The following is a 67949-nucleotide window of genomic DNA, read 5'->3' as shown; positions in this document are numbered from 1 at the left end:
GGGATTGGGAGGGGATTGGGAGGGACTGAGGGGAACTGGGAGGGACTGGGAGGGGATTGGGAGGGGATTGGGAGGGGATTGGGAGGGACTGAGGGGAACTGGGAGGGACTGGGAGGGGATTGGGAGGGACTGGGGAGACTGGGAGGGGACTGGGAAGGACTGGGATGGGACTGGGAGGGACTGGGATGGACTGGGGAGGGATTGAGAGGGACTGGGATGGACTGGGATGGACTGGGGGGGATTGAGAGGGACTGGGAGGGACTGGGGGAGACTGGGGGGAACTGAGAGAGTCTTGGGGCGGGGAGGGACTGGGAGGGATTGGAGGGGACTGGGAGGGTCTGGGAAGGACTGAGTGGAACTGGGAAGGACTGAGGGGAACTGGGGGGCACTGGGGGAAAACAGAGGGGGCTGATCCGGGGGTCCCTATGGGATCTGTGGGTCAGGGTCTCACCGGGGGGTCTCTGTGGGATCTGTGGGTCGGGGTCTCTGTGGGTCGGGGTCTCTGTGGGTCGGGGTCTCTGTGGGTCGGGGTCTCTGTGGGTCGGGGTCTCACCGGGGTCTCTCTCTGGGTCAGGACGTTCAGCAGCGGCTCCGGGCCGAGCTCTGCGGGCTCTGTGGGATTTGTGGGTCAGGGTCTCTGTGGGATTTGTGGGTGGGGGTCTCTGTGGGATTTGTGGGTCGGGGTCTCACGGGGGTCTCTCTCTCTCTCTCTCTCTCTGGCTCAGGACGCTCAGCAGCGGCTCCGGGCCGAGCTCTGCGGGCTCTGTGAGATTTGTGGGTGGGGGTCTCTGTGAGTTGGGGTCTCTGTGGGATCTGTGGGTCGGGGTCTCTGTGGGGCAGGGTTAATGTGAGTTGGGGTCTCACGGGGGTCTCTCTCTCTCTCTCTCTCTGGCTCAGGACGCGCAGCAGCGGCTCCGGGCCGAGCTCCTCGGGCTCCGCCGCAGCTCCCGGAGGCTCCAGCGGGGCCGGGAGGAGCCCAAGGAGCGGCCGGGCCGGGTCCCGGGGCTGCTGCGACCCCCCGAGAGCCCCCCGGGGGACCCCTGAGACCCCCTTGGGACCCCCTGAGACCCCCGAGACCCCCTGGGGGACCCCTGAGACCCCCGAGACCCCCTGAGCGCTGTGGGGACCCCGCAGGACTCGGGGACCCCCCCCGTGTGTCCCCCACTAACTGTGAAACTGAAGCTGTGACACCCCCCCGATGTCCCCTCCCCCCCCCCCCGTGTGACACTGGAACCCCCCCGATGTGACAATGTGACGTCAGAACCCCTCACGTGACACTGGAACCCCCCCCCCGATGTGACAATGTGACACTGGACCCCCCCCAATGTCCCCTCCCCCCCCTCAGGTGACACTGGACCCCCCGACCCCTCCCCAGCAATAAAAATTCTTCGGCCTCGGCAGCTCCGCCTGTGATTGGGGTCCCTCCCAGTACATCCCAGTACACACCAGTCCATCCCAGTCCATCCCAGTACATCCCAGTGTCCCTCCCAGCGCTCGCCAGTACACACCAGTCCATCCCAGTGTCCCTCCCAGCGCTCCCCAGTACACACCAGTACATCCCAGTGTCCCTCCCAGCGCTCCCCAGTACACACCAGTACATCCCAGTGTCCCTCCCAGTGCTCCCCAGTACACACCAGTCCATCCCAGTGTCCCTCCCAGTGCTCCCCAGTACACACCAGTACATCCCAGTGTCCCTCCCAGTGCTCCCCAGTACACACCAGTACATCCCAGTCCATCCCAGCATCCCTCCCAGCGCTCCCCAGTACACACCAGTACATCCCAGTACACACCAGTACATCCCAGTCCATCCCAGTGTCCCTCCCAGCGCTCCCCAGTACACACCAGTACATCCCAGTGTCCCTCCCAGCGCTCCCCAGTACATACCAGTACATCCCAGTCCATCGCAGTGTCCCTCCCAGTGCTCCCCAGTACACACCAGTACACCCCAGTGTCCCTTCCAGTGTTCTTCAGTCCGTCCCAGTCCATCCCAGTCTGTCCCAGTACGTCCCAGTCCATCCCAGTCCATCCCAGTCCATCGCAGTGTCCCTCCCAGTGCTCCCCAGTCCATCCCAGTCCATCCCAGTGTCCCTCCCAGCGCTCCCCAGTACACACCAGTACATCCCAGTGTCCCCATTCAAAGCCGCAGCGTCTTCCCGGTCATTCCCAGTTGATTCTGGGGCTCCCCAGTCCCTCCCAGTGCCTCCCAGTCTCTCCCAGTCCATTCCCAGTTTAAAGACGTTTATAAAAATCGCGGTGCCAAAGCTGCCCCAAATATCTGCGGGTCCCTCAAACGCCTCCAACCCCATCCCAACCCCATCCCCGCCCCATTCCCGGAGTTCCCATTCCCATTCCCGCCCCATTCCCGCTGTTCCCATCCCCGTTTCCATCCCCATTTTCGCCCCATTCCCGGTTTTTCCATCCCAATCCCCTCCCCATTTCCGTCCCCATTTCCGTCCCCATTCCTGCCCCATTCTCACCCCATCCCAACCCCATTCCCTCCGCCTTTCCATCCCCCTCCTCTACCCTGTTCCCGCCCCATTCCCGGTGTCCCCTGCCCAATTCCCGGTGTTCCCAGACCCTTTCCCGCCCCATTTCCGTCCTCCTTCTCTGCCCCATCCCATCCCCATCCTAGCCCCATTCTTTACTCCATTCCCGCCCCGTTTCCATCCGCATTCCATCCCCCTTCCCTGCCCCATTCCCGATGTCCCCTGCTCCATTCCCGGTGTTCCCATCCCCATTCCCTGCCCCATCCCCATTCCCACCCCATTCCCGGAGTTCCCATTCCCATCCCATCCCATCCCCATTTCCATCCCCCTTCGCTGCCCCATTCCCCATTTTCTCTGTTCCATTCCCGTCCCATTCCCACTGTTCCCATTCCCATCCCCTCCCCATTTCCATCCCCCTTCCCGCCCCATTTCCATCCCCATTCCCCGCCCCATTCCCGATGCCCCTGCCCCATTCCCAGCCCCATTCCCGATGTCCCTGCCCCATTCCCGCCCCATTCCCCCCACCCCACCCCTGTAACGACACCAGAACGGGATTTTCCCCCAGCGGAGACCCCAAATTCGGATCCCCCCGCCCCTAACCCGGGCAGGGCCGTTCCTGGTGGCCCCTCCCCACAGGTCACTCCCTCGGGGGGTGGCGCGGGTGACACCGGGGTGGCCGCGGGGACACTCGGGGGACACCCGGGGGACACTCGGGGGACACTCGGGGGACACTCGGGGCCATGGCGGGGCTGAAAACGGCGAGCGGGGAGGAGATCGATGGGTCCTTCGAGCTGCGGGTGGAGGTGGAGGAGGGCCGGGAATTGGGGCTGGGGGATGCGGGGCAGGGTCGGGGGGATTTGGGTCTGGGGGATGCCGGGCAGGGACAGCCCCGGCTCCTCACGCTCTGCGTCACCGGGGAGCTGCGAGTCGGGGACCTCGTGCGGCGGATCCAGGAGAGCTTGGGTGAGTGACCCTGGCCGGAGAGAGTGACCCATGGGACTGACCCCTGGCCCGAGGGAGGGACTGAGCCCTGAACTAACCCCTGGAACTGACCCAGGGCAGGAGGGAGGGACTGAGACCTGGACTGGCCCCTGGGACTGACCCACAGCACTGACCCAGAGCCGGAGAGAGGGACTGAGACCTGGGACTGACCCCTGAACTGACCCCTGGACTGACCCCTGAGCTGACCCTGGCCGGAGAGAGGGACTGAGACCTGGACTGAGCCATGAACTGAGCTCTGAACTGACCCACGGAACTGACCCCTGGCCAGAGGGAGGGACTGAGCCATGGGACTGACCCATGGCTGGAAGGACTGACCCATAGCTCTGACCCTGGCCGGAGAGAGGGACTGACCCCTGAACTGACCCCTGAACTGACCCCTGGAACTGACCCCTGGTCGGAGAGAGGGACTGAGACCTGGACTGAGCCCTGAACTGACCCAGGGCAGGAGGGAGGGACTGAGTCATGAACTGACCCCTGGACTGGCCCAGGGCACTGACCCAGGGTCGGAGGGAGGGGCTGAGCCCGGGACTGACCCCTGAACTGACCCCTGGACTGACCCACGGAACTGACCCCTGTCCGGAGAGAGGGACTGAGCCATGGACTGACCCCTGAGCTGACCCCTGAACTGACCCATAGCACTGACCCATAACTCTGACCCTGGCCGGAGAGAGGGACTGAGCCATGGACTGACCCAAGGGTGTGACCTACAGAACTGACCCATAGCCCTGACCCCTGGAACTGACCCCTGGCCGGAGGGAGGGACTGAACCCGGGACTGACCCCTGGGACTGACCCTTAGCTCTGACCCTGGCCAAAGAGAGGGACTGACTCGCGGAACTGACCCTGTCCGGAGAGAGGGACTGAGCCATGGACTGACCCCTGAGCTGACTCCTGAACTGACCCATAGCACTGACCCATAACTCTGACCCTGGCCGGACGGAGGGACTGAGCCCTGAACTGACCCCTGGACTGAGCCCTGAATTGACCCCTGGGACTGACCCACGGCACTGACCCCTGGGACTGACCCCTGGCTCTGACCCACGGCGGGAGGGAGGGACTGACCCATGGCCGGAGGGACTGACCCATAGCTCTGGGGGATCAGAGGAGTTTGGAGGGGTTTTAATCGGGTTTATTTGGGTTCGGGGGGGCTTTAATGGGTTTTTGGGGGGTCTGGAGGTGCTGAATTGGGGTTGGGGGTCTCGTGGGGGGGGGGGTTCAGGGTCACAGGGGTCACCCCGCCCCCCCCAAACCCCACCCGGGGGGTTCAGGGGGGGAGGGGGGGGCACTCTGAGCTATTTATAGATCGCGGGTCCCTTATCAGCCCGGCCAGGGGGAGCTGGGGGGAGGGGCGGGAAGTGGGGGGGGACCCGGGACCCCCTGATAAGAGCTGCCCCTCCCCCACCCCCTGGAGCTGGGGGATATTTCCACCCCAAAACCTCCCCAAAATCTCCCCCCATCAGCGCTGGGTGACACCGCGGGGGGCGGGAAGGGGGGACAATTGTCCCGATGGTCATGGATGGTCACTTGACCCCCCCAGACCCAACTGCAGATCCCCCCCGGACCCCATTAACCCCTTCCGCCCCCCCAGTCCACCCCCTGAAGCCCCCAGACCCCATTAACCCCCTGAAGCCCCCCTAGGCCCCACTACAGACCCCCCCAGACCCCCCCAGACCCCCCCAGACCCCATTAACGCCCCCCTAGACCCCATTAAACCCCCCAGCCTCCCTTTCAGCCCCTCCAGACCCCACTACAGACCCCCCCAGACCCCATTAACCCCCCCGACCCCCTCAGACCCCACTACTGACCCCCCCGAACCCCCCCAGACCCCATTAACGCCCCCCAGACCCCATTAAACCCTCCCAAACCCCCCTGAAGCGCCCCCAGATCCCATTACAGACCCCCCCAGCCCCCATTAACCCCCCCGACCCCACTACAGACCCTCCCAGACCCCATTAAAACCCCCCTGAAGCCCCCCCCCAGACCCCCCTACAGACCCCCCCAGACCCCATTAACGCCCCCAGACCCCATTTACCACCCCCCAACTGCCCCCAGCTCCCCCTGAAGCTCCCTCAGACCCCATTAAACCCCCCCAGCCCCCCCTGAATTCCCCCCAGACCCCACTACAGACCCCCTCAGACCCTATTAACCTCCCAGCTCCCCATGAAGCCCCCCCAAACCCCCCTGAAGCCCCCTCAGCCCCCCCTGAAGCCCCCCCAGACCCCTCTACAGACCCCCCCAGATCCCATTAACCCCCCCAGACCCCCCTACATACCCCATTAACGCCCCCCAAACCCCACCAACCCCCCAACCAGACCCCATTAACCCCCCTGAAGCCCCCCCAGACCCCACTACAGGCCCTCCCAGACCCCATTAACCCCCCCGAAGCCTCCCCAGACCCCATTTATCACCCCCCAAACCCCCCCAGCTCCCCCTGGAGCCCCCCCAGACCCCAGTACAGACCCCCCCAGACCCCATTAACCCCTCCAGACCCCATTTACCATCCCTGAAGCCCCCCCAGACCCCATTAACACCCCCAGACCCGACTAAAGACCCCCCCAGACCCCACCAAACCTCCCCCAGAGCCCCCCCAGCTCCCCCTGAAGCCCCCCTAGATTCCCCCCAACCCCCTTGAAGCCTCCTCTGAAGCCCCCCCAGACCCCATTAAAAGCCCTGAAGCCCCCCCTGAACCCCCCCAGCCCCCATTAACCCCTCCCTGAACCCCCCCTGACGCCCCCAGACCCCCCCCAACCCCCATTAACCCCCCCCGACGCCCCCTCCCCAGGCCAGCCCCGGGACTGCTCCGACCACGCTCTCTGGTGGGAGCAGCGGCGGCTCTGGCTGCAGAGCCCCTCCCCCACCCTGGACTCGCTGGGGGTCGGGGGGGGGTCCCGGCTCCTCTTCACCCCCCGGCACCGCCCCCTGCGCCTGCGCCTCCCCCACGGGGGGGTCCTGAGGCTGCGCCTCGACTTCGCCGGGACCCCCGGGAGGGCGACGGCGGCGGCGTGCAGGGTGATGGGTGGGTCTGGGGGCTTCTGGGGGGCTGCTGGGTGGGTCTGGGGGCTTCTGGGGGTCTGGGGGTGTCATTGGGGGGTGTCTGGGGGCTGCTGGGGGATATTGGGGAGGGGTCTGGGGGTGTCTTTTGGGTCTGGGGGCTGCTGGGTGGGTCTGGGGGATATTGGGGAGGGTCTAGGGGGGGTCTGGGGGATATTGGGGAGGGGTCTGGGGGGTTCTGCGGGCTGCTGGGTGGGTCTGGGGGCTTCTGGGAGCATCATTTGGGTTTTGAGGATATTGGGGAGGGGTCTGGGGGCTGCTGGCTGGGTCTGGGGGTGTCATTGGGGTTTGGGGATATTGGGGAGGGGTCTGGGGGCTTCTGGAGGGTCTGGGGGCATCTGACTGGGTCTGGGGGAGTCATTGGGGGGGGTCTGGGGGATATTGGGGAGGGGTCTGAGGGCTGCTGAGTGGGGTCTGGGGGCATCACCGGGGCTGATTTGGGTCTGGGGTCTGATTTTGGTTTGGGTTGATTTGGGTCTGGGGTCTCTGAGCTGATTTTGGTCTGGGGCTGATTTGGGTCTGGGGTCTCTGCAGGGATCCCCCACCCCGAGGAGCTCTCGCTGCTGTGGCCGGAGCGGGGGGAGGGGCGGGGGGGGGGGCCCAAGAGAGCCCCTCCCCCACCCGACCTGGACCTGACTCACCTGAGGCTCCGGACAGGTGAGGGGGGAGGGGCAGAGTGAGGGGGGGAGGGGCAGGGTGGGGGATGGGGAGGGGTCTCTGCACCCCCCATGCCCCTCCCCCACCCCCCCGTGTCTCCCCTCCCCCCCCAGGGGACGCCCCTCCCCCCGCACTGCCCCCGGAGCTGCTCCGGCCCCTCTGGAGCCCCAAAGCCGAGACCCCCCCGGGACCCCCCCGGAGCCCCCCCGGGACCCCCCTGGAGCGACGGGCGGGGCTGCACGCGCGGTGAGGGGGAGGGGCGGCGGGGGGAGGGTTTTGGGTGGGGTTTGGGTGTGGTTTGGGTGTGGTCAGGGCGTGGTTCAGGGCTTGGGTGTGGTTTTGGGTTTGGGTGTGGTTCAGGTGTGGTTTGGGTGTGGTCAGGACGTGGTTCCGGGGTTCAGGTGGGGTTTGGGGTTTGGGTGTGGTCAGGGCGTGGTTGATTGGTTGGGTGGGGTTTGGGTGTGGTCCTGGTGGGTGGGGTTTGGGTGTGGTTTGGGGCGTGGCTCAGGGGTTCGGGTGTGGTTTGGGTGTGGTCAGGGTGGGGTTCGGGTGTAGTTTGGGTGTGGTTCAGGGGTTTGGGTGTGGTTTTCGGTTTGGGTGTGGTTCAGGTGGGGTTTGGGCGTGGTTTGGGTGTGGTTTGTGGTTTGGGTGTGGTCCTGGTGGGCGGGGCTTGGTGGGGTGGGGTTTGGGTGTGGTTCAGGTGTGGTTTGGGTGTGGTCAGGGCGTGGTTTGGGTGTTGGGTGGGATCTGGGTGGGGTTTGGGCGTGGTTTGGGTGTGGTCCTGGTGGGCGGGGCTTGAGTGACGTTTGGGTGTGGTCAGGGCGTGGTTCGTGGTTTGGGTGTGGTTTGGGTGTGGTCCTGGTGGGCGGGGCTTGGGTGGGGTTTGGGATTTGGGTGTGGTTTGGGGTTCAGGTGTGCTCAAGGTGTGATCAGGGTGGGGGTTTGTGTTCAGGTGTGGTTCGGGTGTGGTTCAGATGTGTTTGGGACTTAGGTGAGCTCAGGATGGGATTTGGGGGTTTAGGTGAGGTTCAGGTGAGCCCAGGTGGGTTTGGGTGGGATTTGGGGTTCAGGTGAGCCCAGGTGAGCTCAGGTGAGCTCTGGCCCCGCCCCAGCTGGCTGGACGTGGGGCAGTCGCTGCTGGAGCTGGGCAGGGTTTGGGGTTCAGGTGCATTTGGGGTTCAGGTGAGCACAGGATGGGATTTGGGGGTTCAGGTGAGCCCAGGTGAGCCCAGGTGAGCTCAGGGTGTGGCTCAGGTGAGCTCTGGCCCCGCCCCAGCTGGCTGGACGTGGGGCAGTCGCTACTGGCTCAAGGTGTGACCGAGGACCAGGAGCTGCTGCTGCGCTTCAAATACCCCTGGGCCAGGGACGAGGAGCCACAGGTACCCAAAAATTACACAGGTACCCCAAAATTACACACAGGTACCCAAAAATTACACACAGGTACCCAAAAATTACACACAGGTACCCCAAAAATCACCTCACGTACCCCAATTATCCCCAGCTACAGTAATTTCACAACTATAAGGCGCACCCTTTTGACTAATATTTTTCCCTAACCCGGAGGCGCGCCTTGTAGTCCGGTGCGCCTTATCTGATGGACAAAGTTGTGAAATTTGCCGAAACAGAAGTGTGAGCTGCAATGGGGAGGCGGGAGCGGGCGGCCATGGCTGGCAGGAGCCACACGGGGAGGGAGGGAGGGAGTGCCAGGCCCCTGTCACGGTCCACACAACCTGAGCGGGGTTGTGATGGTTGGTTTGACCGCGGGGTGCAAAAAGCACAACAGCAAGAGACCGAGGTTTTGTTCAGCAACAAGCAGCAAAGCAATTTATTGAGGATCAACAATTCAGTTTTGGGGTAATGGTGAGGAGGAGAGAGATAAAAAGATGATGAAGTAGGGAGAGAGAGAGAGACTGAGAGAGACAGAGAGAGAGGGACAGAGACAGAGAGACAGAGAGAGAGAGAGAGAAAGAGAGGACAGCAATAGCTGCCAACAGCTGGGACGTCCTCGGATCATCCGGCGATGTCTTCCATCCGTGAGGAGCAAGAAGTCTCAAAAGTCTCTTCTGAGAGTGATAATTTTATAGTCCATTTCAAGACGAGGGGCCAAAAGGTGGGGAGATTTATGGACTATTGTGTTCAGAGGACCATGGCTTCAAGAATCAGGTGCAGAAAGTACGGCTGTTCTGCCCCGTACCTGCCTGAGTCCATTGTACCGTGACAGCACAGCACACACCCGACACAGTCCCTTGGCAAGCACCCACCTTGGCCAGAGCAGAACTCCCGTCCAAAGTGAGAGGTGGGGTCCAGGGGTCTCAAGGGTCTCGGGGTCTGAGTCTCTGATGATGATTGTGAGGCAGATCAGGCGATCTTTGGAACGACTCTTACAGCCCCGCGCACGGGGCGGGCGCCTGGGGCTGCGTTTAAAGGCTGCACCGATCTTTGAAAAACGTTTGCAAGTTGAGCACGCGCCAGTAAACCCCGCGATCGCGGGATTCCGTTACTAATTTGTTACTAATTTGTTACTAATCCATTACTTCATTGTTAATTCGTTACTAATTTGTTACTAATTTGTTACTAATTCATTACTTCGTTGTTAATTCGTCACTAATTCGTCACTAATTCGTTACTAATTCGTTACTTCGTTGTTAATTTATTACTAATTCGTCACTAATTCGTTACTAATTCGTTACTTCGTTGTTAATTTATTACTAATTCGTCACTAATTCATTACTAATTCGTTACTTCATTGTTAATTCGTTACTAATTTGTTACAAATTTGTTACTAATTCGTTACTTCATTGTTAATTCGTTACTAATTTGTTACTAATTCGTTACTAACCCGTTACCTCATTGTTAATTCGTTACTAATTTGTTACTAATTTGTTACTAATTCGTTACTTCATTGATAATTCGTTACTAATTTGTTACTAATTTGTTACTAATTCGATAGTTCGTTGTTAATTCGTTACTAATTTGTTACAAATTTGTTACTAATTCGTTACTTCATTGTTAATTCGTTACTAATTTGTTACTAATTTGTTACTAATTCATTACTTCGTTGTTAATTCGTCACTAATTCGTCACTAATTCGTTACTAATTCGTTACTTCGTTGTTAATTTATTACTAATTCGTCACTAATTCGTTACTAATTCGTTACTTCGTTGTTAATTTATTACTAATTCGTCACTAATTCGTTACTAATTCGTTACTTCATTGTTAATTCGTTACTAATTTGTTACAAATTTGTTACTAATTCGTTACTTCATTGTTAATTCGTTACTAATTTGTTACCAATTCGTTACTAACCCGTTACCTCATTGTTAATTCGTTACTAATTTGTTACTAATTTGTTACTAATTCGTTACTTCATTGATAATTCGTTACTAATTTGTTACTAATTTGTTACTAATTCGATAGTTCGTTGTTAATTCGTTACTAATTTGTTACAAATTTGTTACTAATTCGTTACTTCATTGTTAATTCGTTACTAATTTGTTACTAATTTGTTACTAATTCGTTACTTCATTGTTAATTCGTTACTAATTTGTTACAAATTTGTTACTAATTCGTTACTTCATTGTTAATTTGTTACTAATTTGTTACTAATTTGTTACTAATGCATTACTTCGTTGTTAATTCATCACTAATTCGTCACTAATTCGTTACTAATTCGTTACTTCGTTGTTAATTTATTGCTAATTCATCACTAATTCGTTACTAATTCGTTACTTCGTTGTTAATTTATTACTAATTCGTCACTAATTCGTTACTAATTCGTTACTTCATTGTTAATTCGTTACTAATTCGTTACTAATTTGTCACTAATTCGTTACTTCATTGTTAATTCGTTACTAATTCATTACTAATTTGTTACTAATTTGTTACTTCATTGTGCGCGGATCCTCATTGCAAAAAAAAAAAGCGCGCCTTATAGTCCGGTGCGCCTTATGGTGGTGAAATTACTGCACAGCCCCTGGGCCAGGGGGGAGGAGCCACAGGTACCCAAAATATCCCCACAGGTACCCCAAAATCACACAGGTACCCCTAAAACAGGTGGGTTTTGGGGTCCCCCAGGTGGATTTTGGGGGTGTCTGTTTGGGGTGGTTTTTTTGGGGGTGTCAGGGTTAGATTTTTGGGTACCCCGGTGTATTTTGGGGGTTTCAGGGTTGATTTTTGGGGTCCCCAGGGTCTGTACCTGGCCCTACTCCAGCAGGACGCGCTCAGGGCTGTCCTGGGTTGGTTTTTGGGGTGTCTGGGTGTATTTTTGGGGTACCCCGGTGTATTTTGGGGTGTCAGGGTTGGTTTTTTGGGTACCCCGGTGTATTTTGGGGGTTTCAGGGTTGATTTTTGGGGTTCCCAGGGGCTGTATCTGGCCCTGCTCCAGCAGGACGCTCTCAGAGCTGTTCTGGGCTGGTTTTTGGGGTGTCAGGGTTGGATTTTTGGGTCCCTCAGGTGGATTTTGGGGTGTCAGGATTGTGTTTTTGGGTTCCCCAGGTGTATTTTGGGGTTTCAGGGTTGATTTTTGGGGTTCCCCAGGGTCTGTACCTGCCCCTGCTCCAGCAGGACGCTCTCAGGTCTGTTCTGGGGTGGATTTTTGGGGTCCCTCGTGGATTTTGGGGTGTCAGGGTTGGTTTTTTGGGTCCCCCAGGTGGATTTTGGGGTGTCAGGGTTGTGTTTTTGGGGTTCCCAGGTTCTGCACCTGGCCCTGCTGCAGCAGGACGCTCTCAGGGCTGTGCTGGGTGGATTTTGGGGTGTCAGGGTTGGTTTTTGGGTGTCTGGGTGTATTTTTGGAGGTGTCAGGGTTGGTTTTTTGGGTACCCCAAGTATATTTTGGGGTGTCAGGGTTGTATTTTTGAGGGTCCCCAGGGTCTGTACCTGACCCTGCTCCAGCAGGACGCTCTCAGGGTTTCCTGGGTTGGATTTTGGGGGTTTGGGGTGGTTTTTTGGGGGTGTCTGGGTGGATTTTGGGGTTTCAGGGTTGATTTTTGGGGTTCCCCAGGGGCTGTACCTGGCCCTGCTGCAGCAGGACGCTCTCAGGTCTGTTCTGGGGTGGATTTTTGGGGTCCCTCGTGGATTTTGGGGTGTCAGGGTTGGTTTTTTGGGTCCCTCAGGTGGATTTTGGGGTGTCAGGGTTGTGTTTTTGGGGTTCTTCAGGGTCTGCACCTGGCCCTGCTCCAGCAGGACGCTCTCAGGTCTGTCCTGGGTTGGTTTTTGGGGTGTCTGGGTGTATTTTTGGGGTACCCCGGTGTATTTTGGGGTTTCAGGGTTGATTTTTGGGGTTCCCAGGGTCTGTACCTGGCCCTGCTCCAGCAGGACGCTCTCAGGGCTGTCCTGGGCTGGTTTTTGGGGTGTCCTGGGTTGGATTTTTGAGGTACCCCGGTGTATTTTTGGGGTGTCTGTTTGGAGTGATTTTTTTGGGGGTGTCAGGGTTGGTTTTTTGGGTCCCCCAGGTGGATTTTGGGGTACCCAGGTGTGTTTTTGGGGTCCCCAGGGTCTGTACCTGGCCCTGCTCCAGCAGGACACGCTCAGGGCTGTCCTGGGTGGATTTTGGGGTGTCAGGGTTGGTTTTTGGGTGTCTGGGTGTATTTTTGGAGGTGTCAGGGTTGGTTTTTTGGGTACCCCAGGTATATTTTGGGGTGTCAGGGTTGTATTTTTGAGGGTCCCCAGGGTCTGTACCTGACCCTGCTCCAGCAGGACGCTCTTAGGGCTGTCCTGGGCTGGATTTTGGGGGTGTCTGGGTGCATTTTTGGGGTGACCTAGGTGTATTTTGGGGTGTCAGGGTTGGTTTTTTGGGTCCCTCAGGTGGATTTTGGGGTGTCAGGGTTGTATTTTTGGGGTTCCCAGGGTCTGTACCTGGCTCTGCTGCAGCAGGACGCTCTCAGGGCTGGTTTTGGGGTGTCAGGGCTGTGTTTTTGAGGTACCCCGATGTATTTTTGGGGTGTCTGTTTGGGGTGGTTTTTTTGGGGGTGTCAGGGTTGGTTTTTTGGGTCCCCCAGGTGGATTTTGGGGTTTTAGGGTTAATTTTTGGGGTCCCCAGGGTCTGCACCTGGCCCTGCTGCAGCAGGACGCTCTCAGGTCTGTCCTGGGTGGATTTTGGGGTGTCAGGGTTGGTTTTTGTGTGTCTGGGTGTATTTTGGGGTGTCAGGGTTGGATTTTTGGGGTTCCTCAGATGGATTTTTGGGGTTCCCAGGGTCTGTACCTGGCCCTGCTCCAGCAGGACGCTCTCAGGTCTGTCCTGGCCGAGGAGCTCGAGGTCACCGAGGATCAGGGGCTGCTCCTGGCGGTGCTGCAGGTACCGGGGAGGGACCCCCAAAAATGGGGATACCCCAAAAATGGGACACCCCAAAAATTGGGCTCCCCAAAAATGGGGCACCCCAAAAATGGGGCACCCCAAAAATTGGGCTCCCCAAAAATGGGGACACCACAAAAATGGGGATACTCCAAAATTGGGACACCCCAAAAATGGGGGCACCTAAACTGGGGACACCCCAAATCCCCCTGTACCCCAAAATTGGGGCTCCCCAAAACCTCAAAATCTGACCCAGGGCCCCTGGGAGCTTCCTCAGATCCTCCTGTATCCCAAAATTCCCCTGGGACCCCTCCCCAAACCCCCCTGGGACCCCCCAAACTCCCCTGGGACCCCCCAAACCCCCCTGACCCCCCCACCCCCCCCAGTTCCAGATCGAGGGGTCCGAGTGGGGGGATGGGGGCGACCCCCAGGACCCCCCTGAGCCCCCGGACCTGGACACGGCCCTGGAGAGACTGGAAATGAGTCTGGGGGGAGGGACCCCCGCGGCAGAGGTGAGACTGGGAGGGACTGGGATGGAATTGGGAGGGAACTGGGAGGGACTGGGAGGGACTGGGAGGGACTGGGACGGGATTGAGAGGGACTGGGAGGCACTGGGAGGGAACTGGGAGGGGACTGGGAGGGACTGGGAGGGACTGGGAGGGACTGGGGGGATGTTTGGGGGACACTGGGATGGACGGCACTGGGAGGGACTGGGGGTAACTGGGAGCCTCTTCTTGCCATACTGGGAGCACTGGGGGGGGTTACTGGGACTCACTGGGATCCGGGGGGGGGGTCCCCAGGAGGAGCTCGGAGCCCCCCCTGAGTTGGATGAGGAGCTGGAGCTTCACAGGTACCCCCAAAAACTCCCCAAAATCCCCCCTAAATCCCACCCCAGACCCCAAATCACCCCCAAATCTCCCCAAACCTCCAAAAATCCCCCCAAATTCCACCCCAACCTCCCCCAAATCCCTCCAAATTCCCCAAAATCCTCCCAAATCCCCCCCAAATCCCACCCAAAATCCCCCCAAAATCCACCCCAACCCCCAGACCCCAAATTCCCCCCAAATCCCACCAAACCCCCTCAAAATCCCCCCCAGACCCCAAAATCCGCCCAAATCCCACCCAAAAATCCCCCCAAATTCCACACCAGACCCCAAATTCCCCCCAAATCCTCCCCAAAATCCCCCCAAACTCCCCCCAAACCTTCAAAATCCCCACAAATCCCCACAAAATCCCCCCAAGACCCCCAAAATTCCACCAAACCCCCCTCAAAATCCCCCAAATCCCACCCAAAATCCCCCCAAATTCCACCCAAAATCCCCCAGACCCCAAATTCCACCCCAGACCCCAAATTTGGGGTCACCCCCCCTTTGTGGATTTTGGGGTCCCCTCTGACCCCTCCCCCCCATTTTTGCCCCCTCCCAGCCCCTCCCCGTGTGGATTTTGGGGTCTCCCTTCAACCCCAGACCCCAAATTTGGGGTCACTCCCCCGTGGGGGTTTAGGGGTCCCCCCTGACCCCTCCCCCCCGTTTTTGGGGTCCCCCCCAGCCCCTCCCCGTGGCCGTTCCGGGGGTCTCGCCCCAGCCGGGCTCTGCTCTCGGGGTCGTCGCTCTCGCTCTGGACCCCCCCGGGCTCGGGGAGCCCCCGACGGCTGAACCTGAGCGGTGAGAGCCCAAAAAACCCCCCGGGACCCCTCCCCAAAATATCCTGGGACACCAAAAACCCCCCGGGACCCCCCCCAAAATATCCTGGGACACCAAAAACCCCCCGGGACCCCCAAAATCACCCAGGACCCCCCCTCAAAATCATCCTGGGACCCCCAAAAAAACCCTGAGAGCCCAAAAAATCCCCCGGGACCCCCCCCCAAAAATATCCTGGGACACCAAAAACCCCCCGGGACCCCCCTCAAAATATCCTGGGACACCAAAAACCCCCCGGGACCCCCCCCCAAAATATCCTGGGACACCAAAAACCCCCCGGGACACCCAAAATCACCCAGGACCCCCCCCCAAAATATCCTGGGACACTCAAATCATCCTGGGATCCCCCCCCAAAAAACCCTGAGACACCAAAACCTGCCGGGACCCCCCCCCAAAATCACCCTGAGACCCCCAAAAATCATCCTGGGGTCCTCAAATCATCCTGAGACATCCCCAAAATCATCCTGGGACCCCCAAAATCATTCTGGGACCCCCAGAAAAACCCTGAGATCTTCAAGATCATCCTGGGACCCCCCCCAAAATCACACTGGGACCCCCCAAATCATCCTGGGACCCCCCCCCAAAATAATTCTGGGACCCCCAAAATCACTCTGGGACCCCCAAAACCCCCCGGGACCCCCCCCCCAAATCACCCTGGGACCCCCAAAATCATTCTGGGACCCCCTAAAAAAACCCCTGGGACCCCAAAAACCCCCTGGGACCCCTCCCAAAATATCCTGGGACCCCCAAAATCACCCTGGGACCCCCTAAAAAAACCCCTGGGACCCCAAAATCACCCTGAGACACCCAAAAATCATCCTGGGACCCCCCCAAATCATCCTGGAATCCCCCTCAAAATAATTCTGGGACCCCAAAATCACCCTGGGACCCCCAAAACCCCCCGGGACTCCCCAAAATCATCCTGGGACCCCCCCCAAAATAATTCTGGGACCCCAAAATCACCCTGGGACCCCCCCAGAAAAACCCCTGGGACCCCCAGAAAAACCCTGAGACCCCAGAAACCCCCCAGGACCCCCCCCAAAAACACCCTGGGACCCCCCAAATCTTTCTGGGACCCCAAAATCCCCCGAGATCCTCCCAAAACCACCCTGGGACCCCCAAAAAACCCCCAAGACCCCCCTAAAAAACCCAGGGACCCCTCCCCAAAAACCCCTGCGACCCCCCCCCCCTCCAAAACACCCTGGGACCCCAAAAACCTCCGTGGACCCCCCCAAAACCCCCCCAGGACCCCCAAATTCCCCCCAAATCCCCTCCTAGGACCCCTCCAAGACCCCCCAGGACCCCCTAAGACCCCCCCGACCTCCCCAAATCCCCCCCAGGCTCGGAGGTGACCCCTGAGCTGGATTTGGGGGCGCAGAAATTCGGGATCAAGATCCGGGTGCCGACCCCGGGGGGGGCCAGCGAGACCCTGCTGCGGTGCCGAGATGTGGGTGGGGGTCCCGGGGGTCTGGGGGGGGGTTTGGGGGGTCCTGGGGGAGGTTTGGGGGGTCCTGGGGAGTTTTGGGGGTCCTGGGGAGATTTGAGGGGTCCTGGGGGAAGTTTTGGGGGTCCAGGGGGGGTCTGGGGGAGATTTGGGGGGAAAAACTGGGGGGTCCTGGGGGGCTTTGGGGGGTCCTGGGGGGGATTTGAGGGGGTCTGGGGGGTCCTGGGGGAATTCTGGGGGGTCCTGGGGGAGGTTCGGGGGGTCCTGAGGGGTGTTTGGGGTTTCAGAATTTGGGGAGGGGTCCTGGGAGATTTTTCCTGTTGAAATTTTGGAGCTCCTGGGCGTTTTTTGGGGGGATTTTTGGGATTTCAGAATTTGAGGAGAGGGTCTCAGGGGGTGTTTGGGGGGGTGTTTGGGGTTTCAGAATTTGAGGAGGGGGATTTTGTGGTTTCCGAATTTGGGGAGGGGTCCCGGGGGGATTTCTGGGTTTAAGAATTTGAGGAGAGGGTCCGGGGGGTGTTTGGGGTTTCAGAATTTGGGATTTCAGAATTTGGGGAGGGGTCGCAGGGGATTTTTGGGGTTTCAGAATTTGGGCCGGGGTCCTGGAGGGTTTTTGGGGTTTCAGAATTTGGGGAGGGGTCCTGGGGGAGTTTCCTGTTGAAATTTTGGAGTTCCTGGGGGTTTTTTTGGGGGGATTTTTGGGGTTTCAGAATTTGAGGAGAGGGTCCCGGGGCTGTTTGGGATTTCAGAATTTGGGGAGGGGTCCTGGGGGGTTTTGGAGTTTCAGAATTTGGGGAGGGGTCCTGGGGGAGTTTCCTGTTCAAATTTTGGGGTTCCTGCGGGGTTTTTGGGGTTTCAGAATTTGTGGCGGGGGTCCTGGAGGGTTTTTGGGGTTTCAGAATTTGGGGAGGGGTCCCGGGGGGTTTTTCCTGTTGAAATTCTGGGGTTCCTGGAGGGGTTTTGGGGGGAATTTTGGGGTTTCAGAATTTGAGGAGGGGTCCCAGGGGGTTTTTACTTTGGAAATTTTGGGGTTCCTGTGGAGGTTTTTGGGATTTCAGAATTTGAGGAGAGGGTCTCGGGGGTTGTTCGGGGTTGCAGAATTTGGGGAGGGGTCCCGGGGGGTTTTCCTGTTGAAATTTTGGAGTTCCTGGGGGGTGTTTGGGGGGATTTTTGGGATTTCAGAACTTGGGGAGGGATCCCGGGGTGTTTGGGATTTCACAATTTGGGGAGGGGTCCTGGGGGGGTTTATTGTTTAAATTCTGGGGGTCCTGGGGAGGTTTTTGGGATTTCAGAATTTGGGGAGGGGTCCTGGGGGGGTTTCCTGTTGAAATTTTGGAGTTCCTGGGGAGGTTTTTGGGGGATTTTTGGGATTTCAGAATTTGAGGAGAGGGTCCCGGGGGTTTTTGGGGTTTCAGAATTTGGGATTTCAGAATTTGGGGAGGGGTCGCAGGGGATTTTTGGGGTTTCAGAATTTGGGGAGGGGGTCCTGGGGGGGTTTTACTGTGGAAACTTCGGGATTCCTGGGGGGTTTTTGGGGGGATTTTTGGGGTTGTAGAATTTGGGGCGGGGGTCCCGGGGGATTTTTGGGGTTTCACAATTTGGGGCGGGGGTCCCGGGGGCTGTTTTGGGGTCTCACCGCCCCCTCCCCCCCCCAGCCCCCCCAGTTCTCCCGCTGGCTCTGCCTTTGCCACGCGGCCGCCATGGGGGGAGGGGGCTGCGGCCGCCCCTCCCCCCCCGCGCTCCGGGCTCAGATCCGGGGGGTCCTGGAGGTTCTGGGGGGGAAACCCCCCGGGACCCCCCCCGGGACCCCCCCCGGGACCCCCCCCGGGACCCCCGCCCGGCCCCCCCCGGACCCCCGGCGGTTGCTGCCGCCCCGGCTGCAGGGGAGGCTGGGGGGGAAACAGGTACGGACCCCCCCAGAGACCCCTCCTCAAATTTAACCCCCCTGAAATCCCCTGAGACCCCCCCGGGGACCCCTCCTCAAATTAAACACCCTGAGACCCCTCCTCAAATTAACACCACAAAGACCCTTCCTCAAATTAAACACCACAGAGACCCCTCCTCAAATTAACACTACTGAGATCTCTCCTCAAATTAACACCACAGAGACCCCTCCTCAAATTAAACGCCCTGAGACTCCCCTGAGATCCCCCCTGAGACCCCTCCTCAAATTAAACACTCTGAGATCGCTCCTCAAATTAACACCACAGAGACCCCCCCTCAAATTAAACACCCTGAGACCCCTCCTCCAATTAAACACCCTGAGACCTCTCCTCAAATTAACACCAGAGACCCCTCCTCAAATTAACACTTCTGAGATCCCTCCTCGAATTTAAACCCTGCGAGACCCCTCCTCAAATTAACACTTCTGAGACCCCTCTTCAAATTAACATCCCCGAGACCCCTCCTCAAATTTAACCCCCCTGAAATCCCCTGAGACTCCCCCCAGGACCCCTCCTCAAATTACACACCCTGAGACTCCTCCTCAAATTAAATACACTGAGACCCCTCCTCAAATTAAACACCGCAGAGACCCCCCATCAAATTAACACCACTGAGACCCCCCCTCAAATTAAACACCCTGAGACTCCCCTGAGATCCCCCCTGAGACCCCTCCTCAAATTAAACACTCTGAGATCTCTCCTCAAATTAGCACCACTGAGACCCCCCCTCAAATTAAATACCCTGGGACCCGCCCTCAAATTAAACACCAGAGACCCCTCCTCAAATTAACACTACTGAGACCCCCTCGTCAAATTAACACTACTGAGACCTCCCCTCAAATTAACACGAGACCCCCTCAAATTACACACCCTGAGACCCCTCCTCAAATTAACACCACAGCGACCCCTCCTCAAATTAACACCACTGAGACCCCTCCTCGAATTTAAACCCCGTGAGACCCCCCCAAGACCCCTCCTCACATTTTAACCCCCTCCAGTTCCCCCCCACATTTCCCTGTCCCCTCCCAGTTCCCCCAGTTCCCCCAGCGCCCCCTCCCAGTTCCCCCAGTTCACCCAGTTGCCCCTCCCAGTTCCCCCAGTTCACCCAGTTGCCCCTCCCAGTTCCCCCAGTTCCCCCTCCCAGTGCTCCCAGTTCCCTCAGTTCCCCCTCCCAGTGCTCCCAGTTCACCCAGTTCCCCCTCCCAGTTCCCCCAGTGCCCCCTCCCAGTGCTCCCAGTTCACCCAGTGCCCCCTCCCAGTTCCCCCAGTTCACCCAGTTGCCCCTCCCAGTTCCCCCAGTTCCCCCTCCCAGTGCTCCCAGTTCCCTCAGTTCCCCCTCCCAGTGCTCCCAGTTCACCCAGTTCCCCCTCCCAGTTCCCCCAGTGCCCCCTCCCAGTGCTCCCAGTTCCCCCAGTGCCCCCTCCCAGTTCCCCCAGTTCACCCAGTGCCCCCTCCCAGTTCCCCCAGCGCCTCCTGCGGGTTTTGCTCCGGGAGGGGCCCCTGAGCCCCCCCCAGGCCCGGCTGCGATTCCTGCGGGTCTGGAGAGCCCTGCCCGGGGCCGGCACTGGGACCTTCCTGGTCAGGTACTGGGAGCACTGGGAGCACTGGGAGGGACTGGGAGGGACTGGGAGGGACTGGGGGACACTGGGAGGGACTGGGAGGGGCACTGGGAGGGACTGGGAGGGAGGTCCCAGGTGTATTTCGGGGTGTCTCAGTTCCATTTTTGGGATCTCCCAGTCACATTTTGGGGTGTCCCAGTTACATTTTGGGATCTCCCAGGTGTATTTTGGGATCTCAGGTATTTTTGGGGTGTCTCAGGTGTATTTTTGGGGTGTCTCAGGTGTGTTTTGGGATCTCAGGTGTATTTTTGGGGTGTCTCAGGTGTATTTTTGGGGGGGTCTCTCAGGTTTCGGGGCTCCCCCCGCTCCGAGGTTCTCGCCCTGGGCCCCTCGCAGCTCCTCAGGATCGACCTCGGCTCCGGCGCCGTCACCCGGAGCTGGGACTACGGAGAGCTGCGGCAGTGGGACGTGAACTGGGACAGCCAGGAGGTCACTGGGAGCACTGGGAACAGGCTGGGGGGGAACTGGGAATGAACTGGGACAGCCAGGAGGTCACTGGGAGCACTGGGAGCACTGGGAATGGGCTGGGGGGGAACTGGGAACGGGCTGGGAGCACTGGGAATGGACTGGGAATGGGCTGGGGGGGAACTGGGACAGCCAGGAGGTCACTGGGAGCACTGGGAGCACTGGGAATGGGCTGGGAACGGACTGGGAACGGGCTGGGGGGGAACTGGGAGCATTGGGAATGGACTGGGAATGAACTGGGACAGCCAGGAGGTCACTGGGAGCACTGGGAATGGGCTGGGGGGGAACTGGGAACGGGCTGGGAGCACTGGGAATGGACTGGGAATGGGCTGGGGGGGAACTGGGACAGCCAGGAGGTCACTGGGAGCACTGGGAGCACTGGGAACGGGCTGGGGGGGAACTGGGAACACTGGGAATGGGCTGGGGGGGAACTGGGAACACTGGGAATGGGCTGGGAATGCACTGGGGGGGAACTGGGAATGAACTGGGACAGCCAGGAGGTCACTGGGAGCACTGGGAGCACTGGGAATGGACTGGGAACGGACTGGAGGGGAACTGGGAGCACTGGGAGCACTGGGAATGGGCTGGGAATGGACTGGGGGGAACTGGGAGAGCCAGCTGGTCACTGGGAGCACTGGGAACGGGCTGGGAACAGGCTGGGGGGGAACTGGGAGCACTGGGAATGGACTGGGGGGGAACTGGGAACACTGGGAATGGGCTGGGAATGCACTGGGGGGGAACTGGGAATGAACTGGGACAGCCAGGAGGTCACTGGGAGCACTGGGAGCACTGGGAATGGACTGGGAACGGACTGGAGGGGAACTGGGAGCACTGGGAATGGGCTGGGAATGGACTGGGGGGAACTGGGAGAGCCAGCTGGTCACTGGGAGCACTGGGAACGGGCTGGGAACAGGCTGGGGGGGAACTGGGAACACTGGGAATGGGCTGGGGGGGAACTGGGAACACTGGGAATGGGCTGGGAATGCACTGGGGGGGAACTGGGACAGCCAGGAGGTCACTGGGAGCACTGGGAATGGGCTGGGAACGGACTGGGAACGGGCTGGGAGCACTGGGGATGAACTGGGACAGCCAGCAGGTCACTGGGAGCACTGGGAATGGACTGGGGGTGAACTGGGAGCACTGGGAATGGACTGGGAACAGGCTGCGGGGGAACTGGGACAGCCAGGAGGTCACTGGGAGCACTGGGAGCACTGGGAATGGGCTGGGAATGGGCTGGGGGGGAACTGGGAACGGGCTGGGAGCACTGGGAATGGACTGGGAATGGACTGGGACAGCCTGCAGGTCACTGGGAGCAACTGGGAGCACTGGGAATGGGCTGGGAATGGGCTGGGGGGGAACTGGGACAGCCAGGAGGTCACTGGGAGCACTGGGAATGGGCTGGGGGAGCACTGGGAACACTGGGAGCACCCAGGAAGCCCCGCAGTGATTTTGGGGAGGGGTCTCACAGTGATCTGGGGAGGGGTCTCTCCCCACACTGATTTGAGGAGGGGTCTCACAGTGATGTGGGGAGGGGTCTCACATTAATTTGAGGAGGGGTCTCACACTGATTTGAGGAGGGGTCTCTCCCCACACTAATTTGAGGAGGGGTCTCTCCCCTCACTAATTTGAGGAGGGGTCTCTCCCCCCACTGATTTGAGGAGGGGTCTCTCCCCACACTAATTTGGGGAGGGGTCTCTCCCCTCACTAATTTGAGGAGGGGTCTCACCGTGATGTGAGGAGGGCTCTCACACTAATTTGAGGAGGGGTCTCACAGTGATTTGAGGAGGGGTCTCTCCCCACACTAATTTGAGGAGGGGTCTCACAGTGATTTGGGGAGGGGTCTCACAGTGATGTGAGGAGGGCTCTCACACTGATTAGGGGAGGGGTCTGACACTAATTTGAGGGGGGTCTCACCCCGCACTAATTTGAGGAGGGGTCCCCCCCAGGTGCGGCTGTGGCTGGGCGGTGACGTCACTCTGGGGCTCCGCGTCCTCTCCGCCCCCCCCCGGCTCCTGCACCAGTTCCTGGGGGGACGCCTGGCCCTGGGGGGGCCCCCCCGCGACCCCCAGGAGCTGCAGCGGCTCATGGAGGGGGGGTACGACCCCCAGTGAGCCCTGAGACCCCCCTGAGACCCCCATTGACCTCTGACCCCCCCGAGACCCCCAGTGAGCCCTGAGACCCCCCCTGAGACCCCCATTGACCTCTGACCCTCATTAACCACCTGAGCCCCCCCCTTGAGCCCACTTTTGACCTCTGACCCCCCTTTTGGAGCCCCCCCATGGACCTCTGACCCCCCCTTTGACCCCCAAGACCCCCCCATTGAACCCTGAGCCCCCCGTGAGCCCCCCTTTGACCTCTGACCCCCCTTTATCCCCTGAGCCCCCCACTGTCACCTGAGCCCCCCCCCTTTGACCCCTGACCCGCCTTTTAGAGCCCCCCCACGGACCCCTGAACCCCCCCATGACCTCTGACCCCCCCACTGTCCCGTGAGCCCCCTTTTGACCTCTGACCCCCCTTTGACCCCCAAGACCCCCCCCATTGAACCCTGAGCCCCCCCCCGAGCCCCTCACTGACCCCTGAGCCCCCCCATGAGCCCCCCATTGACCTCTGACCCCTCCTTTAGAGCCCCCCTTGACCCCTGACCCCCTTTATCCCCTGAGCCCCCCCTGTCACCTGAGCCCCCCCCCCGAGCCCCCCATTGTCACCTAAGGCCACCCCTGAGCCCCCCACTGTCACCTGAGCCCCCCTTTTGTAACCCCCCCTTTGACCTCTGACCCCTCTTTGTCCCCTGAGCCCCACCCTTGTTACCTAAGCACCCCCTCCATGAGCCCCCCTATGACCTCTGACCCCCCTTTATGTCCTGAGCCCCCCCTGAGACCCCCACTGTCACCTGAGCCCCCCCTCCATGAGCCCCCCATTGACCCCCAAGTCCCCCCCACTGACCCCTGACCCCCCCTTGACCCCTGACCCCCCGTTTATCCCCTGAACCCCCCCCTTTGGAGTCCCCATTGTCACCTGAGCCCCCTCCCGAGCCCCCCCTTGTCACTTAAGGCCCCCCCTGAGCCCCCCACTGTCACCTGAGCCCCCCATCCATGAGCCCCCCTATGACCCCTGACCCCCCTTTATCCCCTGAGCCCCCCCTGTCACCTGAAGCCCCCCCCCGAGCCCCCCCTTGTCACCTAAGGCCCCCCCTGAGCCCCCCACTGTCACCTGAGCCCCCCCCTTTGACCCCTGACCCCCCTTTTAGAGCCCCCCCATGGACCCCTGAACCCGCCCCATGACCTCTGACCCCCCCACTGTCACCTGAGTCCCACCCCGTGAGCCCCCCTTTGACCTCTGACCCCCCTTTGACCCCCAAGACCCCCCCCATTGAACCCTGAGACCCCCCCTGAGCCCCTCACTGACCCCTGAGCCCCCCATTGACCTCTGACCCCTCCTTTAGAGCCCCTCTTGACCCCTGACCCCCTTTATCCCCTGAGCCCCCCCTGTCACCTGAGCCCCCCCCCGAGCCCCCCCTTGTCACTTAAGGCCACCCCTGAGCCCCCCACTGTCACCTGAGCCCCCCTTTGTAACCCCCCCTTTGACCTCTGACCCCTCTTTGTCCCCTGAGCCCCAACCTTGTCACCTAAGCACCCCCTCCATGAGCCCCCCTATGACCTCTGACCCCCCTTTATGCCCTGAGCCCCCCCAATGTCACCTGAGCCCCCCCCATGAGCCCCCCCTGACCCCCAAGTCCCCCCCTTGACCCCTGACCCCTCCTTGACCCCTGACCCCCTTTTGGAGCCGCCCCATTGGTCCCTGAACCCCCCCTTGACCCCAGCCCCCCCCCCCTTTGACCCCTGACCCCCCTTTTGGAGCCCCCCCAGTGTCACCCCCTCCCCACTTAAAGCTCAACACGCTCGTGGTGCCAAATTCACACGGGAAGGGTTTGGAGTCCCCAAAATCTTTGTGGGAGGGGGTTGGACCCCCCAAATCTTTAAAGGAAGGGGCTCAGAGCCCCCCAATATTTGTGGGAAGGGGCTCAGACCCCTCCAAATCCTTGTGGGAGGGGCTTGGAGACCCCAAATCTTTATGGGAAGGGGCTCAGGCCCCCCCAAATCTTTGAGGGAGGGGCTTGGAGACCCCAACTCTTTATGGGAGGGGGCTCAGACCCCCCCAAATTCTTACAGGAAGAGTTGAGAGTCCCGAAAAATCTTTGTGGGAGGGGTCTGGAGTCCCCAAATCTTTGTGGGAAGGGGCTCAGACCCCCAAATCTTTGTGGGAGGGGTTTGGACCCCCCAAATCTTTAAGGGAAGGGGCTCAGAGCCCCCCAGTATTTGTGGGAAGGGGCTCAGCATCCCCCAAATTCTTGTGGGAGGGGCTTGGAGACCCCAAATCTTTGTGGGAAGGGGCTCAGACCCCCCCAAATTCTTACAGGAAGAGTTGAGAGTCCCGAAAAATCTTTGTGGGAGGGGTTTGGACCCCCAAAATCTTTATGGTAAGGGGCTCAGAGCCCCCCAAATCTTTAAGGGAGGGGCTTGGAGACCCCAACTCTTTATGGGAGGGGGCTCAGACCCCCCCCAAATCCTTGTGGGAAATAGCTCAGACCCCCCAAATTCTTACAGGAAGAGTTCAGAGTCCCCAAAAATCTTTGTGGGAGGGGTTTGGAGATCCCAAATCTTTATGGGAAGGGGCTCAGACCCCCCCAATATTTGTGGGAAGGGGCTCAGACCCCCCCAAATCTTTAAAGGGAGGGGCTCAGACCCCCAAATCTTTGTGGGAGGGGCTTGGATGCCCCAAATATTTGTGGGAGGGGGCTCAGACCCCCCAAATTCTTTGTGGGAGGGGCTCAGCCCCCCCCCCCAGTCCCACACCCGGGGGTCCCACCCCCATTTTGGGGACCCCCCTGTCCCCCCCCCCCCCATTTTGGGGACCCCCCCCAAGCCCCCAGGCCGGGGTCACTGCTCCGCTCTTTATTGGGGGTGGCAGCGCCCCAGAACCAACAGAATTTTCTTTTTTTTTTTCATTTTTTTTTCCTTTTTTTGTTTTTGGGGGGGGTGTGTGGGGGAGGGGCAGCGCCCCCCAGCCCCCCCCTGCAGGGTGGGGGGGTCCCCGGGGGGGTCCGGGGGGGTCACCGGATGGCGATGAGCCCCACGTCCATCAGCTTCTGGATCTTCTGCGCGATCAGCGGGTTCTTCAGGTGCCTGGGGGGACAGGGGACAGCTGGGGACACCTGGGGACAGCTGGGGACAGCCTGGAGACAGCTGGGGACAGCCTGGAGACACCTGGGGACAGCCTGGGGACAGCCTGGGGACACTTGGGGGACATGAGGGGACAGCTGGGGACATGAGGGGACAGCCTGGGGACAGCCTGGGGACACCTGGGGGACATGAGGGGACAGCTGGGGACATCTGGGGACACCTTGGGAACAGCTAGGGACACGTGGGGACAGCCTGGGGGACATGAGGGGACAGCTGGGGACAGCCTGGGGACACCCCAGCATAGCCTGGGGACACGAGGGGACAGCTGGGGACACCTCAGGGACATGAGGGGACAGTTGGGGACACCCTGGGGACACGGGGGGATATGAGGGGACAGCTGGGGACACCTTGGGGACAGCCTAGGGACATGAGAGGACACCTGGGGACACCCTGAGGACACCTTGGGGACACAGGGGTACACCTCAGGGACATGAGAGGACACCCCAGCACGGCCTGGGGACACCTTGGGGACATGGGGGGGACACCTTGGGGACATCCTGGGGGTTTCCGGGTGACCTCTGGGGACACTTAGGGACACCCTGGGGATCTCTGTGACCTCTGGGGACACCTTGGGGGGACACTGTGGGTTTCTGGGTGACCCCTGGGGACACTTTAGGGACACTCTGAGTGACCCCTGAGCCCCCCCAGCCAGACACCACCACCTCAGGGACACCGGGGACACCTCCCCCACCCTCGGTGCCACCCCTCAGCACCTTGGTGACACCCTGGGGACACTTGGGGACACCCTGGGGACACTCTGAGTGACTCCTTCCCCCTTCCCTGATCCCCCCCAGCCGGACACCACCACCCTGCCCCCACTTTGGCCACCTCAGGGACCCTCCCCCACCCTCAGTGCCATCCCCCAGCACCCTGGGGACACCTTGGGGACACTTCAGGGACAGATGGGGACATCTCTGACACCTCAGGGACACTCTGAGGACACTTCAGGGATACTTGGGGACAGCCCAGCATGGCCTGGGGACACCTTGTGGACATCCTGAGAATCTCTGTGACGCTTGGGGACACCCTGGGGGTTCTGGGTGATCTCTGGGGACACCTTGGGGACACTGTGGGGGTTTCTGGGTGACCCCTGGGGACACCTTGGGGACACTTAGGGATACCCTGGGGATCTCTGTGACCCCTGGGGACACTTAGGGACACTCTAAGTGACCCCTGAGCCCCCCCAGCTGGACACCACCACCCTGCCCCCACTTTGGCCACCTCAGGGACACCTCCCCCACCCTCGGTGCCACCCCCCAGCACCCTGGTGACACCTTGGGGACACTTCAGGGACAGCTGGGGACATCTCTGACACCTCAGGGACACTCTGAGGACACTTCAGGGATACTTGGGGACACCCCAGCACGGCCTGGGGACACCCTGGGGACACCCTGAGAATCTCTGTGACCTCTGGGGACACTTTGGGGATCTCTGTGACCTCTGGGGACACCTTGGGGACACTCAGGGATACCCTGGGGATCTCTGTGACCCCTGGGGACACTCTGGGGACACCTTGGGGACACTTAGGGACACCCTGGGGATCTCTGTGACCCCTGGGGACACTTAGGGACACTCTGAGTGACCCCTGAGCCCCCCCAGCCGGACATCACCACCCTGCCCTCCCTTTGGCCACCTCAGGGACACCTCCCCCACCCTCAGTGCCACCCCCCAGCACCTTGGTGACACCCTGGGGACACTTGGGGACACCCTGAGTGACCCCTGCCCCCTCCCCTGAGCCCCCCCAGCCAGACACCACCACCTCAGGGACACCGGGGACACCTCCCCCACCCTCAGTGCCACCCCCCAGCACCCTGGGGACACTTGGGGACACCCTGGGGACACCCTGGGGACACTTGGGGACACTGACTCGCTCAGGGCCTGCGGGTCCTTCTGCATCTGCTCGAGGATGAGGCGCATGGCCGGGTCCCCCATGATCTGCTGCACCTCGGGGTCGGCCAGGGCGCGGCGCCGCAGCTCCTCGGGGGGCTCCGAGCGGTGCTGCTGCCCCCGCAGGCAGCGCCTCTGACCCTCTGCTGCCTCCTGGGGACATTGAGGGGACAACAGGGGACATCAGGAGTGTCACACAGTGTCACAGGGGTCATGGGGACACAGGGGACATTAGAGTCATGGGGGTGTCACAGCTCCTCGGGGGGCTCCGAGCGGTGCTGCTGCCCCCTCAGGCAGCGCCTCTGCCCCTCTGCTGCCTCCTGGGGACATCGAGGGGACAACAGGGGACATCAGGGTGACACAGGGGACATCAGGGACATGGGGCAGTCACAGGGACACAGTGACATGGGGGTGTCACAGGGCCATGGGGGTGTCACAGCTCTTCGGGGGGCTCCGAGCGGTGCTGCTGCCCCCTCAGGCAGCGCCTCTGACCCTCTGCTGCCTCCTGGGGACATGGGGACAACAGGGGACATCAGGGTGACACAGGGGACATCAGGGACATGGGGGTGTCACAGGGGTTTGGGGACATGGGGGTGTCAGAGCTCCTCGGGGGGGCTCCGAGCGGTGCTGCTGCCTCCTCAGGCAGCGCCTCTGACCCTCTGCTGCCTCCTGGGGACATCAGGGGACACCAGGAGTGTCACAGAGTGTCACAGGGGTCATGGGGACATCAGAGACATGGGGGTGTCACAGCTCCTTGGGGGACTCGGAGCCTCTGCTCCTCTGCTGCCTCCTGGGGACATGAGGACACAGAGGTGTCACAGGGGTTTGGGGACATGGGGGTGTCACAGGGGTCACAGGGGACATGGGAGGGTCACAGGGACATGAGGACACAGGGGTGTCACAGGGGTCATGGAGAAATGGGGGTGTCACAGGGGTCAGGGGGTGTCACAGGGGTCACAGGAGGGTCACAGGGGTGTCACAGGGGGGTTCAAAAGGGTCCCAAGGGGGCACAGAGGAGCCAAAGGGATTGGGGGGGGTCAGGGGGGTCCCCAGGGGGTCCTGGGGGTGTCTGAGGGGTCCCAGGGGTGTCAGAGGGTCCCAAGGGGGTCCTAGGGGTGTCAGAGGGTCCCAGGGGTGTCACAGGAGTGTCACAGGGGTGTCCCAGGGGGTCCTGGTCTCACCTTGCAGGAGGGGTCGAGCTCCAGGGCGCGCTGATAAACCTCCATGGCCTTGGTGTAATCGCGCATGGCCTCGAGCGCGGCTGCCTTCCGCGTGTAACCCTTGACTGGGGACAGCGGGGACAGGGGGGGACAGCAGGGACAGGAGGGGACATGGGAGGGACAGCAGGGACAGGGGGGACATGGGAGGGACAGCAGGGACAGGAGGGGACAGCAAGGACATGGGGGGGACATCAGGGGGACAGCAGGTGAACAGCAGGGACAGAGGGGACATGGGGGGACAGCAGGGACATGATGGGGACATGATGGGGACATGATGGGGACATGATGGGGACATGATGGGGACATGATGGGGACATGGGGGGACAGCAGAGACAGGAGGGGACAGCAGGGGGACAGCAGGGACAGAGGGGACATGGGGGACAGGGGGACAGGAGGGGACACATGGGAATGTGAGGACAGGGATGGGGGGACACAGGGACAGAAGGGGGACGGGGACAGGAGGGGACACAGGGACAGGAGGAAAGACATGAGGACAGGAGGGGACACAGGGACAGGTGGAGAGACACAGGGACAGGAGGAGGGACACAGGGACAGTGGGGGACAGGAAAGGACACAGGGACAGGAGGAAAGACATGGGGACAGAGGAACAGGGACACAGGTTTAGGGGGATGGACAGGTGAGGGGACAGGTGAGGGGACACAGGGACAGGAGGGGACACAAGGACAAGAGAGGACAGGAGGAGACACAAGGACAGGAGGGGGCAGGAGGGGACAAGAAGAGGGAGGCACACACAGGTACAGGCACACAAGGAGGGGGGTGAGGATGGTGAGGGCACAGCAGAGGAAGGGCAGGGCCTGTCCCCTGATGTCCCCTGATGTCCCCTCCTGTCCCCTGATGTCCCCTGCTGTCCCCACTCACTGAAGGTCGGCTCCAGCCGGATGCACTCCTCACAGTCCTGGGGACAAACGGGGGGGTCAGGAGTGGCCCAGGAGCCCCAAAATCAGCTCCCCATGTCCCTCTGTCCCCAAAATCAGCCCCCCAGGACTCTCAAACCTGCCCCCAAATTGGTACCCACCTCTCAAACCAGCCCCCAGGACCTCAAATCCAGCCCCAAACCCCCCAAATCAACCCTCAGGACCCTCTAACACCCCTCAAACCACCCTAGAATCCTCCAAACCAGTCCCAAACCCCTTAAACCAACCCCCAGGACCCTCTTAAACCCCTTAAAACCACCCCAAAACCCCCAAACCCAGCCCCAAAACCCCCAAACCAACCCCCAGGACCCTCTCACACCCCCCAAAACCAGCCCCAAACCCCCCTAAACCAACTCTCAAGACCCTCTCAAACCCCTCAAACCTACCCAGGACTCCCAAACCCAGCCCCAACCCCCCATAATCAACCATCAGGACCCTCTAACACCCTCCAAACCACTCCAGGCACCCCAAACCCAGCCCCAAACCCCCCAAACCAACCTCCAGGACCCTCTAACACTCCCCCAAATCACTCCAGGACCCCCAAACCCAGTCCCCAAGACCCTCTTAAACCCCCCAAACCTACCCAGCACTCTCAAACCCAGTCCCAAACCCCCATAATCAACCATCAGGACCCTCTAACACCCTCCAAACCACTCCAGGCACCCCAAAACCAGCCCCAAACCCTCCAAACCAACCCTCAGGACTCTCTCACACCCCTCAAACCACCCCAGGCCCCCCAAAACCAGCCCCAAACCCCCCAAAACAATCTACAGGACCCTCTAACACTCTCCTAAATCACTCCAGGACTCCCAAACCCAGCCCCCAGGACCCTCTTAAACCCCCCAAACCTACCCAGGACTCCCAAACCCAGCCCCAAACCCCCATAATCAACCCTCAGGATCCTCTAAAACCCCCCCAAATCACCCCAGGCACCCCAAAATCAGCCCCCAGCCCCTCAAAACAACCCTGAGAACCCTCTTAAACCCCTCAAAACCACCCCAAAACCCCCAAACCCTGTCCCAAACCCAGTCCCAAATCCCCCAAACCCAACCCTCAGGACCCTCTAACACCCTTCAAACCACCCCAGGCACCCCAAACCCAGCCCCAAACTCCCCTAAAACAACTCTCAGGACCCTCTCAAATCCCTCAAACCACCCTAGAATCCTCTAAACCAGCCCCAAACCCCCAAACCAACCCTGAGAACCCTCTTAAACCCCTCAAAACCACCCCAAAACCCCCAAACCCAGCCCCAAAACCCCCAAACCAACCCCCAGGACCCTCTCACACCCTCCAGACCACCCCAGGCCCCCCTAAACCAACTCTCAAGACCCTCTCAAACCCCTCAAACCTACCCAGGACTCTCAAACCCAGTCCCAAACCCCTCAAACCAACCCTCAGAACCCTCTCACAGCCCTCAGACCCCCCCAGAACCTCCAAACCCAGTCCCAAACCCCCATAATCAACCATCAGGACCCTCTAACACCCTCCAAATCACCCCAGGACCCCCAAACCCAGTCCCCAGGACCCTCTTAAATCCCCCAAACCTACCCAGGACTCCCAAAACCAGCCCCAAACCCCCATAATCAACTCTCAGGACCCTCTCACACCTCCCAAACCACCCCAGGCCCCCCAAAATCAGTCCCCAGCCCTTCAAACCAACCCTCAGGACCCTCTAACACCCCTCAAATCACCCCAGGCACCCCAAAACCAGCCCCAAACCCCCCTAAACCAACTCTCAAGACCCTCTCAAACCCCTCAAACCTACCCAGCACTCTCAAAACCAGCCCCAAACCCCCGTAATCAACTCTCAGGACCCTCTTAAACCCCTCAAAACCACCCCAAAACCCCCAAACCCTGTCCCAAACCCAGTCCCAAACCCCCCAAACCAACCCCTAGGACCCTCTCACACCCCTCAAACCACCCCAGGCCCCTCAAAACCACCCCAAAACCCCCAAACCCAGCCCCAAAACCCCCAAACCAACCCCCAGGACCCTCTCACACCCTCCAGACCACCCCAGGCCCCCCTAAACCAACTCTCAAGACCCTCTCAAACCCCTCAAACCTACCCAGGACTCTCAAACCCAGTCCCAAACCCCTCAAACCAACCCTCAGAACCCTCTCACAGCCCTCAGACCCCCCCAGAACCTCCAAACCCAGTCCCAAACCCCCATAATCAACCATCAGGACCCTCTAACACCCTCCAAATCACCCCAGGACCCCCAAACCCAGTCCCCAGGACCCTCTTAAATCCCCCAAACCTACCCAGGACTCCCAAAACCAGCCCCAAACCCCCATAATCAACTCTCAGGACCCTCTCACACCTCCCAAACCACCCCAGGCCCCCCAAAATCAGTCCCCAGCCCTTCAAACCAACCCTCAGGACCCTCTAACACCCCTCAAATCACCCCAGGCACCCCAAAACCAGCCCCAAACCCCCCTAAACCAACTCTCAAGACCCTCTCAAACCCCTCAAACCTACCCAGCACTCTCAAAACCAGCCCCAAACCCCCGTAATCAACTCTCAGGACCCTCTTAAACCCCTCAAAACCACCCCAAAACCCCCAAACCCTGTCCCAAACCCAGTCCCAAACCCCCCAAACCAACCCCTAGGACCCTCTCACACCCCTCAAACCACCCCAGGCCCCCCAAAACCAGCCCCAAACCCCCCAAACCAATACCCAGGACCCTCTAACACTCCCCCAAACCACTCCAGGACTCCCAAACCCAGCCCCAAACCCCCATAATCAACCATCAGGATCCTCTAAAACCCCCCCAAATCACCCAGGCACCCCAAAATCAGCCCCCAGCCCCTCAAAACAACCCTGAGAACCCTCTTAAACCCCTCAAAACCACCCCAAAACCCCCAAACCCTGTCCCGAACCCAGTCCCAAATCCCCCAAACCCAACCCTCAGGACCCTCTAACACCCTTCAAACCACCCCAGGCACCCCAAACCCAGCCCCAAACTCCCCTAAAACAACTCTCAGGACCCTCTCAAACCCCTCAAACCTACCCAGCACTCTCAAAACCAGCCCCAAACCCCCGTAATCAACTCTCAGGACCCTCTTAAACCCCTCAGACCCCCCAGAACCCCCAAACCCAGCCCCAAACCACCCAAACCAACCCTCAGGACCCTCTAACATCCCTCAAACCATCCTAGAATCCTCCAAACCAGTCCCAAACCAACCCTCAGGACCCTCTCAAACCCCTCAGACCCCCCCAGAACCTCCAAACCCAGTCCCAAACCCCCATAATCAACCCCCAGGACCCTCTAACACCCTCCAAACCACTCCAGGCACCCCAAAACCAGCCCCAAACCCTCCAAACCAACCCTCAGGACTCTCTCACACCCCTCAAATCACTCCAGGCACCCCAAAACCAGCCCCAAACCCCCCAAACCAATCTCCAGGACCCTCTAACACTCTCCTAAATCACTCCAGGATCCCCAAACCCAGCCCCCAGGACCCTCTTAAATCCCCCAAACCTACCCAGGACTCCCAAAACCAGCCCCAAACCCCCCTAAAACAACTCTCAGGACCCTCTCACACCTCCCAAACCACCCCAGGCCCCCCAAAATCAGTCCCCAGCCCTTCAAACCAACCCTCAGGACCCTCTAACACCCCTCAGACCCCCCAAACCCAGCCCCAAACCACCCAAACCAACCCCCAGGACCCCCTCAAACCACCCTAGAATGCTCCAAACCAGCCCCAAACCCCCATAATCAACTCTCAGGACCCTCTTAAACCCCTCAAAACCACCCCAAAACCCTCAAAACCCAGCCCCAAAATCCCCCAAACCAGCCCCCAGGACCCTCTCACACCCCCCAGCCCCCCCCAAACCCACTCCCCAGCCCTCCAACCCAGCCCCCAGGACCCTTTTACACCCCCCATCCCCCCCAATCCCTGCCCAGACCTTGAGGGCCAGGGGGAACTCGAGCAGTTTGGTGTAGCAGGCGGCGCGGTTGCTGTAGAGCCGCGCCTCGTGCGGGTTGCGCCGGATGGCCTCGCTGTAATGCTTCATGGCCTGGGGGTAATCCCCTGAAAGCAGAGCCCTCCTCACCCTCAGGGGGGTGCCCCAAATCCCTCAGAGCCCCCCCAGACCCCCCCCAAACCCCTCAGACCTCGCTGGAAGCACTCATTGCCTTTATTCTTCTCCTCCAGCGCCAGGTCGGGGTCGATGTAAGCCAAGCGCTCCTGCTCCTTCAGGATCTTCTCAGCCTGCAGCAGCGAGTTTGGGGGTTCAGGGAAGGGCTCTGGGGGTGTCCCCCTGCTGTCCCCATGTCCCCCAGCCCACCTGCTGACACTTTTTGAGCACGTCAGGCGTGCGGTGCTCGGCCAGGGATTTGTTGTAGAAGTGCACGGCGTCCTTGTAGCGCTCCTCGCGGAAATACGAGTTCCCGATGCGGGCGTAGGCCCTGCCACACAAACAGGATTATTTTTGGGGTGCACAGAGATGATTTAGGGTCCCCCAAACCTTTCAAACCCCTCCAAACTCACTTGGCAATCTGCCTGTAATCCTCACGGTTCTCCCGGCCCACCTCGATGGCGCGCTCGCACAGCGCCCGGCACCGCTCGTACTCGCCCGTCTCGAAGTACACAGCTGAAAATGGGGGGGATTTTGGGGGGTTCAGGGGGGTTTGGGGGGTCGGGAGGGGTGGTTCAGGGAGGGTTTCAAGGTGACAAACCTGCTTGGTTGGTGACATAAGTCATGTTGGTGGGGTCCAGCTGCTCGGCGCGGGTGTAGTGCTCCAGCGCCGCCGGGAACTCCTTGCGCTTGTAGGCGGCGTTGCCGAGTTCCTTCTCCTTCTGAGCCTGGGGGGAGACCCAAAAACGGCTGAAATCACCCCAAAATTCACACCCAGAGCCTGTCCCCATCAGTGATCCAGTTCCTTCTCCTTCTGAGCCTGGGGGAGACCCAAAAAAACGGCTGAAATCACCCAAAAATTCACACCCAGAGAATCCCTGAATCAGTGAGCCAGTTCCTTCTCCTTCTGAGCCTGGGGGGAACCCAAAAAAACGGCTGAAATCACCCCAAAAATGGCTGAAATCACCCCAAAATTCACACCCAGATCCTGCCCCAGTTCCTTCTCCTTCTGAGCCTGGGGAGACCCAAAAAACGGCTGAAATCACCCCAAAATTCACACCCAGAGTCTCCCTGAATCAATGAGCCAGCTCCTTCTCCTTCTGAGTCTGGGGGAGACCAAAAAACGGCTGAAATCACCCAAAAATTCACACACAGAGCCTCCCCCAATCAGTGATCCAGTTCCTTCTCCTTCTGAGCCTGAGGGGAGCCCCAAAAAACGGCTGAAATCACCCCAAAATTCACACCCAGATTCTCCCCTAATCAGTGAGCCAGTTCCTTCTCCTTCTGAGCCTGGGGGGAGCCCCAAAAAACAGCTGAAATCACCCCAAAAATGACTGAAATCACCCAAAAATTCACACCCAGAGCCTCCCCTAATCAGTGATCCAGTTCCTTCTCCTTCTGAGCCTGGGGGGAACCCAAAAAACGGCTGAAATCACCCCAAAAATTCACACCCACAATCTCCCCCCAATCAATGAGCCAGCTCCTTCTCCTTCTGAGCCTGGGGGGAGCCCCAAACATGGCTGAAATCACCCCAAAAATGGCTGGATTCCCCCCAAAAACCAGTCGAAATCACCCCAGAACTCACACCCAGATCCCGCCCCAGCTCCTTCTCCTTCTGAGCCTGGGGGGAGCCCCAAAAATTACTGATACCAGCCCAAAATTCACACCCAGAGCCTCCCCCAACCAATGATCCAGCTCCTTCTCCTTCTGAGCCTGGGGGAGACCCAAAAACAGCTGAAATCACCCCAAAATTCACACCCAGAGAATCCCTGAATCAATGAGCCAGTTCCTTCTCCTTCTGAGTCTGGGGGGAGCCCAAAAAATGACTGAAATCACCCCAAAAATGATTGAAATCACCCCAAAAATGACTGAAATCACCCCAGAATTCACACCCAGAGTCTCCCCCAATCAATGAGCCAGTTCCTTCTCCTTCTGAGCTTGGGGGAGCCCAAAAAACGGCTGAAATCATCCCAAAAATGACTGAAATCACCCCAGAATTCACACCCAGATGCTGCCCCAGTTCCTTCTCCTTCTGAGCCTGGAGGGGAGCCCAAAAAATGGCTGAAATCACCCCAAAAATGACCGAAATCACCCCAAAAATGACTGAAATCACCCCAAAACCAACTGAAATCACCCCAAAAATTACTGAAATCACCCCAAAAAATGGCTGGGATCCCCTCAAATCTGCCCTAGAGCCCCCAAAATTCCCCTGAACCCCCCAAAACTCCCCCCAATCCCCCCAAACTCCCCCCCACGGCTCCTCAGGGGGGCAGGGATGACCCCAAATCTGTTTTTGGGGACCCCCCCCTCACCTCCTGTTTGTTTTGGGGGAGCTCCTCGGCCGGGGGGGGCTGGGAGGGGGGAGGGGGAGGTGGGGGGGGAGGGGAAGGAGCCTCCTCCTCCTCCTCGGCCCCACTCAGCTCCACCCCCAGCAGGACACTCAGTGTGGTCATCACCCGGGGGTCCTGCAGCTTCCTGGGGAGGGGGGGAGCAGGGTTCAGCCCAGAACCCAGCCCCAAAATTCCCAGCTCAAAATCCCCACCCCAAAATTCCCATCCCCAAAATCCCCAGCTCAAAATTCCCATCCTCCAAATTCCCATCCCAAAATCCCCCCATCCTCAAAATCCCCATCCTAAAAATCCCCCCAGCCCAAAATTTCCATCCCAGAATCACCCCAAAATCCGCCCATCCCAAAACTTCCATCTCAGAATAATCCCAAAATCCCCAGCCCCAAAATTCCCATCCCCAAAATCCATCCATCCCAGAGTTCCATCCCACAACCACCCCAAAAATCCCCAGCCCAAAATCCCCATCTCAAAATTTCCATCCCAAAACCCCCAGCCTTAAGTTCCCATCCTAAAATCCCCATCCCAAAATTCCCATCCCAAAATCCACCCCAAAATTTCCATCCCAGCATCACCCCAAAAATCCCCAGCCCAAAATTTTCATCCTAAAATCCCCCCATCCCAAAATTTCCATCTCAGAATAACCCCAAAATCCCCACCCCAAAACCCCCAGCCCCAAAATTCCCATCCTCAAAATCCCCCCATCCCAAAATTTCCATCCCCAAAATCCCTCCCATTCCCAGAGTTCCATCCCAGAACCACCCCAAAAATCCCCAGCCCCAAAATCCCCATCCCAAAACCCCCAGTCCCAAAATTTCCATCCTAAAATCCCCATCTCAAAATTTCCATCCCAGAACTACCCCAAAATCCCCATCCCAAAATCCCCCCATCCCAAAATTTCCATCCCAGAACCACCCCAAAACCCCCAGTCCCAAAATTACCATCCCCAAAATCCCCATCCTAAAATCCCCCACCCCAAATCCCACCTGAGGGGGCCCCCCAAAATTCCCTCCAAGTGCCCCCAAACCCTTCCCAACACCCCAGAACCTCCCTCCCAGTACCCCCAAAGCCCTCTCAAACCCCTTCCAATCCCTCTCAAACCCTTCCCAGCCCCCCAAAACTCCCTCCCAGTGCCCCCCAACTCATTTTCAGTCCCCCCAAATCCCTTCCAAACCCCTCCCAGCCCTTTTCAATCCCCTCCCAACCCCTCCAAACCCCATCCCAGCCCCCCCAAACCCCCTCCAAACTCCCCCTAACCCCTCCCAATCCCTCCCAGGACCCCCCAAACCCCTCCCAGCCCCCCAAGACCCCTCCCAGGACCCCCCAAACCCCCTCCCAGTCCCCTCAATCCCCTCCCAGCCGCTTTCAAGCTCCTCCCAGCTCACCCCAAACCCCCTCCAACCCCCTCCCAGCCCCCAAATTCCCCCCAAAACCCTCCCAGGACCCCCCAAACTCCCTCCCAAACCCCTCCCAGCCCCTCCAAACCCCCCCCAAACCCCCTTGAAACTCCCCCAAACCTCCTCCCAGGTCCCCAGCCCCACCTCCTAGCCCCTTTCAATCCCCTCTCAATCCCCTCCCAGCCCCCAGATCCCTCCCAAACCCCTCCCAGGACCCCCTAAACTCCCTGCCAAACCCCTCCCAGCCCCCCTCAGACTCCTCCCAAACCCCTCAATCCCTTCCCAGCCCACCCCAAACCCCTTCCAGCCCCTCAAACACCCCTCCCAACCCCCCCAAACTCCTCCCAACCCCCTCCCAGCCCCTTTCAAACCCCCCCCAAACCCCTCCCAGCCCCCCCCAGACTCCTCCTAATCCCCTCCCAACCCCCACAACTCCCTCCAAACTCCTCCCAGCCCCCCAAGACCCCTCCCAAACTCCTCCCAACCCCCTCCCAGCTCCTTTCAAGCTCCTCCCAGCCCACCCCAAACCCCCTCCAACCCCCTCCCAGCCCCCAGATTCCCCCCAAACCCCTCCCAGCCCCTTTCAATCCCTTCCCAGTCCCTCCCAAACCCCTCCCAGCCCCCCAAGACCCCTCCCAAACTCCTCCCAATCCCCTCCCAGCCCCTTTCAACCCCCTCTCAACCCACCCCAAAACCCTCCCAGCCCCTCCCAACCCCCAAATTCCCCCCAAACCCCTCCCAAGACCCCCCAAACTCCCTCCCAAACCCCTCCCAGCCCCTCCAAACCCCCCCCAAACCCCCTTGAAACTCCCCCAAACCTCCTCCCAGGTCCCCAGCCCCCCCTCCTAGCCCCTTTCAATCCCCTCTCAATCCCCTCCCAGCCCCCAGATCCCTCCCAAACTCCTCCCAGGACCCCCCAAACTTCCTCCAAATCCCTCCCAATCCCCTCCAGCCCCATCCCAGGTCCGCAGACCCCCCTCCCAAACCCCTCCCAGCCACCCCCAAACTCCTCCCAATCCCCCAAACCCCTCCCAGCTCCTTCCAATCCCCCTCCCAGCCCCAAGACCCCTCCCAATCCCCTCCCAGCCCCTCCCAACCCCCTCCCAGCCCCCTCCCAGCCCCTCCCCAGCCCCCAGCCCCAGACTGACGCCCCCAGCTGCCCGGGGTCGCTGCGCAGGCTCTCCAGCAGCCGCCGGTACTCGGGGTCCCCCAGCAGCCCCCGGGTGCGGGGATCGGCCTCCAGCCGGGCCAGCAGGTCGGGGGCACTGAAGGGGTTCAGCAGCTTCCTCTCTGCAAGGGGGGGACAAGGGCTCAGGCACCCCAAAATCACTGCAGGACACCCAAAACCAGCACCCTGGAACTGCCAAAAGCTCTCGAGAGGTTTCAGGTTCTTGGGAATTCGTTCCAGGTTGTTGCTCGCCACAAAACCAGCTCTAAATTCCCCCAAATCCAGCCCCAAGCCCCCATAATCAACACTCAGGACCCTCTAACATCCCTCAAATCACTCCAGGATCCCCAAAACCAGCCCCCAGCCCCTCAAATCAACCCTCAGAAACTCTCACACCCCTCAAATCATTCCATGTACCCCAAAACCCCCCCCAGGGATTCCCAAACCCAGCACCTGAAACTCCCCAAAACCTTCCAAAGTCACACAGAATTTGTCCCAGATTGTTGTTCCCCATAAAGCCAGCTCTAAATCTCCCCAAATCCAGCCCCCAGCCCCTAAATCAACCCTCAAGACCCTCTCACACCCCTCAAACCACCCCAGGCACCCCAAAACCCCCCCAGGGATTTCCAAACCCAGCACCCTAAAACACCCAAAACCTTCCAAGATCACCCTGAATTTGTCTCAGGCTGTTGTTCCTCACAAAATCAGCTCTAAATCCCCCCAAATCCAGCCCCCAGCCCCTAAATCAACTCTCAGGACTCTCTCACACCCCTCAAACAACCCCAGGACCCTCCAACCCAACCCTAAACCCCCCTAAAACCAGCCCCAAACCCCACAAACCAACCCTCAGGACCCTCTAACACCCCCCAAATCATTCCAGGACCCCCAAAACCAGCCCCAAACCTCCCTAAGGCAGCCCCCAGTCCCCTAAATCAACCCCCAGAATCCTCAAAACCAGCCCCAAACCCCCATAATCGATCCTCAGGACCCTCTAACATCCCTCAAATCATTCCAGGACCCCCTCAAACCAGTCCCAAACCCCTCAAACCAACCCTCAGGACCCTCTCACACCCCTCAAACCACCTCAGGCTCCCCAAAACCAGCCCCAAACCCCCATAATCAATCCTCAGGATCCTCTAACACCAACCCAAATCACCCCAAAACCAGCCCCAAACCTCCCTAAGGCAGCCCCCAGCCCCCTAAATCAACCCCCAGAACCCTCAAAACCCTCAAAACCAGCCCCAAAACCCCATAATCAATCCTCAGGACCCTCTAACATCCCTCAAATCACCCCAGGACCCCCAAAACCAGCCCCAAACCCCCCAAAACCAGCCCCAAACCCCTCTCAAACCAACCCTCAAAACCTCTCACACCCCTCAAATCACTCCAGGACCCCCAAAACCAGCCCCAACCCCCCCCACACCAGCTCCCAGCCCCTAAATCAACCCTCAGGACCCTCTCATACCCCTCAAAGCACCCCAGGACTCTCAAAACCAGCCCCAAACCCCTCAAACCAACCCTCAGAACCTCTCACACCCCTCAAACCACCCCAGGCCCCCCAAAACCCCTCCCACAAATGCAGCCCCCAGCCCCCCATACCTGCCAGCCTGCTCTCCACGCCCCTCAGGCCCTGCAGCAGCTGCTCATTGCCGGGGTCCCGGGCCAGCCCCTCCTCGTAGGTGGCCTTGGCCTCCTCCAGGCGCTGCAGGAACTCCAGAGCCGCCGCCTTGCGCGAGTAGCCCTGGGGGACACGGCCAGGCTGAGCCCCCCAGGGGTCCTCAGGGGGTGGGGGGGGACATTGAGACCCCCATCCTGACCCTGTGTGGTCAGTCCTGCTTGGGCTGAGCCCCCCAGGGGTCCTCAGGGGGTGGGGGGGACATTGGGACCCCCATCCTGACCCTGTGTGGTCAATCCTGCTCAGGCTGAGCCTTGGTGATGCCGTAGGGGGTGTGCAGAGCCCCCAGAATCAGTCCCCAGTCCCATCACAGACACCCCAAATTCATCTCTCCATGATCCAATGGGGGCTGTGCAGACCCCCCAAAATCACCCCCCAATCCCATCCCTCTGTGACCTCGTGGGGGGTGTGCAGACCCCCAAAATCAGCCCCCAATTCTGTCCCTCCCCTGACCCAATGGGGGGTGTACAGACCCCCAAAATCCCCCCACCTTGGCCCAGTTGTCCCAGTCCCACCACACCCCACCCTGGCCCGGTTCTGCCCCACCTTGGCCTGGTTTTGCCCCACCTTGGCCCAGTGTTGCCCAAGCCCAGCCCAGTTGCCCCACCCTGGCCCGGTCCTGCCCCACCTTGGCCCAGTCTGGCCGCAGCTCCAGCGTGCGGCAGGCATCAGCCAGGGCCCAGTTCTGCCCCACCCAGTCCCAGTCTGGCCCAGTTCTGCCCCACCCTGGCCCAGTTCTGCCCCAGTCCCACCATACCCCAACCCCACCATACCCCAGTCTGGCCCAGTTACTCCAGTCCCACTCTGGCCCAGTTGCCCCAGCCCCACCACACCCCACCCTGGCCCGGTTCCCCCACCTTGGCCCAGTCTGGCCCAGTCTGGCCCAGTCCAACCTTGGTGCAGTCCGGCCGCAGCTCCAGCGTGGGCAGGCATCAGCCAGGGCCTGGTTGCCCCACCTTGGCCCAATTGCCCCAGCCTGGCTCGGTTCTGCCCCAGTCCCACCATACCCCAGCCCCACCCTGGCCCAGTTCCCCACCTTGGCCCAGTCTAGCTCAGTTCTGCCCCACCTTGGCCCAGTCTGGCCCAGTTCTGCCCCACCTTGGCCCAGTCTGGCCGCAGCTCCAGCGTGCGGCAGGCATCAGCCAGGGCCCGGTTCTGCCCCAGTCCCACCATACCCCAGTCTGCCCCAGTTCCCCACCTTGGCCCAGTCTGGCCCAGTTGCCCCAGCCCAGTTCTACCCCACCTTGGCCCAGTTCTGCCCCACCTTGGCCCAGTCTGGCCACAGCTCCAGCGTGTGGCACTTGTCCGCCAGGGTTTGGTTCTGCCCCACCTTGGCCCAGTTGCGCCAGTCCCACCCTGGTCTGGTTCCCCCACCTTGGCCCAGTCTGGCCCAGTTGTGCCCCACCCTGGCCTGGTTCTGCCCCAGTCCCACCCAGTCCCAGTTCGCCACCCTGGCCCAGTTGCCCCAGTCCCACCTTGGCCCAGTCCGGCTGCAGCTCCAGCGTGTGGCACGCGTCCACCAGGGCCCGATTCTGCCCCAATCCCACCCTGGCCCAGTCTGGCCCAGTTCCCCACCTTGGCCCAGTCCGGCCGCAGCTCCAGCGTGCGGCAGGCGTCCGCCAGGGCCCGGCCGTAGTCGCCCAGGCGCGCGTAGGCCGCCGAGCGGTTGCTGAACAGGACGTGGTTGTTGGGGTCCCGCGCGATGGCGGCCGAGTAGTGACCCACGGCTGCACCCACGTCCCCCGCGGCCAGAGCACGGTTCCCCCGCTCCTTCAGCTCCTGAGCCTGCGGGACACGGGGTGGGGACGGGACAGGGACAGGGAATGGGACAGGGAGAGGGAATGGGACAGGGGAACGGGACAAGAGGAGAGAGAACGGGATGGGAATGGGACAGGAACGGGATGGGAACAGGACAGGAACAGGGACACAGGGAACAGGACAGGGGGAGAGGGAACAGGACAGGGGGAATGGGAACGGGACAGGGACAGAGGGAACGGGACAGGGCCACAGGGAACGGGATGGGAACGGGACAGGAGGAATGGGAATGGAACAGGGGGAATGGGACAAGGGGAGAGAGAATGGGATGGGAACGGGACAGGAACGGGACAGGAACGGAATGGGAACAGGACAGGGACAGAGGGAACGGGACAGGGGGAATGGGAACGGGATGGAAACGGGACAGGAGGAATGGGAATGGAACAGGGGGAACAGGACAAGGGGAGAGGGAACGGGATGGGAACGGGACAGGAGAGGAACAGGGACACAGGGAACAGGACAAGGACAGACGGAACGAGACAGGGACAGAATGAACAAGGCAGGGAGAGGGACAGAGAGAACAGGACAGAGGGAACGGGAACAGGAATGGGACCGGGACAGGAAGAGGAGGAACGGGACAGGGAGAGAGACAGAGGAATGGGAATGGGACAGGGAGAAAAGGAACGGGATCAGGACAGGGAACATGGAGAGAAGGAACAGAACCGGGAACGGGACCGGGATGGGAACGGGACAGGGACAGTGAAGGAGAGGAGGAACGGGACAGGAACGGGAAGAGGATGAAGGAGAAGAGGAAGAGGAGAAGTGAAGAGGAGGGAGAGAAAAGAGACGGAAGGAAAAAAGGGAGAAGAGTGAAGAGCCAGAGCAGCAAGGGGCGAGCAGGACGAGGAGGATGAAGGTGCCAGAAGAACGAAAGTGACGGGAAGAGGAGCAGGACGAGGGCATGAGGAAGATGAGGAGGATGAAGAAGCGAGGCAGGAAGAGAGAGAAGAGCGAGAGCAACAAGAGGGGGCGAGAGAGGTGCGAGCAAGGCCGGAAGGATGAAGATGAGGGAGGTGAAGATGAGGGAGGTGAAGATGAAGGAGACACGAGGAGGAAAAGGAGGGGAGGAAGAAGAACGAGAACGTGAGGAAAGAGCCGCTCACCGGAGACCCCAAACCCCTCAGAGCCCTCCCCGTGTCCTCAAGGACTCCGAACCCCCCTCGCTTCCCCTCAGCTCCCCCAGGACCCCTCAGGGACCCCCGGACAACGCGAACCCGCCTTGAGCCCCCTCAGGGCCCCGCCACCCCCTCAGAGCCCCCCGATCCGGGCAGCGACCCCCGATCCCCTTCAGGACCCCCGATCCCCTTCGGGACCCCCGCCCTGACCCAGCCCCAACCCCGAGACCCGCCCCCCAAATCCCCCAAACCCCCCGAGCCCTCCCATCCCCTCCGCCCGTGCCCGGGACCCCTCAGAGCCGCCCCCCCCCCCGCCGCCACCTCCTCCATGGCCACGGCTCCGCTCGCGCCGCTCCCGCGCCGCCCTCTGGAAGCTGCTAGAACCCCGTGGCCACGCCCCCCGCGCCCCATTGGCCGGCCGCCCCGCCCGCCCGCCCCCGCGCGCGCTCCCATTGGCTGGCGCCCGGCGTTGCCGCCTTCCCATTGGCTGCCGTGCGCAGTGGGGCCCGCCCCCGCCGGAAGCCGGCATCAGGGCCCGCCCCCGCCGCGCTCCTATTGGTCGCGTCTCCCGGTGCTGGGCGCCCATTGGTTGGGCTCCGCTGTGACTTCTGGAATTTTCCGCTTCTCCCATTGGCTGCTAGCGGCGCTAACCACAGAGTACGGGGCGGAAGTGGGGCCAGGTGGAGCTGGGGTGCGCCCCCTGGCGGCACGGAGGTCTCGCTGGGAGGGAGCGAGGGGCGGGGTTTGCACGGGGAGGGGGCGGGGTTTGCACGAAAGGGGCGGGGCTTGCACGGGGACCCTCGCCCGGGGTCAGTGGGAGCCACGGTGGCGAATGGGGGAGGTCACTCCGGGGGAACGGAGGGGTCGAGGGACACACGTGTGACCTTGAGGGGACCCTGGTGTGACCCCCCCACTCCCCTCCCCCAGCCCCTCCCTCCTGTCCCCCCTCCGACCCTCCCCCATTGCTCGCCTCCCTCCGAGGGGTCCCTGTGTCACCACCCCCGCGACCCCCAGTGACACCCCCTGATGTCACATCCCACCCCCTCCCCAAAATTTGCCCCCCCGGTCCCACGGGAAAAAGGCGCCGGCAGGAAAAGGAGCCGCTGGGTTTATTGGGGGGGGGAGGAGAGGGGGGATTTTGGGTCCCCCCCGGCCCTCTCGGGTCGGTTTTTTTCCTGATTTTGGTCCTTTTTTCCCCAAATCCAACGGCAGGGGCGGGGGGAGGGGTGAAGGCACCTCGCGGGGGGGGGTGGGGGGGGAGGGGAAGGGGGGGGCACGGACCCGTCCCGAACTCGCGTGGGGGGAGGGGGGAACCACCCCGACCCCTGGGTCCTCCCCACCCCCACCCCAGGAGGGTCGTGGCTCTCGGGGTCCATCCACCCCCCTCCCCAAATTCCCATTCCTGCACCAAATCCGCCCTTTTTGCTCCCCCCCAAAAAGCCGCGGTGCCCAAAAAACACCTTAAAAAAAGCCAAAAACGCCCCTAAAAGGTTCCCCCGAAACGTCCTCAGAGCCGGGGCGCAGCGCCCCAACCCGGGAGGGGGCCCCAAAACGGGCAGGGGGGTGTCCCAACGAGAGGCCGCCCCCTCCCCCTTATCAAGACCCCCCTCCCCCACCATGGGGCACTTGCCCCCCCCGGTAGCCCCGCACGCCGGGGGGGGGCAGAGGGGGCGGGGGAGGGGGTGGAGGGGGGTACACGGTGCGGATCCCCCCCTCCTCGGGGGTCCGCAGCGGCCTCAGCGCCAACCGCCCCCCACCCCCCCCACCTTTGGGGGGCGGCAAGGGCGGCCCCCCCAGCCCCATCCTCCTCCTCCTCCTCCTCCTCCAGCACCCCCCCAGCACCCCCAGCACCACCCCGGCCGCCGCCGCCGCCGCCGCCCCCAGAGCGGCTGCCGGGGGGAGCGCGGGGGGAGCCGCATCCCCGCCGGGGGCTCCGGGAGAACCGGCCTGGGGGGGGGGATCCCCGGCCCCCGCCCGGGCCTGGGCGCAGAGCGGGGGAGCGGCGGGGGGCTCCAGGGCAGCGAGGCACACCCGGTACGGAGCTCGGGGCTGCAGAGCCCGCACCACGTACTCCCCGCGCTCCCCCCGCACCAAGGTCTCGGTCACCGCTCCCCCCCCGGGCCGGAGCCAGCTCAGCCTCAGCGACGCTCCGGGAGGAGCCGGCGGCCACCGGACCCGCAGGGCCCCTCCGGGAGCCGCCTGCACCCACAACCCCGGCGTGGTGGCCGCGGCTCCCGGCGGGGACACGGCGGCCACAGCGGGCGATGTCCCCCCTCCCGCAGTGCCACCCCCCGAGGCCGGGCTGTCGCACGCGTCCATCTCGCCCCTCAGCTCGCCCACCGGCAGCCCCCGCAGCCTGGCCGGAGCCTGGCACAGCAAACCCCGCACCTCCAGGCGCGGCGGGGCGCGGCGGCGCAGCCAGTCCCGCAGCCAGGCCAGGTTACAGCCGCAGAACCACGGGTTGTTCCGCAGCCCCAGGTGGCTCAGGCTGCCCAGATCGTCGAAGAGCCCCCTGGGCAGCGTGGTCAGGTTGTTGTCCGACAGGTCCAGCCTCTCCAGCGCCCTCATCCTGGCCAGCGCTCCGGCCGGCACGTGGCTGATGGCGTTGGCGGCCAGCGAGAGGCGGCGAAGCCGAGCCCGGGGCAGGTTGGCCGGCGGAGCCGCCAGCGCGTTGCGGCCCAGCGAGAGCTCGCTGAGGTTGCCCAGACGGCTGAAGGTGTCGTCGGCCATGCGCTGGTTCGCCAGCAGGTTCCCGTCCAGCACCAGGCGCCGCAGCGCCGGCAGCCCCTCGAAGGCGCGCAGGGGGATGGTGTGGATGCGGTTATCGTCCAGCCGCAGCTCCTCCAGCGCCGGCGGCAGCCCCGCGGGGACGCTGCTCAGGTGGTTCCGCGACAGGAACAGCAGCCGCAACCGGCGGTTCTCGGCGAACGCGTCCTCCTCGATACCGGCGGCCGACACCGAGTTATCGTCCAGGTGCAGCCGCTCGAGCAGCGGCGCCCGGGCCAGCGCCCGGCGGCACAAACCGCGCACGTTGTTCTCCTGCAGGTGCAGCTCCCGCAGCGCCGGGGGAAGGTGAGCCGGGAGCTGCTCCAGCGCGTTGGCGTACAGGTAAAGCACCCGCAGCGCCGGCAGCCGGCCCAGGCGAGCCGGGATCCCCGCGTCCCCGATGCGGTTGTTCTGCAGGAACAGCGTGGTGGCGCCGGGCGGGAGCCCCTCGGGCACGGCCGTCAGCCCGCGGTCGTTGCAGTAAACGCGGCCGCCGGAGCAGCGGCAAACGGCGGGGCAGGCGCCCACGGTGGCGAGCGTCAGCAGGGTGATGGTGGCCACGGCGGGCAGGAGGCGGGGGGGCCCCCCCCGCGGTGCCCGGGTGACGGGAGGGACGGGGAGGGAAGGGGGAGGGGGGGCCATGGGTGGGCGGGGGTCCTGTGGGGGGGAGGGGGAGGTCAGTGGGGAGGGGGAGGTGAAGCCTCACAGCCCCCTCCCCCCAGGTCACTGATGGGGTCAGGAGGTCAGAGCCCACCCCTGTGTGACCACAAATATGAGGCAGGACCCCCCCCACACTCATCAAAGGGGGGTCAGGACCCCCAGGAAAAGGGCAGAGACCCCTCCCCATTATAGGGCACCCCCCAACATAGAGAACTCTCATTATGGGGCACCCCCAAATACAGGGACCCCCCCCCCAATATTTCCCACCCCCCCTTGTAGGGGACTCCCCCTCCCCCGATTTTAGGGACCCCCTCCCCATTATGGGGAACCCCCCCAACACTTCCCAGGGTCCCCCCTTTTAGGGGACACCCCAAACCCCCCCGCCCCCCATCCTAGGGGGGGGGGTCCCGGCCATCCAGGTGTGCAGGGGGCGGGGCCTTACCTGGCTCCGCTCTCTCCTGGGCTCCTCGTGGCTACCGGCGCCGGTGCTCCATGGCCCCCCCGCCCCGCCGGGGGGGCCCCTGAGGGTGGGGAGGGGGCGTCAGCCATGGTGGGGGGGGTCCTCATGCGACATCCCCCCCCCCCCTTTCTGTGACACCTGGCAGGACTCAGGTGTCCCGACCCTCCCCCCACCCCTCCGGGGGCCAATTAGCAGCGGCACTAATGAACCTCCCCTCATTAGCGGCACCTCGTTAGGGACCCCCCCCCCGCCCCCCCGGGACCCCCCTTGCGTCAGCCCCGGCCTGGGGGGAGGGGTCACGTGACCCCCCGGGAGGGGACACAGGTGACACCGCCAGGAGGGGTCGTGTGACCCCCCCGTGACCCCCAGGGCGGTTTTTGGGGGTCCCATGGAGAGATTTGGGGGGGGGGTCGCTGTGCTGACCCCTGATCCTGCACCCCTCCCCCCCAAAACCTGGAGCATCCCGGGGGGATTTTGGGGGGTGCTGGTGGGGGGGGGGGTGTTTATTTGGGGAGGGGGCTCAGGACACCCGGACCCCTCTTCCCTCCCCTCCCCCTCCTCGCACCCAGCCCGGACGGTCCCTCCCCCCTCCCCCCCCATGCCCGGAGCATCCCCCGGTACCGGGCGGGTTTTGGGGGGGGGTCCCGGGGGTCTCGGTGGGATTTGGGGGGCGCTCAGGGTGGGGGGAGGGCTCGGCCTGGGTGTCCCCCTCCCCTCCCGGACGCTCGGGCCCCTCCCCCCGGCTGGAGCATCCCTGGGAGGTGGGGGTGGGGACGCCGCGGATTTGAGGGGGCTGGGGGGGTCGGAAGGAATTGAGGGGGGGTCTCTAGGTTGGGGAGGGGTCGCTCCGAGGAGCCGCGGGTGGGACCGGGCCCCGCTCCGGCCGAACGGACCCTCCCCCCAATCCCCCCACCCCCCCCCGGGCTGGAGCATCCGCGGTACCGGGAGGAGATCGGGGGGGGCTGGGTCGGGTTTGGGGGTCCCGGGGGGGGTCAGGGGGTCCTTACCGGGTGGTACCGGGCGGAGCGAGCGGGCCCGGCGGCGGCGGCGGCGGCTGCGGGCGTGGGAAGGCGGCGGCGGAGGGGGGGGGGGCCTGGGGAGGGGGGGGGGGGACGGACCGGGACCGCCCCCGGTGCGGGGGGATCGGGGGGGGGGGGGGCGGTCCCGGTCCGTTCCTTCCCGCCCCCCCTTGGGGAGGGGGGATTTGGGGGGGTGGGTGGGGATTTGGGCCGCGGGGGGAATTTGGGGAGGGGGAGGTGGGGATTTGCTGACTCGGATTTTTTTTGGGGTCCCCCCCCGGGTTACCCCGGGGTGGGGAGGGGCGGATTTGGGGGGTCCCGGAGGGGGGGGAGGGTTCTGCTCCTGGGGTGGGTGAGGTCTGTGATCTCCCCCTCCCCAAAATTTTCTCCAAATTCCGCCCCCAGCCCCATTTACCCCCCCCCCCCCAAGGCAGGGGAGGGGGCTCTCGGAGACCCCCGAGTGTCCCAAATTTCCTTCCCCCCTCCCCCAGCCACAAAAGGGGGGTCTCCAACCCCTCAATTTCCCTCAAGGGTGGGGGGTCCCAACCTCCTCCCACCCCCTCAACTGCCCCAAGTCCCCCTCCCCACATTAAACTGCTCCTAAAGAGAATCTGAACGACCCCTCCCCACTTCAAACTCCCCCTTCCCACCCCAAAATTGTCCCCCAAGAAGAGTCCAAACCCCCTCCCTGCTCCCCAAAAAATTCCAAACTCCCCCTCTCTGCCCCCCAAGAGAACCCAAACCCCTTCCTTGGCCCCCAAACTGCCCCTCCCCACCTTAAACTCCCCCTCCTCACTCCAAACTGCCCCTAAAAGGAGTCCAAATTCCCCCTCCCTGCCCCCCAAAAAGCCCAAACTCCCCCTCCTTACTCCCCTAAAAGTCCAAACTCCCCCTCCCTACCCCCCAAAAATTCCAAACCTCCTCTCCCTACCCCCCAAAATCTCCAAATTCTCCCTCCCTGCTGCCCAAAAAGTCCAAATTCTCCCTCCCTGCCCCCCAAAAATTCCAAACCTCCTCTCCCTACCCCCCAAAAAGTCCAAATTCCCCCTCCCTACCCCCAAAATGCCCAAACTCCCCTCCCTGCCCCAAAGTGCCCCTATAGCGAGTCCAAACTCCCCCTCTCTGCCCCCCAAAAAATCCAAACCTCCTCTCCCTGCCCCCTAAAAAGTCCAAACCCCCTCTCCCCACCCCAAGCTCCCCCTCCCTGCCCCTACAGGGAGTTAAAACCCTCTCCCTGCTCCCCAAACTGCCCCTAAAAGAAGTCCAAACACCCTCTCTCTTCCCCCCAAATCCCCCTCCCTGTCCCTACAGGGAGTCCAAACTCCCTCTTCCCACTTCAAACTCCCCCTCCCTGCTCCCCAAAAAATCCAAACCTCCTCTCCCTGCCCCCCAAAAAGTCCAAACTGTCCCTCCCTGCCACCCAAAAATTCCAAACTCTCCCTCCCTGCTGCCCAAAAAGTCCAAATTCCCCCTCCCTACCCTCCAAAAGTCCCAAACCTCCTCTCCCTACCCCCCAAACTCCCCCTCCCTGCCCCCCAAAAAGTCCAGATCCCCCTCCCCACCCCCAGACCCCCCCTCCCCACCCCCCAAACCCCCTCCCCAAAGAACCACTCTCATCCCTCGGGACCATTCCTTTATTGGGCTCGGCCGGGGCAGGGCGGGGCGGGGGAGGCGCGGCCGCAGCGGGGCCGGGGGGGTTTTTGGGGAGCCCCCCGGAGGTGGGGGGAGGCCGGGGGTCACTTGTAGAGGATGTCGTAGTGTCCCGGGCGGTAGAGGAGGCAGACGCGGGGCTGGGAGCCCTCGGGGAACACGTGCGGGTTGGTGGCGCCGCCCTCGCCCCGGTCCATGTACTCCACCAGGATGGAGACGTGCAGCGCCCGCGCCAGCGCGATGATGTGGATGTGGTCACTCTCCTTGCACATGGGCTCCACCTCCTGCCGGACACACCGACACCGACAGGGGGACAAGGGACAGAGGGATGGGGGACACAGAGGGACAGGGGACGGAGGGACAGAGGGAGAGAGGGACAGGGGACAGAGGGAGAGAGGACAGAGGGATGGGGGACACAGAGAGACAAGGGACAGGGGGACAGAGAGATGGGGGACAGAGGGAGATAGGGACAGGAGACAGAGGGACAGGGGACAGAGGGATGGGGACAAAGGGTCAGGGGACAGAGGAGACAGAGGGACAGGGCACAGAGGGACAGGGGACACAGAGATACAGAGGGACAGGGGACAGGGAGAGAGAGGGACAGGGGACAGAGGGAGAGAGGACAGAGGGATGGGGGAGAGAGGGACAGGGGGACAGAGGAGAGAGGACACAGAGGGAAAGGGGACAGCGGGACAGAGGGATGGGGGAGAGGGGGACAGTGGACAGAGGGACAGAGGACACAGAGGGACGGGGACAAAGGATCAGGAGACAGGGAGAGAGGGACACAGAGGGACAAGGGGACAGGGGACAGAGTGAGAGAGGACAGAGGGACAGTGGACAGAGGGATGGGGGACAGAGGGAGATAGGGACAGGAGACAGAGGGACAGGGACAGGGGACAGAGGGATGGGGGACAGAGGGAGATAGGGACAGGAGACAGAGGGACAGGGACAGGGGACAGAGGAGACAGAGGAACAGGGAGACACAGAGAGACAGAGGGATGGGGGACAGAGGGACAGGGGGAGAGAGGGACAGGACAGAGGGATGGGGGGAGAGAAGGACAGGGGGACAGAGAGAGAGAGGGACATAGAGAGACAAGGGACAGAGGGATGGGGGACAGAGGGACAAGGGACAGGGGACAGAGGGACACAGAGGGACAAGAGACAGAGGGATAGAGGAACAGGGTACAGAGGGACACAGAAGGAGACAGAGGGACAAGGGACGGGGTTATTTGGGGTGAGGGACAGGGGACAGAGGGACACAGGGGTGTGACAGAGCTGTGTGAGGAGCACGGACAGGGCAGGTGCCCCAAGCCCAGTGCTCCAGGTACCACAGGTACCACAGGTACAGTGACAGAGGGGCTCAGGTGCCCCAGGTACCCCAGGTATGGCACCCCAGGTGTGTACCCAGTGCCCCAGGTACCCCAGGTGTGTACACAGTTACCCAGGTGTGTACCCAGGTGTCCCAGGTACCCCAGGTGTGTCCCCAGGTGTCCCAGGTATGGTACCCAGTGTTCCAGGTGTGGTACCCAAGTACCCCAGGTGTGTACCCAGTGTTCCAGGTGTCCCAGGTACCCCAGGTATGGCACCCCAGGTGCCCCAGGTGTGTCCCCAGGAGCCCCAGGTGTGCCCCAGGTGTGTCCCCAGGTGTGTCCCCAGGTGCCCCAGGTGTGTCCCCAGGCGCCCCAGGTGTGCACCCAGGTACCCAGGTGTGTCCCCAGGAGCCCCAGGTGTGCACCCAGGTACCCAGGTGTGTCCCCAGGTGCCCCAGGTGTGTCCCCAGGTACCCAGCTGCGTCCCCAGCTGTGTCCCAGGTACCCCAGGTGTGTCCCCAGGTACCCAGGTGTGTCCCCAGGTACCCCAGGTGTGTCCCCAGGTGTGCCCCAGGTGTGTCCCCAGGAGCCCCAGGTGTGTCCCCAGGTACCCCAGGTGTGTCCCCAGGTGCCCAGGTGTGCACCCAGGTACCCAGGTGTGTCCCCAGGTGTGGTACCCAAGTACCCCAGGTGTGTCCCCAGGCACCCCAGGTGTGTCCCCAGCTGTGTCCCCAAGTACCCAGGTGTGTCCCCAGGTGCCCAGGTGTGTCCCCAGGTACCCAGGTGTGCCCCAGGTGTGTCCCCAGACACCCCAGGTGTGTCCCCAGGTGCCCAGTGGCCGTACCTGCTGGCAGAACTCCTTGATGCTGCGCCCCCCCTCGAGGAACTGCTCGAAGAAGCGGCGGTGGCGCTGCAGGCAGCCCGAGGTGAGCAGCCGCAGGTAAACCACCAGGTAATCCGAGGTGGCCGGCTCGTTAAACGCCGCCAGCAGCTCGGGCAGCGGCACGCGGCGCTCCACGCGCTCGATCAGCTCCATCAGCTGTGGGGACACACCTGTCACACACCTGTGTCACATCTGTCACACCTGAGTCACACCTGTGTCACACCTGAGTCACACACACACTCCTGTGTCACACCTGTGTCACACACACGCGGCGCTCCACGCGCTCGATCAGCTCCATCAGCTGTGAGAAACACCTGTGTCACACCTGTCACACACCTGTGTCACACACACGCGGCGCTCCACGCGCTCGATCAGCTCCATCAGCTGTGGGAAACACCTGTCACACACCTGTCACACCTGTGTCACATCTGTCACACCTGTGTCACACCTGTGTCACACACACACTCCTGTGTCACACCTGTGTCACACACACACACCTGTGTCACACCTGTGTCACACCTGTCACACCTGTGTCACACCTGTCACACACCTGTGTCACACCTGTCACACACCTGTGTCACACACACACGGCGCTCCACGCGCTCGATCAGCTCCATCAGCTGTGGGGAGTGTCATACCTGTCACACACCTGTCACACACCTGTCACACCTGTCACACACCTGTGTCACACCTGTCACACCTGTGTCACACACACACGGCGCTCCACGCGCTCAATCAACTCCATCAGCTGTGGGGACACACCTGTCACACCTGTGTCACATCTGTCACACCTGTGTCACACACACGCGGCGCTCCACGCGCTCGATCAGCTCCATCAGCTGTGGGGACACACCTGTGTCACACCTGTCACACCTGTCACACCTGTGTCACACCTGTCACACCTGTGTCACACACACGCGGCGCTCCACGCGCTCGATCAGCTCCATCAGCTGTGGGGACACACCTGTGTCACACCTGTCACACCTGTGTCACACACACGGCGCTCCACGCGCTCGATCAGCTCCATCAGCTGTGGGGACACACCTGTGTCTGTGTCACATCTGTCACACCTCTCACACCTGTGTCACACACACGCGGCGCTCCACGCGCTCGATCAGCTCCATCAGCTGTGAGAAACACCTGAGTCACACCTGTCACACACCTGTCACACCTGTGTCACACCTGTGTCACACACACGGCGCTCCACGCGCTCGATCAGCTCCATCAGCTGTGGGGACACACCTGTCACACACCTGTGTCACACCTGTCACACCTGTGTCACACACACACCTGTGTCACACACACACCTGTGTCACACACACGCGGCGCTCCACGCGCTCGATCAGCTCCATCAGCTGTGGGGACACACCTGTCACACACCTGTCACACACCTGTCACACCTGTCACACACCTGTGTCACATCTGTCACACCTGTGTTACACCTGTGTCACACACACACGGCGCTCCACGCGCTCGATCAGCTCCATCAGCTGTGGGGACACACCTGTCACACACCTGTCACACACCTGTCACACCTGTCACACACCTGTGTCACACCTGTGTCACACACCACCCGTGCCCACCAAGCTGTGCCAGCCCTGGATGCTGAAATTGTTGCTGCCCCTGTCCCCATGACCCCGTGTCCCTCGGTGTCCCCATGTCCCTCAGTGCCCCTCAATGTCCCCACCATGTCCCTGTGTGCCTCAGTGTCCCCCCATGTCCCTCAGTGTCCCCCCCATGTCCCCACCGTGTTGTGGAAGTCCTCGATGGTGAACTCGGTGAACCCCTGTGTCCCTCTGTCCTTCTGTCCCCATGTCCCTGTGTCCCCCCCATGTCCCCATATGTCCCTCAGTGTCCCCTCATGTCCCTGAATGACGCCACCATGTCCCTCAGTGTCCCCATGTCCCCCCCATGTCCCCACCGTGTTGTGGAAGTCCTCGATGGTGAACTCGGTGAACCCCTGTGTCCCTCAGTGTCCCCACCATGTCCCTGTGTCCCCCCAATGTCCTCATGTCCCTCTGTCCCTCAGTGTCCCCATGTCCCCGCCACGTTGTGGAAGTCTTCGATGGTGAACTCGGTGAAGCCCTGTGTCCCTCAGTGTCCCCTTGTGTCCCTCAATGTCCCCCCGTCCTTCTGTCCCCATGTCCCTGTGTCCCTCAGTGTCCCTGTGTCCCCGCCATGTCCTCATGTCCCTCTGTCCCTCAGTGTCCCCATTGTCCCCCCCATGTCCCCACCGTGTTGTGGAAGTCCTCGATGGTGAACTCGGTGAACCCCTGTGTCCCTCAGTGTCCCCCTGTGTCCCTCAATGTCCCCCCCATGTCCCTCTGTCCTTCTGTCCCCATGTCCCTGTGTCCCTCAATGTCCCTGTGTCCCTCAGTGTCCCCCCCATGTCCCCGTGTCCCTCAGTGTCCCCACCATGTCCCCGTTGTGTCCCCACCGTGTTGTGGAAGTCCTCGATGGTGAACTCGGTGAATCCCTGCGCCACCAGCTCCTCCTTGCTCCGCGCCGAGACCTCCTTGAACCTGGGGGGGCACGGGGGGGTCAAAGGGACACCCGGGGGGACACCAAAAGGGACACCCAAAGGGACACCCCGATATCCCAGGGGGGTTAAAGGGACACCCAGGGGGACACCCAAAGGGACACCCCAACATCCAGGGGGGTTTTGGGGACACCCAAAGGGACACCCTGACACCCAGGGGGACACCCAAAGGGACACTCCAATATCCCAGGGGGGCTTTGGGGACACCCTGACACCCAGGGGGATTAAAAGAACATCCCAAAGGGACACCATGACATCCCAGGTCTGGTTTTGGGGTTCCTGGGTGTATCTCTGGGGTCCCAGGGTGTATTTTGGAGCCCCCCAGGGCTGTTTTTGGGATCCCAGGGTGTATTTTTGGGGTCCCAGGGTGTATTTTGGGGCCCCCCAGGGCAGTTTTTGGGATCTCTGGGTGTATCTTTGGGATCTCTGGGTGTATATTGGGGTCGCCAGGGCAGGTTTTGAGGTCCCAGGGTGTATTTTGGGATCCTAGGGTGTGTATTTTTAGGATCCCCAGGGCAGTTTTTGGGGTCCCTGGGTACATCTTTGGGGTCCCAGGGCAGTTTTGGTGGTCCCAGGGTGTATCTCTGGGATCCCAGGCTGTATCTTTGGGGTCCCAGGTGTATTTTTGGGATCCCTGGGTGTATCTCTGGGATCCCTGGGTGTATTTTTGGGGTCCCAGCTCTATTTTTGGGATCCCCAGGGCAGTTTTTGGGGTCCCCAGGGTAGTTTTTGGGATCTCAGGGCAGTTTTTGGGATCTCTGGGTGTATCTTTGGGATCTCTGGGTGTATATTGGGGTCCTCAGGTGTATTTTTGGGGTCCCCAGGGCAGTTTTTTGAATTCCAGGGTGATTTTGGGGGTCCCAGGGTGTATTTTTGGGGTCCCCAGGGCAGTTTTTGGGGTCCCAGGGTTTATTTTTGGGATCCCTGGCTGTATCTCTGGGATTCCAGGGTGTATTTTTGGGGTCCCAGGGTGTATTTTTGAGGTCCCAGGGCAGTTTTTGAGGTCCCAGGGTTTATATTTGGGATCCCTGGGTGTATCTCTGGGATCCCAGGGTGTATTTTGGGATCCCCAGGGCAGTTTTTGGGGTCCCAGGGTTTATATTTGGCATCCCTGGGTGTATCTCTGGGATCCCAGGGTGTATTTTGGGGTCCCCCAGAGCAGTTTTTGGGATCTCTGGGTGTATCTCTGGGATCCCAGGGTGTATTTTGGGGTCCCCAGGGCAGTTTTTGGGATCCCCAGGGCAGTTTTTGGGATCCCTGGGTGTATCTCTAGGATCCCAGGTTGTATTTTTGGGGTCCCCAGGGCAGTTTTTTGAATCCCAGGGTTTATTTTTGGGATCCCTGGGTGTATCTCTGGGATCCCAGGGTGCATTTTGGGGTCCCAGGTGTATTTTTGGGGTCCCTGGGTGTATTTTGGGGTCCCAGGGCAGTTTTTGGGATCTCTGGGTGTATTTTTTGGGGTCCCCAGGTGTATTTTTGGGATCCCAGGGCAGTTTTTGGGGTCCCCAGGGCAGTTTTTTGAATCCCAGGTGTATTTTTGGGATCCCTGGGTGTATCTCTGGGATTCCTGGGTGTATCTCTGGGGTCCCAGGGTGTATTTTGGGGTCCCCAGGGTGTATTTTGGGGTCCCCAGGGTGTATTTTGGGGTCCCCAGGGCAGTTTTTGGGATCTCAGGGTGTATTTTGGGATCCCTGGGTGTATATCTGGGGTTCCCAGGCGTATTTTGGGGTCCCAGGGTGTATTTTGAGTCCCCAGGTGTATTTTGGGTGCATTTTTGGGGCAGTTTTGGGCTCCCACCGCTGCAGCTCCTGCCCGTCCTCCAGCAGCGCCTCCAGGTGCGCGAAGCCGAAGGCGCGGTAGAAACAATTCCCGTCCGGCCGCGTCTTCCGGATGTAGGAATACTTCTGCAGCAGGTCCTGGGGACAGGGACACGTGGGGACATGGGGGGACACCGAGGGGGACAGCAGGGACAGCCCTGGGGACACCATGGGGACATGGGGGGGACATGAGGGGACACTGCGGGGACATGGGAGGACACCGAGAGGGACACAATGGGGACACCAGGGGGGACATGGGGGTGACGTGGGGGGACAGCAGAGACACTGTGGGGACACTGTGGGGACAGCAAGGACACTGTAGGGACAGCAGGGACACTGGGGAGACCATGGGGACATGAGGGGGACAGCAGGGACAACGGGGGGACACAGGGGGGGACATGGGGGACAGCAGGGACACTGTGGGGACACTGTGGGGACAGCAGGGACAATGGGGGGACAGCAGGGAAACTGTGGGGACACCATGGGGACACCAGAGGGACAGCAGGGACAGCCCTGGGGACACCATGGGGACAGCAGGGACACTGGGGGGACACTGTGGGGACATGGCAGGACAGCGGGGGGACAGCAGGGACAACGGGGGGACACTGGAGGGACACTGGGGGACATGAGGGGGCACTGTGGGGACATGGGGGGGACAGCAGGGACATGAAGGGACACTGGGGGGACACAGGGACAGGCCTGGGGACACCGTGGGGACACTGTGGGGACAGTAGGGACACTGAGGGGACATGGGGGGACACCGAGGGGGACAGTAGGGACAACGGGGGGACACCATGGGGACATGGGGCGACACTGTGGGGACACTGGGGGGACACAGGAACAGCCATGGGGACATGGGGGGGACAGCAGGGACACAATGGGGACACCATGGGGGACATGGGAGGACAGTAGGGACACTGGGGGAACAGCAGGGACAGCCCTGGGGACACCATGGGGACACTGGGGGGACAGCAGGGACAGCCTTGGGGACACTGTGGGGACATGAGGGGACACAGGGACAGCCATGGGGACACCGTGGGGACACTGGGGGACAACAGGGACACTGTGGGGACACTGTGGGGACAGCAGGGACAATGGGGGGACATGGGGGGACAGCAGGGAAACTGTGGGGACACCATGGGGACACAAGAGGGACAGCAGGGACAGCCCTGGGGACACCATGGGGACAGCAGGGACACTGGGGGGACACTGTGGGGACATGGCAGGACAGCGGGGGGACGGCAGGGACAACGGGGGGACACTGGAGGGACACTGGGGGACATGAGGGGGCACTGTGGGGACACTGGGGGGACACAGGGACAGCCATGGGGACATGGGGGGGACAGCAGGGACATGAAGGGACACTGGGGAGACACAGGGACAGGCCTGGGGACACTGTGGGGACACTGTGGGGACAATGAGGGGACACGTGGGGACATGGGGGGACACTGACGGGGACAGTAGGGACAACAGGGGGACACCATGGGGACATGGGGGGACACTGTGGGGACACTGGGGGGACACAGGGACAGCCCTGGGGACATGGGGGGGACAGCAGGGACAACGGGGGAACACGAGGGGACACTGTGGGGACATGGAGGGGACATGAGAGGGACAGCAGGGACATGAAGGGACACTGAGGGGACATGGAGGGGACAGCAGGGACAGCCCTGGGGACACCGTGGGGACACTGGGGGGACAATAGGGACACTGGAGGGACAGCAGGGGGACTGGGGGGACACTGTGGGGACAGCAGGGACACCATGGGGACACAGGGGGGACACTGTGGGGACAGCAAGGACATGGTGGGGACATGAAGGGACACTGGAGGGACACAGGGGGGGGAGCACGGACACTGTGGGGACACTGGGGGGACACTGGGGGGACTCAGGGACAGCCCTGGGGACACCATGGGGATACACGGGGACAACAAGAGGGACACTGAAGGGACACCAGGGGGGGACACGGAGGCACAGGGACAGTCCTGGGGACAGCAGGGACACCCCTGGGGACACCCCTGGGGACAGCCGACCCCAGCCTGGTATCCCAGTGCCTCCCAGTCCTATACTGGTGCTGTCCCCAGTATCTCCCAGTGCCATCCCCAATCCCCTACTGGTGTCCCAGCGTCTCCCAGTTTGTCCTAATGCCCCCCAGTTCTTCCCAGTACGTCCCAGTATCTTCCAGTGATGTCCCCAGTATGTCCCAGCACTCCCCAGTCCATCCCAGCACTCCCCAGTCCATCCCAGTGCCCCCCAGTCCATCTCAGTCTGTTCCAGTCCCTCCCAGTCCGTCCCAGCACCCCCAGTACATCCCAGTGCCCTCCCAGTATCTCCCAATCCATCCCAGTGCCCTCCCAGTATCTCCCAGTGCCTGCCAGCCAGTTCCAGAGCCTCCCACTGCCCCTCAGTCCATTCCAGTACATCCCAGTATCCCCTCAGTATCTCCCAGTGCCTCCCAGTTCATCCCAGTGACCCCTCCCAGTCTGTCCCAGTGCCTCCCAGCATCCCCCAGTACCTCCCAGTCCATCCCAGCAGCCCCCAGTTCATCCCAGTATCTCTCAGTACCCCTCAACCCATCCCAGTCCATCCCAGTGACCCCGCCCAGTCCATCCCAGTATCTCTCAGAATCCCTCAACCCATCCCAGTGACCCGCCCCAGTCCATCCCAGTTCATCCAAGCAGCTCCCAGTCCATCCCAGTATCTCTCAGTACCCCTCAATCCATCCCTATCTGTTCTAGTGCCCCCTCCCAGTTCATCCCAGTGTCTCTCAGCAATCCCCAGTGCCTCCCAGTCTGTCCCAGTGACCTCCTCCAGTCCGTCCCAGTGCCCCCCAGTGCCCCCCAGTCTGTCCCAGTGCCCCCTCCCAGTCTGTCCCAGTGTCTCTCAGCATCCCCCAGTGCCTCCCAGCAGCCCCCAGTCCATCCCAGTACCCCCCCAATATCCCCCAGTACCTCCCAGTCCATCCCAGCAGTCCCCAGTCCATCCCAGTAGCCCCCCAATATCCCCCAGTACGTCCCAGTCCATCCCAGCAGTCCCCAGTCCATCCCAGTACCCCCCCAATATCCCCCAGTACCTCCCAGTCCATCCCAGCAGCTCCCAGTCCATCCCAGTATCTCTCAGTACCCCTCAACCCATCCCAGTCCATCCCAGTGAGCCCCCCAGTCTGTCCCAGTAACCTCTCCCAATCCGTCCCAGTGCCTCCCAGCATCCCCCAGTGCCCCCCAGTCCATCCAAGCAGCTCCCAGCCCATCCCAGTACCTCTCAGTACCCCTCAATCCATCCCAGTAACCCACCCCAGTCCATCCCAGTCCATCCCAGTTCCCCCAGTGCCGCACCTTGATCTTCTCCTGGTACACGTGGTCATCCTCCGCGTACTCCTTGTAGAGCTCGGAGAGCTCCAGGCGCTCGGACACCAGCGGGTTCTGCACCGCGATCTGCGGGGGACACCGGGGCTCACCGGGGGGGCTCGGGGACCCCCGGGGGGGGTTCGGGGGGGATTTGGGGCGGGGGTCTCCGCACCTCCTGCTGGATCCGGTCCTGCTGCGCCATGATCGCCTCGTCGTACGCCAGGCAGTTCACGCCTGGAGGGGACACCGGGGGTCACCGGGGGGAGCCCGAGCCTCACCGGGAGGGGCTGGGGGCTCGGGGGTCCCCCCGGGAAGGTGCTGGGGAGGGATCGGGGTGGGTTTTGGGGGGTTTTGGGCGGTGGGTTCAGGGGAACCGGGGGCGGTCCGGGAGATGCCGAGGGGATCGAGGCCCTCCCGGGAGGAGCGAGTGGGAAAACCGGGGGGATCCCATCCCGAGGGTCTGCAGGATGGGGATGTGTCGGGGGGGGCTCCATCGGTACCGTCGGCATCGCTGCCGCCGAGCGGCTCCGGCTGCGGCTGCTGAAGCTCCTCCGCCGCCATCGCCGCCCTGCCCGCCCCGCGCCGCTTCCGGGGCAGCGCCCGCCACTTCCGGGGCAGCGCCCGCGCCGCTTCCGGGGTGGCGTCATTTCCGGGAGCGGTGCGGATGTCCCGCCCACAGCGAGCGTGGTCCCGCCCCTTCCCATCATGGCGGATCATCCCCTCAGGAAGCGATGGCGGCGCCGGTCGGGGCGGGCAAGGCCCGGGAGGCTCCGGGAGCACCGGGACGGTCCCGAGCAGCCTCGGTGCCTCTGCCTCACCCGAGCGCCCCGCGCCTTGGTCATCCTTAAAGCAAAAATGGAGAGAAATGGCGGTTTCCTGTTAATTAGAGCAGGCAAAATAATGAAAAAGGCGTGATTGGCACGCTGAGAATCGCCCGTGAATGTTTCTCCTCCATTTAAACACACACTTATGGAAAGAAGGGTTTTTTCCTGGATTTCAACTCCTTTTCCGCTCTCTCTCCCCTGACAAGGGTTTGGAAGGGAGGGACTGGGAGCGAACTGGGATGGAGCTGAGGGAACTGGGAGCGAGAAATGGGAGAGAAAATGACCCGAGCTCTGCCCAGGTACCCTCAGGTGTGCCCCAGGTGCTCCCCACCTCCCCCCACCCCCACTTGAGGGACCCCCAGACCCTCCTCATCCTCGCTGCTCACACCAAGACTCCGAAAATCGCGATTTTGGACTCTAACAATCGCGGTATTTCCCCATTCTCCCAGAGCTCCGCTGGCGCGCTTAAAACTTCCCGCGCTGCCGGCACGAGAGGCGGGGTTATGCAAATGAGCAGCGCGAGGTGCACGCCGGGAGGAGATTCCGGGGCGGATTTCGGGGTTCAGGGGGGCCCCAAAGTGCGGGACCCGCGCGGGAAGAGCGGGAGGAGCCGCGGGAAGAGGCGGGGACCGGACCGGGAGGGATCCAGGGGCGTCTCGGGGGTGTCCGTGAGGTGCGAGCGGGGCTCTGGGCGCTGGGTGCGGGGCTGGGTAGGGGTCGGCATCGCTTCTCGGCCTTTTGGCTAAGATCAAGTGTAGTATCTGTTCTTATCAGTTTAATATCTGATACGTCCTCGATGAGAGGACTTCATATTAAACGGATTTTTGGGCTCGGGAGTTGGACCCGGAGCTTGCTCGCTCCGCTCCGCGCATCGTCCCGGTATTGCAGTGCCTCCGGGAACGGTGCACCCCCATTTCTGGGGGAGCTGAGCTGGTGAAAAACAGATGGAGAATGGGGTTATGTCGGGATTCTATCGCGATAGGAGCTCACCGTAGGGGCCGTGCTGCCTCCACGGGGCCCGGGGCGTGCCTGCGTAGGAGCGGCTCTTGGTTCTCGTCGTGGGTCTGCAGCAGCGACTGGGACACACGGGGGGGCATCGCGGTGTCCCGCAGGCTGACACGCGACCGCCACGCGACCGCCACGCGACCCCACACACGTGACCCCTCCACACGTGACCCCCACACGTGACCCCCACATGTGACCCCCCCCACACGTGACCCTCCACGCGAGCCCCCCCACACGTGACCCCCCACACGTGACCCCCACACGTGACCCCCACACGTGACCCCCCCCCCACACGTGACCCCCACACGTGACCCCCCCACACGTGACCCCCCCACGTGACACCCCACACGTGACCTCCCACACGTGACCTCCCACACGTGACCCCCCACACGTGACCCCTCTCACGTGACCCCCCACACGCGACCCCACACACGTGACACCCCACATGTGACCCCCTCACGTGACACCCCACACGTGACCCCCCCCACACACGTGACCCCCCACACGTGACCCCTCTCACGTGACTCCCCACACGTGACCCCCCACACGTGACCCCCCCCACACGTGACACCCCACACGTGACCCTTCACGCGACCCCCCCACACACACACACGTGACCCTCCACACGTGACCCCCCCAAACGTGACCCCCTACATGTCACCCCTTCCACGTGACCCCCCTCACAGGTGGAAAAATCTCGCGCGCAAAATCTCGCCTGGAAAAATCTCGCGTGGAAAAATCTCGCGTGGAAAAAAACACGCGTGGAAAAACACGCGTGGAAAAATCTCGCGTGGAAAAAACTCGCGTGGAAAAATCTCGCGTGGAAAAAACTCGCGTGGAAAAACTCGCGTGGAAAAAACTCGCGTGGAAAAAACTCGCGTGGAAAAAACTCGCGTGGAAAAAACTCGCGTGGAAAAAACTCGCGTGGAAAAAACTCGCGTGGAAAAATCTCGCGTGGAAAAACACGCGTGGAAAAAACTCGCGTGGAAAAATCTCGCGTGGAAAAAACTCGCGTGGAAAAATCTCGCGTGGAAAAAACTCGCGTGGAAAAAAACTCGCGTGGAAAAAACTCGCGTGGAAAAATCTCGCGTGGAAAAACACGCGTGGAAAAACTCGCGTGGAAAAAATCTCGCGTGGAAAAATCTCGCGTGGAAAAATCTCGCGTGGAAACCCGCGTGGGATGGTCACCAGTGGGTGGCCACGTGTGAGGGGGGCTCGGGTGGGGGGTCACGCCTGGGGGGGTGGCTCGCGTGGCGGTCGCGTGGCGGTCGCGTGTCAGCCTGCGGGACACCGCGGTGCCCCCCCGTGTGTCCCAGTCGCTGCTGGAGACCCACGGCGAGAACCAAGAGCCGCCCCTACGCAGCCACCCCCCGGGCCCCTTGGAGGAAAAATCACGATTTAACCCAACTTCAGATCTGTTATTTACTGTTTAAAATTCCACATTGGGGGTGCGCCGTTCCCGGAGGCACTGCAATACCGGCACAGTGAGCTGCTATCGCGATAGAATCCTGATAAAACCCCATTTCCCACCTGTTTTTCACCATCTCAGCTCCCCCAGAAATGGGGGTGCACCGTTCCCGGAGGCACTGCAATACCGGGACGATGCGCGGAGCGGAGGGAGCAAGCTCCGAGTCCAACTCCCGAGCCCAAAAATCCGTTTAATATGAAGTCCTCTCATCGAGGACGTATCAGATATTAAACTGATAAGAACAGATACTACACTTGATCTTAGCCAAAAGGCCGAGAAGCGATGCCGACTTTTTCCCAGACCCGCACCCAGCGCCCAGAGCCCCGCTCGCACCTCACGGACACCCCCGGGACGTCCCCCTGAGCCTGTCCTATCCTTTCCGCAATCATTTCTCCGTCTCTTCCTCACTTTTCTCCCTTATTTTACAAGTATTGAGCCCTAAAATGCCGAAATTCTCCCCAAATTTTGTCTCCCGTGATGCTTTAACAGCTCTATTTGCATGCGCGCCTTGCTTATCTCCATAACTCCACCCTGGCCGCGCCTCTCTCCGGCCATTCCCCATCTCTTTTTACTCCTTCTCCTCCTCATCGCGCACTTTTCTCTGCTTTCACCGATCCCCAGAAAATCAACATATTCCCAAAATAACGCTCACGTGATGATTTGAGAGTTTTGGGGGTTTTTTGTCGTTGATTTGCATTGTCCCGCTCCTTAGGCCGCAGGGCGGGAAGTTCGTGAGGGGCGGGTGAGGGGGAAATGGAGCCCGGGGGAGGCCCTGAGGGGACAAATGGAGCCGTGAGGGGACAAAGGGGGTCGGTGAGGGGACAAAGGGGGTCGGTGAGGGGGAAATGGAGCCCGTGAGGGGGAAATGGAACCCGTGAGGGGGAAATGGAGCCTGTGAGGGGGAAATGGAGGGGGAAGAAGGGGCCGTGAGGGGGAGAAGGAGCCTGTGAGGGGGAAACTGAGTCCATGAGGGGGACATGGAGCCCGTGAGGGGGCAAAGGGGGTCGGTGAGGGGGAAATGGAGCCTGTGAGGGGGAGAAGGAACCGTGAGGGGGGAAATTGCGCTCCTGAGGGGTAGAAGGAGCCCCTGAAAGGATAAATGGAGCCTGTGAGGAGACGAAGGGGGTCAGTGAGGGGGAAATGGAGCCTGTGAGGGGGAAATGGAGCCCGTGAGGGGAAAATTTGGCCCGTGAGGGGGACATGGAGCCTGTGAGGGGGAAACTGAGTCCATGAGGGGGGGAAATGGAAGCCATGAGGGTGATGAGGGTGCAAATGGCGCCTGTGAGGAATTTGAGGGGCAGCTGAGGGAGAAATGGAGCCTGTGAGGGGGAAATGGAGCCCGTGAGGGGACAAATGGTGTCAGTGAGGGGGATAAAGGAAGAAATGTCACCTGTGAAGGGTCTGAGGGGCAGCTGAGGGTGAAATGGAGCCCGTGAAGGGGAAATGGAGCCTGTGAGGGGACAAACGGTGCCTGTGAGGGCAATGAGGGTGGAAATGGCGCCTGTAAAGGGTTTGAGGGGAAATGGTGCTCACCTGGACTCATCTGGACACACCTGGGCTCAGATTCAGCCGCTGTCACCAGGTCCGTGTGCACTGGGGGGGCCTCAAACGCCTGGGGGTGTCCCTGAGGGCCGCCAGATATGGAGGAGTTTTCTACAACCCGTATTGCAGCAGCAGGGCTGTTAACGCGATAGAACCGCGACATAACCCCATTTCCCATCTGTTTTTCACCACCTCAGTTCCCCCAGAAATGGGGGTGCACCGTTCCCGGAGGCACTGCAATACCGGGACGATGCGCGGAGCGGAGGGAGCAAGCTCCGGGTCCAACTCCCAAGCCCAAAAATCCGTTTAATATGAAGTCCTCTCATCGAGGACGTATCAGATATTAAACTGATAAGAACAGATACTACACTTGATCTTAGCCAAAAGGCCGAGAAGCGATGCCGACCTCTGCCCAGCCCCGCACCCAGCGCCCAGAGCCCCGCTCACACCTCACGGACACCCCCAAACCGCCCCCCCAACCCCTCCTCAACCTTTTCTAATTAATTTCCCAATCTTTTCACGCGTTTTTTTTCCGTGTTTTGCACTCACCGGGCCCGAAATCCGCGAAATTCTCCCCAAATTTTGACTCCCATGATGCTCCAGGCGCGGTGCCGTTTCTGATTTGCATAACCCCGCCTTTATCGTAACGAGACCCCGCCCACTCAGCTCTGGTGGCGCTGGGACGGGGACACTGTGGGAACTGGTCCTGCCCAGTTCGTACTGGTGGGAACTGGTCCTACCCAGTTTATACTGGTGGCACTGGGACGGGGACACTGGTGGGACTGGGATGGGGACACTGGTGGCGCTGGTCCTGCCCAGTTTGTACTGGTGGGACTGGGATGGGGACACTGGGGGAATGATTCTGTCCAGTTTGTACTGGTGGCACTGGGATGGGGACTGGTCCTGTCCGGTCTGTACTGGTACAAACTGGGGCTCTCCCTGCCCTCCCCTCCCCCTCCCAGCTATGACGTCACGCCCCTCCCCCCCCCGGGACCCCCCGTCCTGGGCGTTCCCCGCCCCTCCCCCCCCAGGGGACCGCGGTGACTCAGGGGCCGCGCCCTCCCCCACCCACAGCTGGATCCGCTCAACAGCTGGAGCGGGAGGGGGAGGGGACCCTGCCCCGCCCTCCCCTCCCCCACCCCCCGATCTGCCCCTCCCCCCCCAAAAAAAACCCAGTCAAACATGGGGTGGGGGAGGGGCAGCACCGCCTTTATTGCCCTCGCCCCCCGCCCCTCCCCCACCCGGGGGGCAGAGGGGACTGGGGGAGGGGGGGCAGTCCCAGTTTGGGGTCAGCAATCCCAGTTTGGGGTCAGCAATCCCAGTTTGGGAGGGATCCCAGTTTGGCTTTCACAATCCCAGTTTGGCTTTCACAATCCCAGTTCAGAGATCCTTTCCCAGTTTGGGGATCCTTTCCCAGTTTGGGGTGTCCCTCCCAGTTTGGGGTGTCCCTCCCAGTTTGGGTCCCCCCTCCCCCAGCACCCTCAGCCGTGGGGGGTCGGGAGGGGGGGTCGGGGGGGCCTTCCCAGCCCTCCCAGTGCTCCCAGTATGACCAGTGCCCCTCCCAGTGCCACGGGCAGCGCGAACATCAGCCCGAGCCGCGGGGAGCCAGGACTGGGAGGGGCCCTGGGGGCAACTGGGGCAAGTGGGGGGGGCACTGGGAGGGTCACTGGGGCAACTGGGGGGTCCTCGACCCTGGGGGAGGCAAACTGGGGGGTAACTGGGAAGGTAACTGGGAGAACTGGGGACTCCTTGGCCTGTGGGGGGGTAACTGGGAGGGTAACTGGGATAACTGGAGCAACAGAGGGGGCCACTGGGAGGGTAACTGGGGCAACTGGGAGCCCCTTGGCCTGTGGGGGGGTAACTGGGGAGGCAACTGGGACAACTGGGATGTCCCTGGTTTTTGGGGGAGCTGCTGGGGAGGGAACTGGGAGGGTAACTGGGACAAACTGGGAGGGTTTGAGTGGGGGGGGAGCGGTTGGGAGGGCAACTGGGGGCAACTGGGACTTAGGGGGGGTAACTGGGGAGTCCTCGGCTCTGGGGGGAGTAACTGGGACAAACTGGGAGGGTCTGGGATTGGGGGGTGAGGTGGGGGAGGTGACTGGGGGCAACTGGGATTGAGGGGGGGCAACTGGGGGGGCAACTGGGACAACGGGGGGGGCAACTGGGAGGTCCTGGGTTCCAGGACGGGTAACTGGGAGGGTAACTGGGACAAACTGGGGGGCTCTGGGGTTGGGGGGAGCAGTTGCAGGAGTAACTGGGGGTAACTGGGATTTTGGGGGGGCAACTGGGAGGGAACCTGGAGGGTCCTGGGGGGCGAAGGAGGAGATTTGGGGGGTCCTGGGGGAGGGGCTGAGTCCATGGGGGTCCCTCGGGGGGGGGGTCGGGAGCCCTGTGGGGGTCTCTGGGATCGTTCTGGGGGTCCCCATAGGGGTCCCAGGGCTGGGTTTGGGGGTCCCAGGGCCGCGTTTGGGGGTCCCCATCCCCATAGGGTTCCCAGGTCCTGTTTTGGGGGTCCCCATGGGGGTTCCAGGTCCGGGTTTGGGGGTCCCAGTGCTGGGTTTGAGGGTCCCAGGGTTGGGTTTGGGGGTCCCAGGGCCGGGTTTGGGGGTCCCAGTGCTGGGTTTGGGGGTCCCAGGTCCGGGTTTGGGGGTCCCCATCCCCATAGGGTTCCCAGGTCCTGTTTTGGGGGTCCCCATGGGGGTCCCAGGGCTGGGTTTGGGGGTCCCAGGTTGTGTTTTGGAGGTCCCTGGGCTCACTCTGGGGATCCCCATCCTCATAGGGGTCCCCGTAGGGGTCCCAGGGCCGGGTTTGGGGGTCCCCATCCCCATAGGGGTCCCAGGTTCTGTTTTGCGGGTCCCCATGGGGGTCCCAGGGCCGCGTTTGGGGGTCCCGGCCCCTCCGGAGGCTCCCGGGCTCGGGGTCCCTCTGGGGGTCCAGGGGGGTCTCCCAGGACTCCTCATCCTCGTAGGGGTCCCCGTAGGGGTCCCCATAAATGTCGGGGTCCCAGGGCTCCGTTTCGGGGTCCCAGGGACCCTCCCCGAGGTCCCCAGCCCCAAAAGGGGGGGGAGGGTCCCTATAGGGGTCCCCATAGGTGTCCCCATAGGGGTCCCCGTAAGGATCGGGGT

General features: G+C 61.6%; 5 protein-coding genes and 3 non-coding genes across 10 annotated transcripts in view; 2 read left to right on the top strand and 6 right to left on the bottom strand.

Annotated features, from left to right (window-relative positions):
• Positions 1-1060, top strand: part of SIPA1 (signal-induced proliferation-associated 1) — a 19628-nt gene extending 18568 nt beyond the window's left edge. Inside the window, 1 exon segment of the mRNA XM_033083475.1 lies at positions 898-1060. Within this exon segment, the coding sequence (XP_032939366.1) occupies positions 898-1044 (147 nt within the window). The 3' untranslated portion in view covers positions 1045-1060.
• Positions 1061-25594: 24534 nt separating this feature from the next.
• Positions 25595-43932, bottom strand: STIP1 (stress induced phosphoprotein 1). Of its 3 annotated transcripts, XM_033083582.1 has the most exons (14): positions 43857-43932; positions 42181-42390; positions 40530-40671; positions 38911-39052; positions 36333-36495; positions 34622-34748; positions 34434-34536; positions 34231-34351; positions 34058-34154; positions 33850-33974; positions 29883-29919; positions 28965-29068; positions 27764-27936; positions 25595-25839 (listed from the first exon to the last, which is right to left on the bottom strand). In XM_033083582.1, the coding sequence occupies exons 1-14, from the start codon at positions 43863-43865 to the stop codon at positions 25767-25769; spliced, it is 1626 nt and encodes a 541-aa protein (XP_032939473.1). In that variant the 5' UTR covers positions 43866-43932; the 3' UTR covers positions 25595-25766. The 3 variants fall into 3 exon arrangements, with proteins under 3 accessions (XP_032939473.1, XP_032939475.1, XP_032939474.1); XM_033083584.1 differs by lacking the exons at positions 25595-25839; positions 27764-27936 and adding an exon at positions 28014-28103; XM_033083583.1 differs by lacking the exons at positions 25595-25839; positions 27764-27936 and adding an exon at positions 28207-28288.
• On the bottom strand, positions 43913-48457 carry LOC117009236 (leucine-rich repeat transmembrane protein FLRT1-like). The gene is made up of 5 exons (XM_033083474.1): positions 48429-48457; positions 47404-47482; positions 45396-46958; positions 45152-45251; positions 43913-44181 (listed from the first exon to the last, which is right to left on the bottom strand). The coding sequence occupies exons 3-5, from the start codon at positions 46941-46943 to the stop codon at positions 43913-43915; spliced, it is 1917 nt and encodes a 638-aa protein (XP_032939365.1). The 5' UTR covers positions 46944-46958; positions 47404-47482; positions 48429-48457.
• A 1631-nt stretch (positions 48458-50088) lies between these two features.
• Positions 50089-60571, bottom strand: OTUB1 (OTU deubiquitinase, ubiquitin aldehyde binding 1). The gene is made up of 7 exons (XM_033083609.2): positions 60486-60571; positions 60158-60219; positions 59974-60072; positions 56620-56738; positions 54721-54805; positions 52245-52439; positions 50089-50374 (listed from the first exon to the last, which is right to left on the bottom strand). Exons 1-7 carry the CDS (start codon positions 60544-60546, stop codon positions 50177-50179), a joined length of 819 nt encoding a protein of 272 aa, XP_032939500.1. The 5' UTR covers positions 60547-60571; the 3' UTR covers positions 50089-50176.
• A 960-nt stretch (positions 60572-61531) lies between these two features.
• On the top strand, positions 61532-61722 carry LOC117009413. The gene has a single exon (XR_004420475.1). It is a non-coding gene; the product is annotated as a U2 spliceosomal RNA (small nuclear RNA).
• Positions 61723-63375: 1653 nt separating this feature from the next.
• Positions 63376-63566, bottom strand: LOC117009416. The gene has a single exon (XR_004420478.1). It is a non-coding gene; the product is annotated as a U2 spliceosomal RNA (small nuclear RNA).
• Positions 63567-65033: 1467 nt separating this feature from the next.
• LOC117009410 lies at positions 65034-65224 on the bottom strand. Its single transcript, XR_004420472.1, has one exon. It is a non-coding gene; the product is annotated as a U2 spliceosomal RNA (small nuclear RNA).
• A 1263-nt stretch (positions 65225-66487) lies between these two features.
• LOC117009235 (protein starmaker-like) overlaps positions 66488-67949 on the bottom strand; it is a 3053-nt gene continuing 1591 nt past the window's right edge. Inside the window, exons 2-3 of the mRNA XM_033083473.1 lie at positions 67581-67949; positions 66488-66516 (exon numbers count right to left, since the gene is read on the bottom strand). The exon at positions 67581-67949 is cut by the window's right edge and continues 1102 nt beyond it. Coding sequence (XP_032939364.1) covers positions 66488-66516; positions 67581-67949 — 398 coding nt within the window. The remainder of the gene's footprint in view (positions 66517-67580) is intronic.

This window comes from Catharus ustulatus, chromosome 32 (assembly GCF_009819885.2).
Source record: "Catharus ustulatus isolate bCatUst1 chromosome 32, bCatUst1.pri.v2, whole genome shotgun sequence".
Taxonomy (NCBI): Eukaryota; Metazoa; Chordata; class Aves; order Passeriformes; family Turdidae; genus Catharus; species Catharus ustulatus.
This window is presented reverse-complemented; position numbering and strand designations above follow the sequence as displayed.

Coding starts and splice junctions, on each gene's coding strand:
- STIP1 (XM_033083582.1), bottom strand. Junction 34,749..36,332: donor TCCCCCAAAACAAACAGGAG/GTGAGGGGGGGG, acceptor GTCTCCCCCCAG/GCTCAGAAGGAGAAGGAACT. Junction 25,840..27,763: donor GACCCGCAGGCCCTGAGCGA/GTCAGTGTCCCC, acceptor CTGTCCCCCCAG/GCACCTGAAGAACCCGCTGA.
- LOC117009236 (XM_033083474.1), bottom strand. CDS start 46,943: ATGGCCCCCCCTCCCCCTTCCCTCCCCGTCCCTCCCGTCACCCGGGCA. Junction 45,252..45,395: donor GGGCGGCGGCGGCGGCGGCG/GCCGGGGTGGTG, acceptor CGGACCCCCGAG/GAGGGGGGGATCCGCACCGT. Junction 44,182..45,151: donor GGGGGGGCAAGTGCCCCATG/GTGGGGGAGGGG, acceptor CTCTGTGGTTAG/CGCCGCTAGCAGCCAATGGG.
- OTUB1 (XM_033083609.2), bottom strand. CDS start 60,546: ATGGCGGCGGAGGAGCTTCAGCAGCCGCAGCCGGAGCCGCTCGGCGGC. Junction 54,806..56,619: donor GACGGGCAGGAGCTGCAGCG/GTGGGAGCCCAA, acceptor GTGCCCCCCCAG/GTTCAAGGAGGTCTCGGCGC. Junction 52,440..54,720: donor TCGAGGACTTCCACAACACG/GTGGGGACACAA, acceptor GTGTCCCCACAG/CTGATGGAGCTGATCGAGCG.